This window comes from Mobula birostris, chromosome 20 (assembly GCF_030028105.1).
Source record: "Mobula birostris isolate sMobBir1 chromosome 20, sMobBir1.hap1, whole genome shotgun sequence".
Classification (NCBI taxonomy): domain Eukaryota; kingdom Metazoa; phylum Chordata; class Chondrichthyes; order Myliobatiformes; family Myliobatidae; genus Mobula; species Mobula birostris.
Genome location: NC_092389.1, coordinates 64,690,068 through 64,762,156, shown reverse-complemented (window position 1 = coordinate 64,762,156; position 72,089 = coordinate 64,690,068). Strand labels below are relative to the sequence as shown.

At 44.7% G+C, this 72,089-nt stretch overlaps 1 protein-coding gene across 5 annotated transcripts; it reads left to right on the top strand.

Moving 5' to 3' along the window:
• The first annotated feature begins 24,511 nt into the window (after positions 1-24,511).
• LOC140185315 (probable G-protein coupled receptor 139) lies at positions 24,512-34,390 on the top strand. 5 transcript variants are annotated; one of them, XM_072238708.1, is made up of 3 exons: positions 24,512-25,058; positions 28,747-28,917; positions 29,935-34,390. In XM_072238708.1, exons 1-3 carry the CDS (start codon positions 24,941-24,943, stop codon positions 30,849-30,851), a joined length of 1,206 nt encoding a protein of 401 aa, XP_072094809.1. In that variant the 5' UTR covers positions 24,512-24,940; the 3' UTR covers positions 30,852-34,390. The 5 variants fall into 5 exon arrangements, 4 of the variants coding, with proteins under 4 accessions (XP_072094809.1, XP_072094810.1, XP_072094811.1 ...); XM_072238710.1 differs by having other exon boundaries at positions 24,519-25,058; positions 28,700-28,917; XM_072238711.1 differs by lacking the exon at positions 24,512-25,058 and adding an exon at positions 25,067-26,669.
• The last annotated feature ends 37,699 nt before the right edge of the window (positions 34,391-72,089 follow it).

The following is a 72,089-nucleotide window of genomic DNA, read 5'->3' as shown; positions in this document are numbered from 1 at the left end:
CGGCACGGATGGAAAGCGTACTCGGGTGCGGACACGACTAGTTTCGGACCCGGGAACGGAGGGGTTCCCGGGTGGGGCGCCGATGTCGTTGCGGCACCAGCCGGCCCCCACTGCAATATTTTAATACATTATGTACCTTCACAAGTAGACTGGATACAGATACCCCACCCGTCAGAACTTCAATTACAGCATCCCACATAACACCAGTTACACCAGGATATCTTTCTGCAACTTTCACAATAATTTTAATTTCCTCAGAAGGACGAGATGTCTGATCAGTGCAATTCACTGTATCCGTTATAAACATCACACACTTAATTTTCTTCAGCTGTAAAGTACCGACAGTGAGAGAACTATGATACCGGCATATATCCACTGACGTCACAGTCTGTTCTCTGACTGGGAACACTTTATCAACCTGCTCTACTTGCTGTACTTGTCCTTCAACAAGCCCTTCTGCTCACTGTGCTGTTCTGAACCAACTGAACTGGTCATTTCATGCCATACTAAACCAGACCTTTCTGCCTACACAAGCTCCACATCCCTCCATTCTCCTCACATTCATGCGGTATCTAATAACCTCTCTCGCATCTGCCTCCACCACCACCCCTGACATTCACTCCAGACACTCACCACGATGGGTATGAAAAACAAAACTTGAAACGCACATCTCCTTTAAACGTTCTGAGTCAGGTTTAACGCTATTGTCTTTTCTAAGTTGTTTTTAGCAGCAGCCGTGTAATGAAATGATACAAAATTATACTAAATTACCAAAAATACATAATTCGTGTGAAAAGGACCAATGAGGTGGTGTTCCCCCTTTCTCCTGAAGTACATGCTCGGTGGTATTAGACATGTCCTCCTTGGAGAAAAAAATGCCCGGTGTCCACCCTGTCTGCACCTCTCACATTCCTGTAAACGTCTGTCAGACCTCCCTCTGCCTCTGCCACTCTAGAGAAAATTCCCTTATATTGTCCAGTCTTCTCTTATCCAGGCGGCATCCTGTTAAACCTCTTCTAATCATCATCCGAAACCTCCGTGTTGTTACGATATTATAATGCAGATCTCCAGATGTGTTTAAACTAGAGATTTATACAACTGCAACCTAACTGCCTGACACTGGAAACACTAGCTGGGAATTATGAACTTGGATTGCAAGATCCCTCTGTAGATCAATACTGTCCAATCTCACCCAATGAATATAACAGCAAGGGGATAACGCTGATCCTTCAGAAGTATCCAGTCAGGCCGCAGTTGGAGTATTGTCAACCGTTTTGGGCCACGTACCTCAGAAAGGATGTACTGCCGTTGGAGAGAGTCCAAAGGAGGTCCACAAGGATGATTCGGGAATGAAGAGGGTAACATATGAGGGGTGTTTGTCAGCTTTGGGCCTGTACTCACTGGAATCAGTAGAATGGCGGCTGGGGGAGGGGGTGGAGGGGATCTCATTCCAACCTACCGAATGTTAAAAGAACGAGATAAGGTGGATGTGGACATGCTAATTCCGGTTATGGGGATACCAAGAACTAGAGGGAGCAACTACAAATTTGAGGGGCCACCTCTTCAAACAAAGGTGAGGAGGGTATTATTTTGATTATTAAATAGTTTGAATTGGACCTGTGGAATACTCTGCCACAGACTCCGGTGGACGTCATTTCTATGGGTACATTTAAGACCGAAGTTGCTCGTTTCCTGATCGGTCAGGGCGTTAAATGATATGGCGAGAAGGTCAGGTGTGTGGGGTTGAGTGCGATTCTGGATACAGCCATGACTGAAAGGCAGCAGACTCGATGGGCTGAATGGCCTAATTCTGCTCCTATGACTTATGGCTTTTTTGGACGCAAGCCACGTCAATCTTGACGAGTCTCCTCTGCTGAAATCCAGCACAAAACATCCTTTGGATAGAATGCCAAGCAGAACTGAATGCAACTTTTCAAGGACATTGTGAAGTCAGGCAGCATCTGTTGAGGGGAATAGAGTCGATCTTTGGGGCAGAACCCCTCCATTCTTGCACTGAAACGGGCACTTCGGCCTATCCTTTCCTTGCTGTCCTGGTGTCCATTTAAACTAAACCCTCTGCCTGCCTTTGACATAGAACATAGAAATCTACAGCACATTACAGGCCCTTCAGACCACAATGCTGTGTCGATCATGTAACCTACACTAGAAACCGCCTTGGATTTCCCTATCGTTTAGCCCTCTATGATTCTAAGCTCCATGTACCTATTGTAAAATATCCTATTGCATCCGCCTCTACCACCGCCGCAGGCAGTGCATTGCACACAGCCAAACCCTGAGTGAAAAACTGATACTTGACGCCCCCTCGATACCCATTTCCAAACACCTTAAAACTATGTCCCCTCGTGTTAGTAAATGCCTCTGGCTATCCATATGGTCAAAACCTCTCATCATCTGATACACCTCCATCTGGATACGTCTCATCCTCCATCGCTCCAAGGGAAAAGGTCCAAGATCACTCAGGCTATTCTCATGTGGCATGCTCTCCAATCCAAACAACATCCCTGTAAAGCTCCTCTGTACTACCTCGAAAGTATCCACATCCTTCCTGTAATGAAGTGACCAGAACTGAACACAATACTCCAAGTGGGGTCTAACTAAGGATTTACAGAGACTCAACATTCCCTCACAGCTCTTGAACTCAGTCCCACGGTTGATGAAGGCCATCAGACCAGAAGCCTTCTTAACAACACTGGCAACCTGCGCAGCAGCTTTGAGTGTCGTATGAACACGGACCGCAAGAACTCTCTGATCCTCCACACTGCGAAGAGTCTTACCATTAATATTATATTCTGTGTTCAAAATTGACCTGTCGAAATGAACCATTTCACACGTATCTGGGTTGAACTCCATCTTCCGCCCCTCAGTCTAGTTCTGCATCCTATGTATTTCCCGCTGTGATCTCTGACAACCCTCCAGACTCTCCACAACACCCTTAACTTCTGTGTCATCAGCGGGGCCTTCTGGGAGTTGTAGTCATGAGACCGCGCTTCATCACTGGCTCCCTGCAAAAACATTTCTCCCCAGATACTACACACATCGCCGAACCGGATTCACAAAGGTGTTGAAGGAGAACCACGGCCGTCCTTGTGGGCACGGAGGCCGGCGACCACCGACAGCAGAAACTCGCTGCACTCCGACATGGCGATGGGGCGAAAGATGAAGGGCTGAGTATGGGGCAGAGTTCCAGCCGACCTATCGTAGCTCAAACCACGTCTATCCCTTTCTTTCACTGGCTAAGATGTCTGTCGGTCAAATGAGATCTCACATGATGAATAGTTAATATAAACGTCAGGCAGCCTTGCAAACAGTTAAAGCGAAAGGTGATTAAGTGTTCCAAGTCAGAGAACAGAATATAACGGCAGTGGATATATGACGTCATCACAGTTCTCTCACTAAAGGTACTGGATAAAATTAAGTTTGTGATGTTTATAACGATTGTGGTGAATTGTACTGATCAGATATCTTGTCCTACTGAGGAAAATACATTTATTTTGAAAGCTGCAGAAAGGTATCTTGGTGTAACTGGTGTTATGTGGGGAGCTGTAATTGAATGATGGGTGGGGTATCTGTGTCCCAGTCGACCTGTGAAGGTACATAATGGGATTGAAATATTGCAGTGGAATGCGAGAAGCCAGATTTATAATGTTCAAGACTTTAAATAATTTATTTCTGATTTCTCAGATGCTCCCGATGTTATATGTATTCTGGCACCTGGTCATTTGCACATTTTAAGTTGTTTTTTTCGTGCACGAATATATTGTTGTTCGGCGTGACAGGTTAGTTAGTAGAGGGGTGGCTAGTTTTATAAGGCAAGTAGCGGGGTATAGAGTTGCGGAGGTCAATGAAATGGATAACGAATTTTTTGTAGAAATATTTGATTCAACAGGTAGGTGTATAAAAGTGATTATTTTTTACAACCCTTGTGAAAACTTTCTGTTGATTTGTGAGAAAATGTATGTAGTTCTCACTCACCAAGGGTTGTATGTTGTGGGGATTTTAACGCACATAGTTTACTGTGGGGTGGATTGCCGTATGATGGTAATGGTTTAATTGAAGAAGGGTTTTTCTACTTCTCTGTCTGAATGGGTACGAGATTTAATGTTCACAATAGTTTTGGAACTGCTACAGAATGTGGACGAAGATGTGTATTTTTACAATGAAAGGTTATGTCACGTTATTCAGCAAACTGCGTTGGAAATGATTCCCATTACAAACGGAATTAATAGGAGAATGGCTGTACCATGGCGGACTGAGGAGTGTGCAGAGGCAATTAGGGAGAGAAATAAGGAATTTAGGGAAGTGAAATGTATCAATCTCAGAGTGAACTTATTCAGTATAAAAGGACACAGGCCGTGTTGAGGAAAGAGGTGAAGATTTCGATAAAGGGTTTCTGGAGGTTATATTGCGATCATATCTGAAGGGATTGGCAGTTGAGACGTCTCCGGGAAAGTAGTGGTTGTAGTAGTGCCTGTTCCAAAACCTGGGAGCTCCCGGTCTGATCCTTCTAGTTATAGGCCACTATCGTTAGGTCTCATTTATGTAGACGTATGTAATTTATGGTAATCGAACGCATGAACGGTATTTTGGAAAACAGAAACATAGAAACATAGAAAATAGGTGCAGGAGTAGGCCATTCGGCCCTTCGAGCCTGCACCGCCATTTATTATGATCATGGCTGATCATCCAACTCAGAACCCCGCCCCAGCCTTCCCTGCATACTCCCTGACGCCCGTAGCCACAAGGGCCATATCTAACTCCCTCTTAAATATAGCCAATGATTCCTGTGGCAGAGAATTCCACAGATTCACCACTCTCTGTGTGAAGAAGTTTTTCCTAATCTCGGTCCTAAAAGGCTTCCCCTCTATCCGCAAACTGTCGCCCCTCGTTCTGGACTTCCCCAACATCGGGAACAATCTTCCTGCATCTAGCCTGTCCAATCCCTTTAGGATCTTATACGTTTCAATCAGATCCCCCCTCAATCTTCTAAATTCCAACGAGTACAAGCCCAGTTCATCCAGTCTTTCTTCATATGAAAGTCCTGCCATCCCAGGAATCAATCTGGCGAACCTTCTCTGTACTCCCTCTATGGCAAGGATGTCTTTCCTCACATTAGGGGACCAAAACTGCACACAATACTCCAGGTGTGGTCTCACTAAGGCCTTGTACAACTGCAGTAGTACCTCCCTGCTCCTGTACTCGAATCCTCTCGCTATAAATGCCAGCATACCATTCGCCTTTTTCACCGGCTGCTGTACCTGCATGCCCACTTTCAATGACTGGTGTATAATGGCACCCAGGTCTCGTTGCACCTCCCCTTTTCCTAATCGGCCACCATTCAGATAATAATCTGTTTTCCCATTTTTGCCACCAAAGTGGCAACTTCACATTTATCCACATTAAATTTCATCTGCCATGAATTTGCCCACTCACCCAACCTATCCAAGTCACCCTGCATCCTCTTAGCATCCTCCTCACAGCTAACACTGCCACCCAGCTTCGTGTCATCCGCAAACTTGGAGATGCTGCATTTAATTCCCTCATCCAAGTCATTAATATATATTGTAAACAACTGGGGTCCCAGCACTGAGCCTTGCGGTACCCCACTAGTCACCGCCTGCCATTCTGAAAAGGTCCCGTTTATTCCCACTCTTTGCTTCCTGTCTGCCAACCAATTCTCCACCCACACCAATACCTTACCCCCAATACCGTGTGCTTTAAGTTTGCACACTAATCTCCTGTGTGGGACCTTGTCAAAAGCCTTTTGAAAATCCAAATGTACCACATCCACTGGTTCTCCCCTATCCACTCTACTAGTTACATCCTCAAAAAATTCTGTGAGATTCGTCAGGCATGATTTTCCTTTCACAAATCCATGCTGACTTTGTCCGATCATTTCACCACTTTCCAAATGTGCAGATATCACATCTTTGATAAATGACTCCAGCAGTTTCCCCACCACCGACGTTAGGCTAAACGGTCTATAATTCCCCGGTTTCTTTCTCCCTCAGAGGTGGATTTGCGTTTTATCAGAGTGGATATCAGAGGGTAGAATAACATTGGATTCAGTATATGTAGATAGATAGATATTGTAATAGCAAAATATTTTGATATTGAAAAGGCAGATGATATTCATGGAAGGACAGACTTTTGATTATATTTTGGAAACGCGTTTGAGGGAACAAATGAATAATTATTTTCTGACTTTTTTTTAAAATTAGGACATCCTGTTTAGGTACGGGTGGGCAAGTTATATTCGGGTTCTATAAGACAGAGATTGTGACCCCACAAGATAGTAGTTATTATTTCATATTATGAGTAATAATGTTTTCTCTGAGATTGGTTCTGGGGTGTGTAAATTACTATCGGTAGATGATGGAGGTTTATGGATTGCATGTAGAAATTTCAATTTTACCCTATATAGGACGCAATTAACAATTAATAAGGTCGAACAGTCGGCAAATAGACGGGATTTAAGCTTTCAGTGGGGAAAAAAGCACAAGTCATGTGTTTTATAAACAGGATTAATAGACCTGTACTTGACCTGTACAATGGGTGGTGGAAATTTGTTCATGTAATGTTGTCATTTGTTCAGATCCTTTTTCCATTTTGAAGAGTCTTAAGTCAGGTAATTCTCGCAGTAGGACAGATTTACTGTTGAAAACTCACCAAAAATTATTTCCTACACAAAGTACTGTTTTATATGTTCACTTCTTATTTGTCCCTACACATAGAGGTTCAGTTACAAAATCTGTTAAAATTTCTACTGTGGATAAGCACCTTCCACCTCGCAAATCAGAAGCAAAGGGGTTGGTGGTTAAGAATTACAGCAAGACTGTTAGGATAATGGGCCTCAAAGGAGATACCTTTACAGAATACTAGACAACGGGGTGACCGATATTCACAAACATACCCTGAAACCTTCGCACACTCGCAAATCAATGTGCAGCCCAATTTCCATGTGCACCCCCAAACCCGCTGTCTCCCCAACATGCACATTACATTATCTCAGAGCAAGAATCATTTCAAACAGTTCACAAAATAGGTGCCTCCATCTTCAAAGGTTCAAAATGCAAATTGCATTCATTTTTAAAGTGTTTCTGTATGTCTGCATCTCTGTGTGTTTATATGCGTCTTCGTCTGTGTCTGTCCGTCTTTTTGTGTGTCTGTGTGTTTGTGTCAGAGACCAGCTCGCAGACGGCGCTCGGTCGTTGTCGTGACGGCGTAGCTACTGAGAACACACGGCTATCCTGTCTACTCCACACTCCCCACCCGCGCCTGTTCTGTAGCGCACAAAAGAGGAACGAACCGGCCTCTCCCGGAAACCACAAGCCGTTATTTTCTGAGAGAACATTAGAACTTTCCAAACAGTGAATAATTTTACAAGCTCTATAATTCAGCATGCGTGGTAACCGTCATCACAGTGCGGGCTGGAGGTGGGGGATGTGGGGACGGGTAGGCGCCGGGCAAAACGAGCTACAGAAAAGGGGGAATTAGGGAGAAGGCGAGCGGCAGGCGAAGCGTTCGGCAGAACGGAAGAAAGAGACAACAAGGGAGAGAAGAAGGGCACTGAGTGGGTAGGGTAGGGAGGAATGTGTGGAGGAAAGAGTGGGGGAGTGGGGAAGAGAACGGATAAAGAGAGGAGGACAGAGAGAAAGAGATTGAGGCTATATATATATATTTAGTCTCTCTCCTCTCTCCTCCACACTCCCCTCCCCCGCCTATTCTGTAGCACACAAAAAGGGAGCAAACTGGCCTCTCCCGGAAACCACAAGACTTCATGTTCCGAGAGAACATTGTCGCTGTGCAAACAACGAAGAATTACACAACATCAGACAATTCACTGTGTGTGTTAACCGTCATCACAGTGCGGGGTGAGGGTGGGGACGGGAGGGTGGCGGGGAAAGCGAGCTGCAGCAGAGGAGGAATTGGAACGCAGGCGAGAGGCAGGCAAAGCGTTGGGTAGAAAGGGAGAAGGAGACAAAATGGAAAGAAGAAGGGGAGTGAGTGGGTAGGGGAGGGTAGAATGTGTGGAGGAAGGAGTGTGGCAGTGGGGATGGGAACGGATGAAGGGTGTAGAGAGAGAAGGAGAGTGTGGAAGAGAATAAAATAGGTGAGGGGAGAGGAGGAAGAGAAAGGAAGACGGAGTGGGAGAGAGGGAGACGATGAGGGAACGGGGAATAGGAGGTGGCGAGAGTGGGAAGGGGTGAAAATGGTGCCGGGGAGCGGGCAGAGTTTGAGTCAAGGAGGAGGAGCGAGCAATTTATGGGAAGCGGGGTGAATGGCAATGGGAAGATGGAGAGAGCGTGTGTGTGTGTGTGTGTGTGTGTGTGTGTGTGTGTGTCTGTGTGTGTGTGTGTCTGTGTGAGTGTGTGTGTGTGTGTGTGTGTGTGTGTGTGTGTGTGTCTGTGTGTGTGTGTGTCTGTGAGAGAGAGAGAGAGAGAGAGAGAGAGTCTGTCTGTCTACCTCCCCGTGTGCATGTGGGTGTCTGTATCTGTATGCTTTTCAACAACTTTAGAATCCCTGCCCCTTATTGCCTCACATTGACCATGGATGTCCAGTACCTATTCACTTCTATCCCCAGCAGGAAAGCCTTAAAGCACATCACTTTCTTCCCGACAACAGACCCAACCAATTCCCATTCACCTACACTTTATCAGGAGTGAGAGGGCACTGTAACAAAGAAACAAACCCCTTTACCCATTGAGTCGGTACCGAATTGTTATTTTGCCGAGTCCCATAACCACAGCTGGACCGTGGTCCTCAATACCCTCCCGTCCATGTACTGATCCAAACTTCTCTGCAATGAAATCCATAACTTCCACTGACATCTCTTCCCACACCCTCACCACCCTCTGAGTGAAGAGATTCCCACTCAGGTTCCTCTTAAATATTTCACCTCTCACCCTTAAACCGTGATCTCTAGTTTCCATCTCACCCAACCTCAGAGGAACAATCCTGCCTGCATTTACCCTGTCAACAACACTGATAATTTTGTCTACATCTGCGAAATCTCCCTTCATTTGCCAACATTAAAGGAAATGAAGTCCTTATCTTTTTCTAAAGCTCGACTCCTCAAGTCCCAGCAAACCGATTGTCAATTTTCTCTGCACTCTTTCAACTTTGTTGATAATTTTCCTTCAGGCAGGTAACAAAAACTACACACAATACTCCAGATTAGGCCTCACCAACGTCTTATACAACTTCAACATAACATCACATCTCCTGTACTCAATACTTTGATTTATAAGGTCCAATGTGCCAAAAGCTCTCATTTCGACTCTATCTACCTGTGACGCCACTTCAGGTAATTATGAATCTGTGTTCGCAGATCCCGCCGGTCTACCGACTGCTCACCGTGTCTTCATGCACCCCCAAATCAGTGCGCACCCCAAATCCATTTCTTTGACTATGAAATAACGTTTCCTAAGTTTCCAGCAGTTAATCTGACCTGCTGCGAGTAAAACCTGTTTTAAGATCTTGAAAACCGAAAAGGAATCTGAATAAATTACAAATTTACACGGATAATTTTTCTCCACCCACTGCAAGCACGAAATGATTGCAACAGATTCTGTTGTAAATCCTGATAAATGGTTGGTAGGTCGTTTCTCTATTGTTACCTATAATTCACGCAGATCACAACAACACCAACATTCCCAGTTAAATTATATATTGATCCTTCTGTAAAAATTGTTAAACTATCTCAATAATTTCCTCAATATATACTGAACCAACAAATTCCCAGGCATAACAGAATTGTTAGACTTCATTAAATCCTGTATCCTATAATCAAATAAAGGCATTGAAAGAAACAAGGTGGGGTTACCAAGAACGCGACTGTGGGACATTTTGCATAACCCAACGAACCCATATTTCAAGAGTGATAAGAACCCAGGCACCCTAAACCAAAAACAGTCTTCTTGTGAAGTTTCCAACAGTTCTTCAGCACATCTTTAACAGGATGATCATTTCTTCCCCCCTTAAATTAATCCAGTATGTTCACACTGAATTCAACCTCCACAATTTCAACCAGTAAGGCGGAAACAGGGGACGACCTGACTGCACCACAACACGATCTGAAAGCCTGTGCTTGTATCACGTCTAGACACAATAAACTTGAAGATGAAGCTGATCTATAAACCACAGCCATGATCAAGAACAGATCCAGTTATACAAACAAAATTGTTCAACAAATATTTTCATGTAACACCCCAGAATACCCATAGAGATGACTAAGAATATTTAATGTTTCTTTATATTTATCAATTATTTTCTGATCTGGAACTTCCATGTCAGCTTATTATCCATCCATATGCCTGGAAATCTTACCACAGACACCTTTTAAGGAGTTTGACGCGATCATTTCAAATCAACTGCATGTCCATTAATCCTGTTTGTAAAACACATAACTTGTCCTGTAGCTACTGAAAGTTTAAACCTTCTCCATTTGCTGAATGCTTGACCATATTATTCCGAATACATCCTATATACAGTAAAATTGAAAAAGTTGATCACCCCCTCCATCCTCATTTCGATAATTTCAAAAAAAGTCTTTCCTTCGATAAATACCATCTGCCTTTTGAATTTTGAAATACTGCCGTTACACCTATATTTAACAGTGCTTTCCTATTATTATCTTCCAAACATAAAAATGAATTCAATGTCATACTTGCCCACCCATACCTTTACAAGACGTCCAGATAAAAAACATCAGAAAAAAAAAATGTACAATGGAGAAGCTTGATTTCTAATAGTCAAGACTTTAAGACTATTTCTTTGAAACTGCTATCTCTAGGAAATAGGATATTACACTGAAGTTGTATAAGACGTTGGTGAGGCCCAATTTCAGGTACTACGTGCAGTTTTTGTTACCTGCCCGCAGGAAAATTATCAACACAATTGAAAGAGTGCAGAGAAAATTGACAATCGGTTTGCTGGGACTCCCCACCCCGCACTGTGATAGCGGTTGACACGCAATGTGAGTTGTCTGATGTTGTATAATTCTTCTTGTTTGGACAGCGGCAATGTTCTCTCAGAATATGAAGGCTTGTGGTTTTTGGGAGAGGCCAGTTTGTTCACTTTTTATGTGCTACAGAATAGGCAGGGGTGAGGAGTGTGGAGGAGAGAGGAGAGAAGGAGAGAAGGAGAGAGAGAGAGACAGAGAGAGAGAGAGAGAGAGACAGACAGACAGACAGAGAGAGAGAGATAGACAGAGAGAGAGAGAGAAAGGGAGCGAGAGAGAGAGAGAGAGAGAGCACGCGCCTCAATCTCTTTCTCTATGTCCTCCTCTCCTTATCCGTTCTCTTCCCCGCTGCCCCACTCTTTCCTCCGCACATTCCTCCCTACCCTACCCATTCACTGCTCTTCTTCTCTCCCTTATTGTCTCTTTCGCCCGTTCTGCCGATCGCTTCCCCTGCCTTTCCTGTAGCTCGCTTTGCCCGGCACCCACCCGTCCCCACATCCCCCACCCCGCACTGTGATGACGGTTGACACGCACAGTAAATTTTGGATGTTGTGTAATTCTTCACTGTTTGGAAAGATCCAATGTTCTGTCAGAAGGTAACGGCTTATGGTTTCCGGGAGAGGCCTGTTTGTTCCCTTTTTGTGTGCTACAGAATAGGCGGGGGAGTGGAGTGTTGAGTAGACAGGATGGCCGTGTGTTCTCAGTAGCTACGCCGTCACGAGGGTGCACAGGGATTTGGGAGTATTTAGGGCTGCGCCCAAATTTGGGTGTCTCGGTGATTTTGGGGATGTACACGGATTTGGGGAGTTATTGGATTTCGCGGTGTAATGAATCTCAAGCCTGTTTCATTTATAGATACTTTAAGAACAAATGCACTTCAAAATTTGAGCTTTGTTCTTGCTATTTGATTTGTGGTGGAGGCTGCGATTTTGTAAAGTGATTGAAATGATTCTTGCTCTGTGATAATTTAATGTGAATGTGGGGATGTCGGCGGGTTTGGGGTGCGAACAGATGTGGGTATGTGGGTGGATTTCGGGGTGTCGGTAGGTTTGGGGTGCTCATGGATTTGGGGATGCACACTGATTTGGGGGTGAACACTGAGTTGTGGTTTGCGGATGTGCACAGATTGGGGAGTGCACACAGATTTGCAGATATGGGAATCCCGGTGGATTTTGAGGTGTTTTGAATCTCGAGGTTGTTTCATTGATACACAGTTTAATAATAAATGCAACCTGAACTTTGACTTCTGTTCTTGCTATTGTTTTTTTAAGTTGGAGGCAGATATTTTGAGAATTGGTTGAAATGAATCCTGCTCTGAGGTAATCCAATCTGCGTGTGGGGGAGTCAGCGGGTTTGGGATGCACACGGATCTGTGTATGTTGGTAGATTTGTGCCTGTTGTCAGGTTTGGGGTGAGCACGGATTTCGGGGTGCACATAGATTTGAGGATTGCGCTGATTTAGGAATGTTTTGACTAATATGGGGGTGTCACTGGATTTTGGGGCACCCACTGACACGGGGGTGAGGATGGGTTTGGGGAGGTGCACAGATTTAAGTGGATGTCAATGATTATATGGGGAATAGGCATGTGGACGTGTGTTTGCAATTTAAACTTTGCTCTTGCTGTTTTTAAGGAGGAGGTAGCTGTTTTGTGAAGTGTCTGAAATGATTCCTGCTCTGCGATAGTCTCATATATCCACTGATTGGAGTAGGCACCAGTTTAGCGGTGTGCGCATATTTCGGGATTTGTCGGTGAATCTGGGGGTGCTTACGGATTTGGGGTGCACGCGGCTTTACGGATGTGTACAGATTTAGGGGTATGCAAATGAATCTGTGAGTGCACAGGGATTTTGGGATGTCGGTTGCTTTGGGGGTGCACAGCGATTTGAGGGTTAAATGTGGGTCTGTGGGTGAGCACAGATTTGTGGGTGCACACCGATTTGCAGATATATGAAGAATGGGTGTGTTGGCGGATTCAGGGGTGAACACTGAGTTCGGGGACCTGGTGCATTTGGAGGTGTTTCAAATCCAAGGTTTTTCCCATGTACACAGACTTTAATAATAAATGTAATATGAACGTTGACCACAGTTTTTTTGTTGTTGTTATTTTTTTCCAAAGGAGACAGCCATTGTGTGAAATGATTCTTGCTCTGGGATAACCTAACATGCATGTGGGGTGTGTGCAGATTTGGAGCTGTGACGAGTCTCAAGGCAGATTTACAGTGGAAGCATATTCAATTGATCAGACACCTTTGTTGGGACAAACTAACTCCCACAAATAGTCTAAGTATTAATTCATTAACTTAATCACAATCTGTCACCGTGGGGATTGTGCTTGTCAGAAATTATCAGGGGATCAGCGCGCTGAAATGTCAGGTCAGCTCGGGGCTTTAGTTCATTAATAAAGCCCCGTGCTGAGCACAAGCCAGAGGCGGCCGCGATGTCCCAGTCCGGGCTCCGGCTCCTCACAATCACCGCCTGATCTCCAAAGTGTTATCCCCGGGCGGATTGTCCCACCGACCGGCAGCTCCGGGACGTTAGGATACTGTGTGTGGGGGAGGGGAAAAGCACCGTCCGGGAGACTCGTCACCGCATTGGACCCGTCAGATGTCTGTCAAAAAACTACTCCGGAATGACCCCAGCACATTGGTCTGTGGATATGTCCATCTACTCCCATTCCCGCCCACCGAACTCCCAGCCCGACGTTGCCACAAAGTGGCGGGGATCTCGTCGGATGCTCTGGGCTAATCCAATGTCAATCACACCAGTCTCTGCTTTCCCCTTGAATGATTGGCTGACATGAAGTACTAGGGCGGGGTTTGCATAGGACAGTCAACACAAGTTAAAGCAACATTCCGACCATTAACTGGACTGGAGTGTGGTGTTGAGAATTGGGAAATAAAACCCTCACTGCTTCCTTTTTCAAATGAAACCTAAATTACCCCCAGCAAGTCCTATAGATTGTAAGTAACTAAACACAATACCCTGAATTAAATTAAAGTTACTGCAATAACTTAAGAAAACTTTCAAATGAAGACTACCCGACCCAGAGTGATGTTTTCCAACCCGAACGAAGGAACAATGAAGCACAGTGTGCCAAATTCTAAGTCATGTCAATGTAATTCCTTGTCTTCTTGTTTTATCCCCTTCCCCCATAAACCTAACAGTTTTATCTATCTATCTATCTGTACACTACTAAACACAAACCAATCTTCCGTCCTCACAAACCAATCCTCCGTCCTTGGACTGACTTTACACCGTGCGCCGTCGGAGCAGTGCTGCCAGGATAATCAAGGACACGACCCACCCAACCAACACACTTTCCATTACTCTTCCCTCCGGTAGAAGTCTCAGGAGCTTGAAGACTCGTCCGGCCAGATTTGGGAACAGCTTCCTTCCAACTGTGATCAGACTGCTGAACGGATCCTGACCCGGATCTGCGCCGTACCCTCCAAATATCCGGACTTGACTCTCGTTTTTTTTGTTTGCACTACCGTACTTTCTCTTTTCTATTTTCTACTTATGATTTATAATTTAAATTTTTAATATTTACCATCGATTTCTACTGCAGGGAGCGCGAAGCACGGAATCAACTATCGCTGTGATGATTGTACGCTCTAGTTTCAATTGTTTGGCGACAATAAAGTAAAACTCTCATGCTCTGTTTGTGACCTCCAATTAGTGCAAACAGTGCATTACAGCGGCACTATTTTTGGCTAAATCGACTTAAAATGCGCTAACTTACAGAATGGAGGCAAAGTTCAGTTTACATATTCGTATACAATTGCTCACTTGCAAAAATCAACAGGCCTGCTTTCACCCGAGAGCCGATGTCAGCCATGATGGAAACCGCGAAGCCACACCACGACGCATGCGTACGGCCAGCCTCAGCAGCGACTCACGATGCTCACAGCAGCGACACCAACCGGAGCAACAGAGCAGGGCAGCTGCATTTCGTGCAGTCACTTCCTGATAATGCCTATCAGCATATGCAGGATCTGGACCGATCAAACTACCGCCCATCAATAAGAGATAATTTAATCTTATTGTAATGACGTACTTCGAGACACCCATCAAACCCTTGCTGCAGTCAAGGGACAGCGGTGCCTACATCACGTCCATTTAGGAGAGCGCCAACCACATCATCAGGAATAATCAGCATCCTGGAGGCTGCGGTGTTACTATCCCAGCATTAGGGTAAAGAAAATATAGTCAGCCTAATTATGCCGTGTGGAAAGAGAAGGGGGATATTATGACACCAAACGTCGTCGGGAAGCGGCAAGGAGAGGGAGTGAACAAGAATCGGATGAGCCCAGGGCCGCACGACTCCAGGATCAAAGAATCAGGACAAAAAGGATGAGAGAAGAAGAGACAGAGGAGGAGAGGCATGCACGTCTCAAAAATGATAACAACTGGCATAGAAGGAGGAAAGATGAAGCGACAAAGGAGCTGAGAAATGCACGTCTCCAGGATCAGAGACAAAGAACAAACAGCAGAAGAGATGAAGAGACGGCGGATGAAAGGGCTGCACGTCTCCAGAATGACAACCACAGGCACAGGGGTGGCAGATCAACCAGAAATGATGCCATCCAAAGTGTCCTTCGTTAAACGAGGAGGAGCTATATTTGCCTTGCAACGCGTCGTTCTTCTTTAATAAACTGAGGGTTTCTTTTTTTTTCAACTTCCGAAGCAAAGCGATACCAATATCATTCAGGAAAACTTAATGTTCATTCTGGTCACATCAGACTGCACTACCCTTCTCTCAAAGAGTGCCCCAGTTGGTCACCCCGTTGGCTAGTATTCTGTAAAGGTGTCTCCTTTGAGGTCCATTATCCCAACAGTCTTGCTGTAATTCTTAACCACCAACCCCTTTGCTTCTGATTTTCGAGGTGGAAGGTGCTTATCCACAGTTGAAAATTTAACAGCTTTTGTAACTGAACCTCTATGTGTAGGGACCAATAAGAAGTGAACATATATAATAGTACTTTGTGTAGGAAAGAATTTTTGGTGAGTTTTCAACAGTAAATCTGTCCTACTGCGAAAATTACCTGATTTAAGACTCTTCAAAACGGAAAAGGCGTCTGAACAAATGACAACCTTACATGAACAAATTTCCACCACCCACTGTACAGGTCAAGTACAGGTCTATTAATCCTGTTTATAAAACACATGACTTGTGCTTTTTTGCCACTGAAAGCATAAATCCCATCTATTTGTCGACTGTTCAACCTTATTAATTGTTAATTGCATCCTATATTCAGTAAAATTGAAATTTCTACTTCCAATCCATAAACCTCCATCATCTACAGATAGTAATTTACGCACACCAGAACCAATCTCAGAGAAAACATTATTAATCATAATATGAAATAATAAATATTGTCTTGTGGGGTCCCAGTCTCTATCTAATAGAACCCGAATATAACTTGCCCACCCGTACCTGCACAGGATGTCCTAATAAAACACTCAGAAGAAAATTATTCAATCGTTCCCTCAAGCGCATTTCCAAAATTTAGTCAAAAGTCCGTCCTTCTATGAATATCATCTGACTTTTCAATATCAAAATATTTTGCTATTACAATATCTATATGTATAACTCTGCTTTCCTAATATGATATTCCAAATGTAAAACTGAATCCAATGTTATTCTACCCTTCTGATATCCACTCTGATAAAACGCAAAACCACCTCTCTTTTCCAAAATATAGCTCAAGCGTTCGATTACTATAAATTCCATACGTCTACATAAATGAGACCTAACGATAGTGGCCTCTAACTAGAAGGATCAGACCGGGAGCTCCCAGGTTTTAGAACAGGCACTACTACAAACACTACTTTCCTGGAGACGTTTCAACTGCCAGTCTCTTCAGATATGATCACAATATAACCTCCAGAAAACCTTTATCGAAATCTTCACCTCTTTCCGCAACACGGCCTGTGTCCTTTTATACTGAATAAGCTCACTCTGAGATTGATACATCTCCACTATCCTAAACGCCTTGTTTCTCTCCCTAATTGCCTCTTCACACTCCTCAGCCCACCATGATGCAGTCTTTCTCCTATTAATTCCATTTGTGAGAGGAATCACTTCCAACGCAGTTTGCTGAATAACGTGGCATAACCTTTCATTGTGAAAATACGCATCTTCCTCAACATTCTGTTGCAGTTCCAGAACTACTGTGAACATTATATCTCGTACCCATTGAGACAGACAAGTAGAAAACCTCTTCTTCAATTAAACCATTACCATCATTCCGCAAATCCTCACCCAGTGAACTAACTGCGTTAAAATCTCCACACCATACAACCCTTGGTGAGCGAGATCTACATACATTTTCTCACAAATCAATAGAAAGTTTTCCACAAGTGCTGTAAAAATTAACTACTTTTGTTCACCTACCTGTTGAATCAAATATTTCTACAACAAATCCCACATCCAGTTCATCGACATCAGCAACTCTATACCCTGCTACTTGCTTGTAAAACTGGCCACCCCTCCACCAACTAAACTGTCACGCCGAACAACAATAGAATCGTGCACATAAAAACTTAAAATGTGCAAATTACCAGTTTCCTGAATACATATATCATCGGGAGCATCTGAGAAATCAGAAATAAACTTCTTAAAGTCTTGAAAATTATAAATCTGGCTTCTCGCATTCTACTGCAATATTTTAATCCCATTATGTACCTTCACAAGTAGACTGGGATACAGATACACCACCTATCAGAGCTTGAATTACAGCTTCTCACATAACACCAGTTGCACCAAGAAACCTTTCTGCAGGTTTCACAATAAATTTATTTTCCTCAGTAGGACAAGATATCTGAACAGTACAATTCACCACAATCGTTATAAACATCACAAATTTAATTTTATCCTGTATCTTTAGTGAGAGAACTGTGACGACGTCATACGTTCACTGACGTTACAGTCTGTTCTCCGACTTGGAACACTTAATCACCTTTCGCTTTAACTGTTTGCAAGGCTGCCTGACGTTTATATTAACTATTCATCGTGTGAGATCTCATTTGACCGACAGACATCTTAGCCAGTGAAAGAAAAGCATAGACGTGGTTTGAGCTACGATAGGTCGGCTGGAACACTGCCCCAGACTTAGCCCCTCATCTTCCGCCCCATCGCCATGTCGGAGTGCAGCGAGTTTCTGCTGTCGGTGGTCGCGGCCTCCGTGCCCACAAAGACGGCCGTGGTTCTCCTTCAACGCCTCTGTGAATCCGGTTCAGCGATGTATGTGGTATCTGGGGAGAAATGTTTTTGCAGGGAGCCAGTGATGAAGCGCGGTCTCATGACTACAACTCCCAGAAGGCACCGCTGATGACACAAATGTTGGGGTTGTTGTGGAGAGTCTGGAGGGTTGTCAGAGATCACAGCGGGAAATACATAGGATGCAGAACTGGGTTGAGAAGTGGCAGATGGAGTTCAACCCAGATACGTGTGAAGTGGTTCATTTCGACAGGTCAATTTTGAACACAGAATATAACATTAATGGTGAGACTCTTGGGCAGTGAGGAGGACCAGAGAGATCTTGAGGTCCGTGTCCATACGACACTCAAAGCTGCTGCGCAGGTTGGCAGTGTTGTTAAGAAGGCGTCTGGTCTGATGGCCTTCATCAACCGTGGGATTGAGTTCAAGAGCTGTGAGGTAATTTTAAGTCTCTGTAAATCCTTAGTTAGACCCCACTTGGAGTACTGTGTTCAGTTCAGGTCACTTCATTACAGGAAGGATGTGAATATTTTCGAGGTAGTACAGAGGAGCTTTACAGGGATGTTGCTTGGATTGGATAGCATGCCACATGAGAATAGCCTGAGTGATCTTGGACCTTTTCCCTTGGAGCGATGGAGGATGAGATGTATCCAGATAGAGGTGTATCAGATGATGAGAGGTTTTGACCATATGGATAGCCAGAGGCATTTACTAACACGAGGGGACATAGTTTTAAGGTGTTTGGAAATGGGTATCGAGGGGGCGTCAAGTATCAGTTTTTCACACAGGGTGTGGGTGTGTAGAACGCACTGCCTGCGGCGGTGGTAGAGGCGGATACAATAGGATATTTTACGACAGGTACATGGAGCTTAGCATCATAGAGGGCTATACGATAGGGAAATCCGAGGCGGTTTCTAGTGTAGGTTACATGATCGACACAGCATTGTGGGCTGAAGGGCCTGTAAAGTGCTGTAGATTTCTATGTTCTATGTCAAAGGCAGGCAGAGGGATTAGTTTAAATGGGCACCAGGACAGCATGGAAAGGATAGGCCGAAGTGCCTGTGTCAGTGCAAGAAGGGAGGGGTTCTGTCCCAAAGATCGACTCTATTCCCCTCAACAGATGCTGCCTGACTTCACAAAGTCCTTGAAAAGTTGCATTCGGTTCTGCTTGGCATTCTATCCAAAGGATGTTTTGTGCTGGATTTCAGCAGAGGAGACTCGTCAAGATTGACGTGGCTTGCGTCCAAAAAAGCCTTAAGTCATAGGAGCAGAATTAGGCCATTCAGCACATCGAGTTAGCTGCCTTTCAGTCATGGCTGAATCCAGAATCGCACTCAACCCCACACACCTGACCTTCTCGCCATATCATTTAACGCCCTGACCGACCAGGAAACGATCAACTTCCGTGTTAAATATACCCATAGAAATGACGTCCACCGCAGTCTGTGGCAGAGTATTCCACAGATCCAACACATACTGGTTAATAATAAAAATAATACCCTCCTTGCCTCTGTTTGGAAAGGTGGCCTCTCACATTTGTAGCTGCTCGCTCTAGTTGTTGGTATCCCCACCACTGGAACTAACATGTCCACATCCACCTTATCTCGTTCTACAAGTACAGGTGTATTAATGCAGTTTATAAAACACGACTTGTGTTTTTGCCACTGAAAGCTTAAATCCCATCTATTTGCCGACTGTTCGACCTGATTAATTACTAACTGTATTTCAGTATACAGTCAAATTGAAATTTCTACCTGTGGGATTCCAAACTGTATCTCATAAAAACCCGAATATAACTTGCCCATCAGTACCTGCGCAGGACATCAAATTCTTCCCTCAAACTATTTTTCCATAATTTTATCAAAAGATATTCCATAAATACCATCAGCCTTTTCAATATTAAACACATTACAAAATCTATATTTAGCTGTGCTTTCTAAATAGCACCTTCCAATGATAAATGTGAATCCAATGTCATTCTACTCTTCCGAAATCCCCTCTGATAAAACGAAAAATCACCAAAATATAATTCAGGCGCTTGGTTACCATAGGTTCCATAGGTTTACATAAGTGAGACACTAACGATGTTGGCCTATAACCAGAATGATCAGGCAGGGAGCTCCCGGGTTTTAGAATAGACACTACTACAGCCATTTTCCAATAGGACGGCAGGTGGCCAAACCTCCAAATACAATCCAGAAATTTTAATATTATCACAAGAGAGATGTCAGTCTTATGTCTGATCATAAAATAACATGTATTATCTTTTCCCGGAGACGTCTGACCTGCCATCCCTTCCAATATTATCGCAATACGACCCCCCAGAAAACCTTTTTCGCAATCTTCAGCACTTTCCTCACCACGGCCTGTGCCCTTTTATACTTAATAAGGTCACTCAGCGACTGATACATATTAACTTTCCTAAACGCATTACTTCTCTCCCAAATTGCCTCTGTACACTTCTCAGTCCACCATGGTACAGCCTTTTTCCTATTAATTCTGTTTGTAATGGGAATCACTTTCAACGCAGTTTGTTGAATAATAACTTACAACATTTCACTGCAAAAATGCACATCTTCTTCAACATTCTGCAGCACTTCCAAAATAAATATGAACATTAAATCTTGTATCCATTCAGACACACAAGTTGAAAAGCTCCTCGACAATCAAACCATTATCATCATTCCGCAAACATTCCCACAGTGAACTCTGTGCGTTAAAATCCCCACACCATGCAGCCCTTAGTGCGGGAGAACCACATATACTGTCTGATAATCAAAAGAAAGTTTTCCACAAGGATTTTAATAATTAACCACTTTTATACACCTACCTGTTGAATCAAATATTTCGACAAGTTACTCATACGTTTCATTCACAATCACAACTCTATAGCCTGCTCCTTTCCTTATAAAACTGGCAACACTACCCCTCTGCCAACTAACATGTCAAACCTCACGACAGTAGAATCCTGCACCGGAAAACCTAAAATGTGAAAATAACCAGGTTTCCTGAATAGATATCACATCAGGAGAATCTTACAAATCAGAAATAAACTTCTTAAACTTTTGATCATGAGAAATCAGTCTTCTCGCAATCCACTGCAATATTTTAATCCCATTCACAAGTACCTTCACAAGTAGACTGGGACGCAGCTTCCCACATAACACCAGTTACAGCAAGCTACCTTTCTGCAGCTTTCGCAATAATTTTAATTTCCTCATTATGATGAGTTGTCTGAGCAGTATAATTCACCACATCGGCTACAGACATCAAAAACTTCATTTTATCCAGCAGAGAAGTACCTTTAGTGAGAGAACTGTGATAACGACATATAGCCACTGAAGTCACAGTCTGTTCTCTGACTGGGAAAAGTTTATGAAGTTTACCTGCCCGACTTGCTGTACTTGTCCATGAACAGACCCTTCTGCTCACTGTGTTGCTCTGAACCAGTTCAACTGGTCATTTCATGCCTTATTAAACCAGTCCCTTCTGCCTACACAAGGAACACATCCCTCCATTCTCCAGACATTCATGTGCTATCTAATCATGTGGTTTTGAGCATATGGATAGCCAGAGGCATTTACTAACACGAGGGGACATAGTTTTAAGGTGTTTGGAAATGGGTATCGAGGGGGCGTCAAGTATCAGTTTTTCACACAGGGTGTGGGTGTGTGGAACGCACTGCCAGCGGCGGTGGTAGAGGCGGATACAATAGGATATTTTACGACAGGTACATGGAGCTTAGAAACATAGAGGGCCATACGATAGGGAAATCCGAGGCAGTTTCTAGTTTAGGTTACATGATCAACACAACATTGTGGGCTGAAGGGCCTGTAATGTGCTGTAGATTTCTATGTTCTATGTCAAAGGCAGGCAGAGGGATTAGTTTAAATGGACACCAGGACAGCATGGAAAGGTTGGGCCGAAGGGCCTGTGCCAGTGCTGTAAGTGAGCGGTTCTGTCCTAAAGATCGACTCTATTCCCCTCAATAGATGCTGCCTGACTTGACAAAGTTATTGAATAGTTGCATTCAGTTCTGCCTGGCATTCTATCCAAAGGATGTTTTGTGCTGGATGTCAGCAGAAGAGACTCATCATGATTGAGGTGGCTTGTGTCCAAAAAGCTATAGGTCATAGGAGCGAAATTAGGCCATTCAGCCCATCGAGTCTGCTGCCTTTCAGTCATGGTTGAATCCAGAATCGCACTGAACCGCATACACCTGACCTTCTCGCCATATCATTTAACGTCCTGACCGATCAGGAAACGATCAACTTCCGTCTTAAATGTACCCATAGAAATGACGTCCACCGCAGTCTGTGACAGAGTATTCCACAGATCCAATACACACTGGTTAATAATAAAAATAATATCCTCCTTACCTCTGTTTGAAAAGGTGGCCCCTCGAATTTGTAGCTGCTCCCTGTAGTTCTTGGTATCCCCACCACTGGAACTAACATGTCCACATCCACCTTATCTCGTACTTTTAACATTCGGTAGGCTGTAATGAAATTCCACCTCCCGCCTCCCCCCCCCCCCCGGCGCCATTCTACTGATTCTAGTGAGTACAGGCCCAAAGCTGACAAACGCCCCTCATATTTTATCCTCTTCATTCCCGAATCATCCTTGTGGACCTCCTTTGGACTCTCTCCAACGGCAGTACATCCTTTCTGAGGTACGTGGCGCAAAACGGTTGACAATACTCCAACTGCGGTCTGACTGGATAATTCTGAAGGATCAGCGTTATCTCCTTGCTGTTATATTCATGGGGCGACATTGGACAGTATTGTTCTCCAGAGGGATCTTGCAATCCAAGTTCATAATTCCCAGGTAGTGTTTCCAGTGTCAGGCAGTTAAGTTGCAGTTGTATAAATCTCTAGTTTAACTACATCTGGAGATCTGCATTATAATATCGTAACAACACGGAGGTTTCCGATGGTGATTAGAAGAGGTTTAACAGGATGCCGCCTGGATAAGAGAAGACTGGACAATATAGGGGAATTTTCTCTGGAGTGGCAGAGGCAGAGGGAGGTCTGACAGACGTTTACAGGAATGTGAGAGGTACAGACAGGGTGGACACCGGACATGTTTTCTCCAAGGAGGACATGTGTAATACCACCGAGCATGTACTTCAGGAGAAAGGGGGAACACCACCTCATTGGTCCTTTTTACACGAATTATGTATTTTTGGTAATTTAGTATAATTTCGTATAATTTCATTACACCGCTGCTGCTAAAAACAACTTAGAAAAGACAATAATGTTAAATCTGACTCAGAATGTTTAAAGGAGATTTGCGTTTTAGGTTTTGTTTTTCATACCCATCGTGGTGAGTGTCTGGAGTGAATGTCAGGGGTGGTGGTGGAGGTAGATGCCAGAGAGGTTATGAGATACCGCATGAATGTGAGGAGAATGGAGGGATGTGGAGCTTGTGTAGGCAGGAGGGATTGGTTTAGTAAGGCATGAAATGACCAGTTCAATTGGTTCAGAACAACACAGTGAACAGAAGGGTCTGTTGAAGGACAAGTACAGCAAGTAGAGCAGGTTGATAAAGTGTTCCCAGTCAGAGAGCAGACTGTGACGTCAGTGGATATATGCCGGTATCATAGTTCTCTCAGTAACGGTACTTCACCGCTGAACAAAAATTAAGTGTGTGATGTTTATAACGGATACAGTGAATTGTACTGATCAGACATCTCGTCCTACTGAGGAAATTAAAATTATTGTGAAAGTTGCAGAAAGATATCCTGGTGTAACTGGTGTTATGTGGGATGCTGTAATTGAAGTTCTGATGGATGGGGTATCTGCATCCAGTCTACTTGTGAAAGTACATAATGGTATTAAAATATTGTAGTGGGGGCTGGCTGGTGACGCAACGACATCGGCGCCCGACCCGGGTACCCCTCCGTTCCCGGGTCCGAAACTAGTTGTGTCCGCACCCGAGTACGCTTTCCATCCGTGCCGGTTTGACTGTCGAGATCGCAGCTCGACCTCGTAAAACAAAAAAGGAAACTACTGCGAAAATATCTCTGTGAGGAGTGGCGCGCCACACAGGCTCCCTCTCGCTCAGCGCCTTGTAAAAGCCATGAAAAAGACATCATCACGGACGCACGCAAGGACACGCAGACGCACGCGCACAGACGTGCACGCTCGCAGACTCACAAACCCGCACGCACGCAGCCACACGCCAAAAAAAAACTTGCAGTGGAACGCGAGAACTCTGATTTAAAATGTCAAGTCTTTAAGAAGTTTATTTCTGATTTGTTCGTCAAACTCTCCCGATGATCAACTGCAGGATATCGTGGACTCGATCTGAAACATCCCGGACCCTGGCACCTGGGAGGCAAACTACCATCCGAGTTTCATTCCTGCGTACACAGAATTGCCTGTCTAACCCCTAACTATAGAGTCTGCTATCACTGCTGCCTCTCTCTTCTTTTCCCTACCCTTCCGAGCCACAGGGCCGGACTCTGTGCCAGAGACACGGCCACTGTTCCTTCCCGCAGGTAGGCTGCACCCCCCCCCCCAATAACACTGAAGTAGGAGTATTTATTGTCAAGGGGTACAGCCCCAGGGGTACTCTCTAGCACCTGACTCTTCCCCCTCCTTCTCCTGACTGTTACCAACTTGTCAGTCTCCCGTGGCCCCGGTGTGACCACCTGCCCATAACTCCGTTCTATCACCTCCTCGCTCTCCCTGACCAGACGAGCAATTCTGTGGACACAGGAATGAAACTCGGATGGTACTTTGCCCTCCAGGTGCCAGGGTCCGGGATGTTTCAGATCGAGTCCACGATATCCTGCGGTGGGAGGGAGAACAGCCAGAGGTCGTGGTACATATTGGAACCGATGACAAAGGTAGGAAAAGGGAAGAGGTCCTGAAAAAAGACCACAGGGAGTTAGGAAGGAAGTTGAGAAGCAGGACCGCAAAGGTACTAGTCTCTGGATTACTGCCTGTGCTACGTGTCAGTGAGTATAGGAATAGAATGAGCTGGAGGATAAATGCGTGGCTGAGGGATTGGAGCAGGGGGCAGGGATTCAGATTTCTCAATCATTGGGACCTATTTTGGGGTAGATGTGACCTGTACAAAAAGGACGGGTTGCACTTGAATCCGAGGGGGGCCAATATATTGGCGGAGAGGTTTGTTAAGGCTACTGGGGAGAGTTTAAACTAGAGTTGTTGGGGGGTGGGAACCGAACTGAGGAGTCTGGGGAAGAGGCAGTTGGCTCACAAATAGAGATAGCTTGTAGACAGTGCGAGAGGGAGGATAGGCAGGTGATAGAGAAGGGACGCGCTGAGACGAACGGTTTGAGATGTGTCTATTTTAATGCAAACTGTATTGTGAACAAAGCGGGTGAGCTCAGGGCGTGGATCTGTATTTGGAGCTATGATGTGTTGGTCATTACAAAGACTTGGATGGCTCAGGGACAGGAATGGTTACTTCAAGTGCCGTGTTTTGGATGTTTCAGAAAGGACAGGGAGGGAGGCAAAGGAGGTGGGGCGTTGCACTGTTGATGAGAGATTGTGCCACGGCTGCAGGAAAAGTAGACATCATGGAGAGATTGTCGACGGAGTCTCTATGGGTGAATGTTAGGAACAGGAACGGGTCAATAACTTTATTGGGTGTGTTTGTAGGCCGCCCAATAGTAACAGGGATATCAAGGAGCACATAGGGAAACAAATACTGGAAAGGTCTAACAATAACATAGTTGTCGTGATGGAAGATTTTAATTTCCCAAATATCGACTGGCATCTCCATAGAGCAAGGGGTTTAGATTGGATGGCGTTTGTCAGGTGTGTTCAGGAAGGTTTCTTGCCACAATATGTAGATAAGCCTACAAGAAGAAAGACTGTATTCGATTTGGTATTGGAAAATAAACCTGTCAAGTGTCAGATCTCTAAGTGGGAGAGCAGTTTGGAGATAGTGATCATAATTCTATCTCCTTTGCAATAGCATTGGAGGGATATAGGAACAGACAAGTTAGTAAAGGGTTTAATTGGAGTAGGGGGAAATATGAGGCTACCAGGCAGGAAATTGGAAGCTTCAATTGGGAACAGATGTTCTCAGGGAAATGTGAGGAAGAAATCTTGCAAATGTTTAGGGGATGTTTGTGTGGAAGTCTGCATAGGTACGTTCCAATGAAACGGGGTAGTTATGGCAGTGTACAGGAACGGTGGTGCACCAAAGCTGTAATAAATCTAGTCAAGAGGAAGAGAAAAGCTAACTAATGTTTCAAAGAGCTGGGTAATGTTAGAGATCTAGATGATTATAAGGCTAACAGGGAGGAGCTTAAAAAGGAAATTCGGAGAGCCAGAAGGGGCCATGAGAAGGCCTTAACAGGCAGGTTTAAGAAAAAGCCCGAGGCATTCTGCAAGTATGTGAGGAGCAAGAGGATGAGAAGTGAAAGAACAGGACTATCAAGTGTGACAGTGGGAAAGTGTGTGTGGAACCGTACGAAATAGCAGAGGTACTTAATGAGTACTTTACTTCAGTATTCACTGTGGAAAATGATCTCAGCGATTGTAGTGATCACTTGCAGCAGACTGAAAAGCTTGAGCATGTACGCATTAAAAAAGAGAATGTGCTGGAGGTTTTGGAAAACATCATGTTGGATAAGTCGCCGGGACCGGATCGGATGTACCCCTGGCTACTGTGGGGGGCGAGGGAGGAGATTGCTGAGCCTCTGGCGATGATCTTTGAATCATCAATGTGGACGGGAGAGGTTCCAGAGACAACACACATAAAAGTTGCTGGTGAACGCAGCAGGCCAGGCAGCATCTCTTGGAAGAGGTGCAGTCGACGTTTCAGACCGAGACCCTTCGTCAGAGGTTCCAGAGGATTGGAGGGTTGCGGATGTTGTTCCTTAATTCAAGAAGGGGAGTAGAAATAGCCCAGGAAACTGTAGACCAGTGAGTCTTACTTCAGTGGTTGGTAAGTTGACGGAGAAGATCCTGCAAGGCAGAGTATATGGACATTTGGAGAGGTATAACATGATTAGGGATAGTCAGCATGGCTTTGCATTGGGCAGGTCGTGCCTTACGAGCCTGAATGATTCTTTGGGGGGATGTGACTCTTGGCGGTGTGGAGGATCAGAGGGATCTTGTGGTTAGAGTCCACAGGACGGTCAAAGTTCTGCACAGGTTGACTCTGTGGTTAATAAGGCATACGGTGTATTGGCCTTCATTAATCGTGGAATTTACTTTAGGAGCCCAAAGGCAATGTTGCAGCTATATAGGACCCTGGTCAGACTCCACTTGGAGTACTGTGCTCAGTTCTGGTCACCTCACTACAGGAAGGATGTGGAAGCCATAGAAAGAGAGAAGAGGAGATTTACAAAGATGTTGCCTGGATTAGCGAGCAAGCCTTATGAAAACAGGTTGAGTGAACTCGGCCTTTTCTCCTTGGAACGACGGAGCATGAGAGGTGACCTGAAACAGGTGTACAAGATGATGAGAGGCATTGATCGTGTGGATAGTCAGAGACTTTTACCCAGGGCTGAAATGGTTGCCACAAGAGGACAGAGGTTTAAGGTTCTAAGGAGCAGGTACAGAGGAGACGTCAGTGATAAGTTTTTTTTTACACAGAGAGCTGTCAGTGCGTGGAATGGACTGCCTGTGGCGGTGCTGGATGCGAATACGATAGGGTCGTTTTAAGAGACTTTTAGATAGGTTCCTGGAGCTTAAAGAAACAGAGGGCTGTGGGTAACCGTAGTAATTTCTAAGGTAGGGGCATGCTCGGCACAACTTTGTGAACCGAAGGACCTGTATTGTGCTGTAGGTTTTCTATGTTTCTATGTTTCTAAGTTTCTAAAAAAAAGAGCACAGTACAGTGAACAATGTATGAAAATAACACATCGGCAAGAAATGGCGCAGAGTGTCAGTGGAGAGAGGGGAAATGGATCGGTATGGTAGTGGGGAAAATCCAAGCACTTGCTCTTAAAGAATGCAGTCCTATGCCTGAAAAATTTTGGTATTGTATCTATCTATTTTTCAAGGTACTTTTACGAAATTAACCCCTGACATTAGTCTCCGATGATCTCCTTCTTCCATATTAGTTTAGTTGTGGAGTTTGTCTTCAGGATACATAACTAATCTAATCGTTTATGAAGTTATTTCTCATCGAAATTGGCCATTATTATGACAGCAAATCAATCTGAAAGCAAAAAAAAATAAAGAGGTCTGAACATTCCTCTTGCGGGAAATAAAACTAAATGTAATTTCTTCACCCCAGGATCTCAATGCGCTTCGCCTATTGTTGCAATTGATAATTATTTGACAGTGATAGTACACGATGTAAACATATTGAGAATAAGGATTATTTTATTTGAAACGCACGAACTCTGTGTCATAGACGGAGAATGTTCAATGTTCTCGTTAGAAGGTGTGAATGAACAAAATTAAACGTCATTGTTATTTTGTGATTCTCCCGAGGGAGCGATCTTCATTTCACGATTACACAATTCATATAAATGGAAACAAACCTCAATTGTTTGTTTAGTGGACTGTCTCTGATGTGGCTAACCACGTGGTATGATTAATTGTCAGAGAGCACTTTCCTCTCCTGTATAAGAGTTTGCAAAGCAAACAATCACCAGTGGATATTGGCAGTTGGACTATTTTCAACTGATCACCAATTTACACAGAAAATGGGATATCCAGCAATTTACTACATCGCAAGTATCTACTATCCTGTACTAGCAGCGATTGGTATCCCTGGTAAGTTAACTGGAGTTGTCTCCTACTATATGTGTGTGCTTTGCCCTTGTGAAATTTGTTACAGATTGTGCCTCATCTGATGAGTGTTTTAATCTTGTTCAGGTTTAAATATATATTTTATTTTATTCTTTCTTTTTCTACAGAATTGTTACTCGTTTCTCATGCCCGATGACTTTGTCAATATTAACATTAATATTGTTCTAGCGTTTTACCTTACTCGAACTTCCAACTTTACCAGCACGCATTGTTCTAAATTTGATTGTCTATCAAAATAGAAACTGAAACGTTCACTAAAATGAATATAAATCTTCAGCTTCGTTGCCGCCCTCTTTGCAAACTTCCCGCTTTTTCTGCCATAACCATTTTTTTTCCTTTCCGTCTTAATGTAACGAGAAAGATCATTCTTTTTCTATTTATTTATCGAAATGTCTTTGATATAGCCACAAACACCTGAAATACTCTTTCATTTTACCGTGTCCTCCTTCTTTCGCCGGGTTTAATTTAGATAGGACTTATTTTAATTCTTACTTTCATCATGCAGCATGAGGGAGCACAAATCTTTGTGATATCTTGGTCGCAATGTACAAGAGTCAAGTTTATTTGCCACCTGCACATTAAATCATGCATTTTGCTCTGCTGCAACTCCACTCCAAAATGTTATTTCAGAAGAAACAGTCTCTCTGAGTCAATTTTATTCCTGCATTATAAAATACCTTTAGCACTCTCAGCTGTCCGGATGAGTGGGTGGAATAGCCACCCATTGAAACCCCACTGTCAACTAGAAAGTTGCGCCTCAACTGTTTCTCGGACCCGTCATTATTATCCATTCGAAGGACAGTGACGGAGCTGGAACAAACAACATTTCCAATTTTTGGAAGTGAAGCCCGCCTGACCCGTCAAATGATCAGATGTCTGACTTTCACTCATTCCGATTCAACACATTTCTATGTATGTATATCAAGTAAAAATGATCAGGGTGTGTGCGCGTCAAACTAACTCTTCTTTGCTTCCTTGCAGTTAATTTAGTGGCGATTGTGATCCTGTCTCTGGGAAACTGCGGACTCTCTAAATGCATCTCCCGTTACCTGGTGGGAATGGCAGCAGCTGATTTAATGAGTGTTATTTTTGCTGTTGTACTCTGTGAGATCAATAATATTTATATTTATGCTCTTCCTTTGCTCGTTACACCGATTTGCGCCGTGACACTTACCCTGAATGTCGCAACCATGGACTGTCCTGTTTGGCTCACGGTGACTTTCACGTTCGATCGCTGTCTTGCAATCTGCAGTCAAAAGCTGCGGGAACGATACTGCACCGAGAGGACAGCGACTATTATGATAGTAATCGTGGGTTTAGGAAGTTGTGCAAAGGATGTTCCATTGTACTTTGCGGTAGAACCTCTCTTTATCACTGATAATATACCCTGGCGATGCATTTTCGGAAAAGATTACTTTATTTTACCAGCGTGGAAAGCTTACCAGTTGTTTAGCATTCTCACTACACCATTATTGCCCATTGGTTTAATTCTGCTTTTTAATGCTTTAACAGTCAGTCATATCATCGCGGCAAACAGAGTTCGCCGGGCGCTCAGGAACAGCAGAGAGAAAAAGAATGATCCAGAGGTGGAGAACCGGAGAAAGTCAATAATTTTGTTGTTCGCTCTGTCAGCCAATTTCATATTCTTGTGGATCCCCTATATTGTATACGGTATGATCTGGCAAGTTCAGAATTACTCTTACACTGACAGATATTTGAATACCCCGCCTTACATCGTGCAGCAGTTTGGGATCATGTTACAATATCTCTGTACCTGCACCAACACGTGTATCTACACTCTGTCACAGAGGAAATTCAGGGAGGAGCTGAAGAGAGGAGTGAAACGTCTGGTTAAATTATGTGATCGACTCTGTAGCTACAATGCTGTGCGATTGTAAGCTTTAATGGAGTTCAAATGCATTTCTTTGTCTTTTATGAGTCTGGTAAATGTGTCTATATTCCAGCAGGCAGGTGAGCGAATGTTAGTAGTTTGCAGGTTCCTGCAAAGTCAGTAAAATTACTTCAATTATACGGGGCAAGAAACAACCAATGGGCTCTCCAAGGATCTCCGACCCTCTTTGCCCGTTGCCTCACAAAGCTGACTATCGTAACGATTCAGGTGTTCACCCTGACAACCCTCTGCTGAACCCTCACCAGCATGTTTATTTGTCCACCACTGACGTCCGCACCCCCATTTCCCCTTCTGTCAGTCGGTATTCCAGACTGATTACGGCGCGTGTCCTACTGTCATACAGTGATGTCCTCTGAATATACACTGTAGTTTGGACAGAGACTGGAGGCGATAGAGTATAGTGGTGACAGGGACTGCGTACAGTACAGAGTAGAAGTGAAAGAGGCTGGAGATTATGCTATATGGGGGTGAGTGTGTTATCAGACGATAGAGTATAAGGGTGACAGAGACTAGGCACTATACACTATAGAGGTGACAGAGACTGGAGACTATAGACTATGGGGTGACAAAGACTGGAGACTATAGACTATAGAGCTGAGAGAGACTGGAGACTACAGACTATGGGGTCCCTCTGCAGGCTGTGAAAACCTTCCTCACTGTCTAGTACACCTCCAATCTTTGTATCATCAGCAAACTTGCTGATCCAATTTAGCACATTATCATCCAGATCATTGATATAGATGACAAATAACAATGGACCCAGCACTGATCCCTGTGGCACACCACTAGTCACAGGCCTCCACTAGTCTCTCCTTTGTCAATTAATAACGATATACAATTTTAAATTGAATCAAAGAATGGCCTGCGCAAATCGAAGAAGAATGAACCAACTTCCAAATTCGCAACCAATCCTCTGCTATCAAGGTCATGTTAAGATCTGTGTCCCAAGCTTGCTTAATCTTAAATAGAGAATAATTATCCTGTTGGAATAGTAAATTATAAATTTTCCCTATAAAACCTTTCACTAAAGGGTTGAATTTAAAAATACTGTAAACAGATCATAATCTTGTATATATGGAAAATTACTTAAATACTCTTATAAAAACATGTCTTACCTGAAGATATAGCAAAAAGTTTGAGTATGAAAGAGAGTATGTAGTTACTATTTTCTCAAAGCACATCAATCGGTCTTCCTGAAGCAAATCCATAAAGGAATAAATTCCTTTATTCCTCCAATGAGAAAACGTAGGATCACTAAGTGAAGGTTTAAATAAATAGTTTCGATAAATTAATACTAAATAGTCATAGTCCTAGTCATACTTTATTGATTCCGGGGAAAATTGGTTTTCGTTACAGTTGCACGATAAATCATTAAATAGCATGCAACTTGGACAGTATCCTCTTTTCAGACACCACCGTCAGAGAGTCCACTTCCATCCCCACAACATTACTGGCCTTACGAATGAGTTTGTTGATTCTGTTGGTGTCTGATACCCTCAGTCTGCTGCCCCAGCACACAACAGCAAACATGATCGCACTGGCTACCACAGACTCGTAGAACATTCTCAGCTTCGTCCGGCAGATATTAAAGGACTACACTCTCCTCAGGAAATAGAGACAGCTCTGACCATTCTTGTAGACAGCCTCAGTGTTCTTTGACCAGTCCAAGTTCAAAGTTGACCAGTTCAAACTAAGAAGGTTAATTTGTTTAAGATTAAAAAACTTACGAAACTGGTACCAAATTCGTAATGACTGCTTAATCATAGGATTAATATTTAAAATAGAAATTTTGACTAGTTGTACAGGTAAAGAAGCTCCTAATTACGAACTTAAGTAAAATTGTTTCACAGCTTCCAATTCCAAGTCAACTCGTGGTGGGCGTTCATTTCTATTGGTCCAATACAACCAAGAACACGCATAGCGTATATTAACCGCCCAATAATACATTCTTAAATTAGGCAAAGGAAGACCTCCATCCTTTCTAATTTTTGAAAATGACATTTTCCAATTCTTGGTCTTTTATTATTCCAAACAAAAGATGAAATAATAGAGTCAACCTGCTAAAAAAAAACTTCTTAGTTAAAAAAATAGGAATATTTTGAAATACATACAAAAATTTTGGTATGATCATCATTTTTACTGCATGAATTTGACCAACTAACGAAAGTGTAAGAGGCTTCCATCAAGAAAATAATTGCTGCATAAAATACACTAAAGGAACTAAATTAGCTCTATAAAGGTCTCCATTATTTTTAGTGATGATAATCCCTAAATATTTAAAAGAATCCGTAACTTTAAAAGGAATATCAACATATATAAAAGCAGAATCATTTACAGGAAATAATTCACTTTTATGCAGGTTTAATTTATATCCCGAAATCTTTCCAAATTCATGTAATAATTTCAAATAAACTAGGAATAGATTCTTCAGGATTGGAAATATAAGCTAAGAGATAATCAGCATAAAGGGAAAACTTTTGAATAATCCCATATCTCGAAGTTCCTTGGATATCTTTAGCTTCACGAAGTACAATAGCCAAAGGTTCCAGCACCAAATTAAATAACAAAGGATTTAACGGACATCCTCGTCTCGTACCCCGTGAAAGTTGAAAAAAGGGGGATCTACAGTTATTAGTAATTGCAGTGGCAATAGGGTTTTTATATATCATTCTAATCCACTTATTAAAATTTATACCAAAGCTAAATTTCTCTAAAACGTTAAATAAATATGTCCATTCAACTCTGTCAAATGTCTTTTCAGCATCAAGAGAAACAACACATTGGGGAGTTTTGGAGGGGATGAGTATATAACATTTAACAGTCTCCGAGTATTAGAAAAAGAATAACGGCCTTTTATAAAACGTGTTTGGTCCTGAGAAATAATTTTAGCTAGTATATTCTCCATCCGATTAGTCATTATTTTTGAAAGAATTTTGGCATCCACATTTAATAATGAGATAGGTCTACATGAAGCACAATCCGTAGGGTCTTTATCTTTCTTAAGAATTAAAGAAATAGAAGCTTCATAAAATGTAGAAGGTAACTCTCCTAACAAAAAAGAATCTTTAAACATTTCCAAGGAGTAAGCAAATTTTCATTTTTTTTTCTAAAATCCTACTGAAAAACCATCTAGTCCAGGAGCTTTACCAGATTGCATTGAAAAAATAGCTTTCTGAATTTTTCTTTCAATAGAAGGAGTATCAAGAATTTGTTGATCTTCAGCAGACATTCTAGGAAAATCAATCTTTTGTAGAAAGGCATTCATTTTAGAAGGATCAGCTGGAAACAGAGAATTATAATGTTCACTGTAATAGTCTTGAAAAAATCTATTAATATCTTCATAGTTACAAGCTAAACTGCCAATTTCCTTACGAATTTTTAAAATTTGTCTTTTAGCTCTAACAGCTTTTAGTCGGGATGCTAGTAGCTTATTACTTTTATCTTCAAACACATAAAATTCACTTTTTAATTTAAGCAAATTTCTTTCAATAGGATAAGTTAATAATAAATTATATTGTGATTGAAGTGTGTCAGTGTTGATTGTCAGCAAGGAGGAGATGTTATTTCTGATCCACACAGACTGTGGTCTTCTGGTGAGGATCCAGTTGCAGAAGGAGTTACAGAGGCCCAGGGTTTGGAGCTTGTTGATTACAATTGAGGGTCTGATTGTGTTGAACGCTGAGCTGTAATCAGCAGCCTGACATGTGTATTGCTATTGTCCTGGTGATCTAAGGCTGAGTGGAGAGCCAGCGAGATTGCATCTGCTGTAGACAGATTGTGGTGATCGGCAAATTGCAGTGGGTCCAGGTCCATGCACAGACAGGAGTTGATTTTAGTCAACACCAACCCCTCAAAGCACCTCATCAGAATAGATCTGAGCGCCATCAGCGGATACTTGTTCAGGCATCTCGCCCTGCTCTTTTTGAGTTCTGTTATGATTGTCACCGTTTGTGTGTGCGTGTGTGTGTGTGTGTGTGTGTGTGTGTGTGTGTGTGTGTGTGTGTGTGTGTGTGTGTGTGTGTGGGTGTGTTGGCGCGCGCGCACACGCACGCTGGAAACAGTGAAGCGGAAAATGTGAAGCTTCCTATTTCGATTCAGGAATGTTTCCAGAAACTGGGGTGCCCCTAAAGAGGAGTCACAGTGACAGGACGACCATACAGATCAGATCAAAATAATTCACCCAGCCAGTGGTGAACCTTCAGAGCTCACAACCCAATCCTGTGTTTGACAGAAACATTCACAAATTCAAATGTACAATTTAAAATTTACAAAGTGAGCTTATTATCAAAGTACACATATGTAACCATGTACAATCCTGATATTCGTTTTTCTCTTGGCAAACTCAGTAAATCAAAGAACTATAAACGACTGCACTTAATAGTACAGACGAAAGAAAAAGCAAACAATATGCAAAAAAACCCAACAAACTATGCAAATACAAAAGAAAAATAGATAAATAAATAAATAATAAATATTAATAACAGGAGATGAAGCGCCCTTGAAGGTGATTACAAAGGTTTCAGGTTGGTGACCCTGTCCACCTTTGATCCCCGATCAGGACTGGCTTATGGACCTCCCGTTTTCTCCTTCTAGAGTTAATAATCAGCTCCATGCTCTTTCTGACATTGAATGAGAGTTTGTTATGAGACGACAAGTTACAGGAGCATAATTAGGCCAGATGGCTCATCGAGTCTGCACCGTAATTTCAACACGGCTGATTCATTATCCCTCTCAGCCCCAATCTCCTGCCTTCTCCCTGTATCGCTTCTTGCCCTGACCAGTCAAGTATCTATCAACCTCTGCCTTAAATATTAATAATGACGACCTCCACCCCTGGCTGTAGCAAGGAATTTCACAGATTCACTAATCCCTGGTTTAAGAAATTCTTCCTCATCTCCATTCCAAAAGGACACTCCCACATCCTTTACACAGGCCTTGCAACATTGGATAATTTTCAATTAGGTCTCTCTCATTCTTCTGAATTCCAGTGAATACAGGCCCAGAGCCATCAAAAGCCCTTCATATGACAAGCCTTTCAATCCTTGAATCATTTTCTTGAACTTCATTTGAACCCTGTCCAGTTTCAACATATCCTCTCTAAGATAATGGGCTCAAAATGCCCACATTCCTCCAAGTGAGGCCTTACCAGTGAGTTATAAAATCTCACAATTGCATCCTTGCTTTTATATTCTAGTTCTCTTGAAATTAAATGCTGATATTGCTTTCCTCTTCATACACTCAAACTGCAAGTTGGCTTCAGGGAATCCTGTACAATTACTCCTAAATCCCTTTAATCCTCAAATGTTTGTGTCTTCTCTCCATTTGGGGAAAATATCAACCCTTTCATTTCTTCTACCAAAGTCATGACCATACATTTCCTGACATTGTATTTCATCTGTCACTTCTTTGCCCATTCTCTTAATCTATCCAAGTCCTTCTGTGGCCTCTCCGTTTCCTCAAAACTATCTGTCCCTTTACCTATCTTCGTATTGGCTGCAAACTTTGCTCAAAACAATCAACTCATCCAAATTATTGACACAACACAAATCCCTGTGGAACTTCATAGTCACCGGCAAGCAAACAGAAAAGGCTCCCTTCATTCCCACACTTTGCCTCTTGCCAATCAGCCACTGCTTTGTCGATGCTCGTCTGTTCTCTGTAATACCCCGAGCTCTTAATTTGTTAGTTAGCCGCTTCTGTGGAAACCCTGTCAAAGGTCTTCTGAAAATCCAGATACACAGCATCAACCGATTCTCCATTGTCGATCCTGCTTGTTATTTCTTCAAAGAATTCCAACAGGTTTTCCAGATCTAAGATCTTCTCTTGAGATGAAATGAGCAGCTCACTTATGCACTGGACCAGCAGTCCTCGAAATTGTTGGAGTCTGTGATCATATAAAACACATTCAGCAGAGAGAGGGAAAAAAATCACCTTTAGTTTGCCCCGAGAGGACACAGCGTCTGTACGCTTTGCTAACTTCATGATGGCTCCAGGCCTGGACTTGCAGAGTTTAGAAGAATGAAACAAATCGAAAATTGAAAGCACAGAAAACTCAGAGGCGAGCTGGAGAGGGAGATGTGAAAGTTGTTCGAGTGTGCATGTGTATGTGTCTGTGGTGCACACTTTCGTGTCTCCCTTTGTGTCTGTATGTGCCTGTGTCTGTGTGGGCATGCATGTGTTTCTGTCCCGATGTATCTCCTCTGCGTGCCGGGATGCTTGTGACGTCTGCATGTGTATTTGAGTCTGTGTGCATGTTTGTTTCTACTGATGTGTGTCAGTGTGTATGTACTGTATACAGTGGCACGCAAAAGTTCAGGCACCCCGGTCAAAATTTCTGTTACTGTGAATAGTTAAGGGGGTAGAGGATGAACTGATCTCCAGAAGTCATAAAGTTAAAACTGAAACATTCGTTTCAATATTTTAAGCAAGATTAGTGTATTATTTTTGTTTTGCACAATTTTAGAGTGAAAAAAAGGAGAGGAGCACTATGCAAAAGTTTGGGCACCCCAAGAGATTTGAGCTCTCAGATAACTTTTACCAAGGTCTTAGAACTTAATTAGCTTGTTAGGGCTATAGCTTGTTCACAGTCATGGTTGGGAAAGGCCAGGTGATGCAAATTGCAATGCTTTATAAATACCCTGACCCCTCAAACCTTGTCCCAACAATCAGCAGCCATGGGCTCCTCTGAGCAGCTGCCTAGTACTCGGAAAATTATATTAAATGATGCCCACAAAGCAGGAGAAGGCTATAAGAAGATAGCAAAGCCCTTTCAGGTAGCCGTTTCCTCAGTTGGGAATGTAATTAAGTAATGGCAGTTAACAGGAACGGTGGAGGTCAAGTTGAGATCTGGAAGACGAAGAAAAGTTTCTGAGAGAACTGCTAGTAGGATTGCTAGAAAGGCAAATCAAAGCCACCTTTTGACTGCAAAAGACCTTCAGGAAGATTTAGCAGACTCTGGAATGAAGAGTAATCAGAAGAAAACCTTTCCTGCGTCCTCACGGCAAATTTAGTGTCAGAATTTTTCAAAGCAACATCTCAACAGGCCTGATGCTTTTGCAAACAAGTCCTGTGGACTGATGAATTTAAAATAGAATTTTTTGGCCGCAATGAGCAAAAGTATGTTTGGAGAAAAAAGGGTGCAGAATTTCATGAAAAGACCTCCTCCCCGACTGTTAAGCACAGGGGTGGATCGATCATGCTTTGGGCTTGCGTCGCAGCCATGGCAGGGGGAACATTTCACTGCTAGACAGAAGAATGAATTCAATTAAATACCAGCAAATTCTGGAAGCAAACATCACACCGTCTGTAAAAAAGATGAAAGTGAAAAGAGGATGGCTTCTACAACAGGATAATGATCCTAAACACAGCTCAAAATCCACAATGGACTACGTCAAGAGGCGCAAGCTGAAGGTTTTGCCATGGCCCTCGCAGTCCCCCGGCCAAAACAGCATTGAGCATCTGGGGATCGACCTCAAAAGAGCAGTGCGTGCAAGACAGCCCAAGGGTCTCACACAACTAGAAGATTTTTGCAAGGAGGAATGGGCGAAAATCCCCCAAACGAGAATTGAAGGACTCTTAACTGGCTACGGAAATCGTTTACAAGCTGTGATACTTGCCAAAGGGGGTGTTACTGAGTATTGACCATACAGGGTGCCCAAACTTTTGGTTTGGATCCTTTTCCTTTTTTGTTATTTTAAAACTGTAAAAGATGGAAATAATAAAGATTTCTTGCTTAAAATAACAAAGAAATGTGTCATCTTTAACTTTATGCCTTTTGGAAATCAGGTCATCTTTTTCTCAATTAGCTATTCAAAGTAAGAGAAATTTTGACCGGGGTGCCCAAACTTCTGCATGCCACTGTATGTGTCTGCACATGCACGTGTGTGTGTCTCGATGTGTGTGTCTGTCTGTGTTTTGTGTGAGTCTCGTGGCCTGTGTGCACATTTATGTCAATGTGTGCCTCTCTGCGCGAGCACGTGTGGATCGGTGTGTGTGTGTGTGTGTGTGTGTGTGTGTGTGTGTGTGTGTGTCTGTGTCTGTGTGTGTGTGTGTGAGTGAGTGTGTGCGTGTGAGTGAGTGTGTGCGTGTGAGTGAGTGTGTCTGTAGGTCTGAGTGTGAGTGTGTCAGACTGTGTGTGTGTGTGTGTTTGCGTGTGTGAGTCTGTTAGTCTGAGTGTGTAAGTGTGTGTGTGTTCATGTGTGTGAGTATGTGAGTGTGAGTTTGTGAGTTTGTGTCTCATCCTGCCTTTGGATGGTTGTCTGTGTGTTTTTGTGCCTTTGCTCAAATTTGAAATAAAACTTGTTATGAAAGTACATATACGTAACCGTATGCAACCATGATATTCATTTTCTTGCGGGCATCCACAATAGAGCAGAAAAATGCAATAAAATAAAAATAAACTACACAGGAAGACCGACAGACTCATAATACTGAGACGATGAGTTGCAGAGGCCTGGAAAATGTGTCCGTACGTGTGGGACCTCCTTCCCCAAGGCAGCAGCGGGAAGAGAGCGTGGCCTGAGCGGGTGGGGGGTGTTATCATTGATGCTGCTTTCTTGTGGCAGCAGTTCTTGTCGATGTGCTCATTTTTTTTTGTTGTTGTTGTCTGGGAGGTGTCCAATACTTCCTGTAGATTTTTCCGTTCATGGGAACTGGTTTCTGTCCCGGGCTGTGATGCAACCAGTCAGGATACTGTCTATCATGCATTTATCAAAGTTTGTCAGAGTTTTAGACGATAAGCTGAATTTGTGAAAACTTCTAAAGCAGTAGCAGTGCTGTGCCTCCTCTGTGACAGGACGTACGTGTCAGCTCTCTGAACTGGCAGCGCCAAAGCATTTAAAGCCATCAGCCCTGTGGAAAAATATTTGAAATATGAAATCAAAAGAGCTGTGTGCTGTTAAAGCGTTGTGGCCTTGTGGATTTTTCCCAGATAGAAACACAAGCTGATTTCCCTGTAACTCAGAGGGAGGAGAATGGAGAGAAGGGGAGGGGGGCGGGCAGAGAGGGTGAAAAGAGCTGTGTGTTGTTAAAGCTTTGGGAGCTTGTGGATTTTTCCCAGATAGAAACATGAGCTGATTTCCCTGTAACTCAGAGGGAGGAGAATGGAGAGAAGGTAGGGGGTGGGGGAGAGAGGGTTAAAGGAGTTGTGTGCTGTTAAAGTTTGTGACTTCGTCGATAGCCTGTATTTATCCAATTCAGTTGCAAGTCTGCAGAACTAAGATCATTGTACTGACTACAACCCTTCAGTAGAGCGATAATACAGCTGTACAAATGAGATAAGTGTAGACGGTTGGGAAAGAACGTTCTGAACTAACTCCTCTGTTCTAGAAACATAGAAACATAGAAATTAGGTGCAGGAGTGAGCCATTCGGCCCTTCGAGACTGCACGGCCATTCTGTATGATCATGGCTGACCATCCAACTCAGAACCCTGTACCTGCCTTCTCTCAATACCCCCTGATCCCTTTAGACACAAGACCATATCTAACTCCCTCTTAAATATAGCCAATGAACTGGCCTCAACTGATTCCTGTGGCAGAGAATTCCACAGATTCACCACTCTCTGTGTAAAGACGTTTTTACTAATCTCGGTCCTAAAAGGCTTCCCCTTTATCCTCAAACTGTGACACCTCGTTCTCGACTTCCCCAACATTAGGAACAATCTTCCTGCATATATCCTGTCCAATCCCTTTAGGATTTTATACGTTTCAATAAGATCCCCTCTCAATCTTCTAAATTCCAACGAGTATGAGCCTAGACTCATTATATGAAAGTCTTGCCATCACAGGAATCAATCTGGTGAACCTTCTTTGTACTCCCTCTATGCCAAGAATGTCTTTCCTCAGATTAGGGGACGAAAACTGCACACAATACTCCAGGTGTGGTCTCACCAAGGCCTTGTACAACTGCAGTAGTACCTCCCTGCTCCTGTACTCGAACCCTCTTGCTATGAATGCCAGCATACCATTTTCCCTTTTCACCGCCTGCTGTACCTGCATGCCCACTTTCAATGACTGGTGTATAATGACACCCAGGTCTCGTTGCACCTCCCCTTTCCCTAATCGGCCACGATTCAGATAACAATCTATTTTCCTGTTCTTGCCACCAAAGTGGATAACCTCACATTTATCCACATTACATTGCATCTGCCATGCATTTGCCCACTCACCCAACCTATCCAAGTCACCCTGCATCCTCTTAGCATCCTCCTCACGGCTAACACTGCCGCCCAGCTTCGTGTCATCAGCAAACTTGGAGATGCTGCATTTAATTCCCTCGTCTAAGTTATTAATATATATTGTAAACAACTGAGGTCCCAGCACTGAGCCTTGCGGTACCCCACTAGTCACTGCCTGCCATTCTGAAAAGGTCCCGTTTATTCCCACTCTTTGCTTCCTGTCTGCCAACCAATTCTCAATCCACATCAATACCTTACCCCCAATACCGTGTGCTTTAAGTTTGCACACTAATCTCCTGTGTGGGACCTTGTCAAAAGCCTTTTGAAAATCCAAATATACCACATCCACTGGTTCTCCCCTATCCACTCTACTAGTTACATCCTCAAAACATACTATGAGATTCGTCACACATGATTTTCCTTTCACAAATCCATGCTGACTTTGTCCGATGATTTCACCACTTTCCAAATGTGCTGTTATCACATCTTTGATAACTGACTCCAGCAGTTTCCCCACCAGCGATGTTAAGCTAACCGATCTATAATTCCCCGGTTTCTCTATCCTCCTTTTTTTAAAAAGCGGGGTTACATTTGCCACCCTCCAATCCTCAGGAACTAGTCCAGAATCTAAAGAGTTTTGAAAAATAATCACTAATGCATCCACTATTTCTTGTGCTACTTCCTTAAGCACTCTGAGATGCAGAGCAACTGGCCCTGGGGATTTATCTGCATTTAATCCCTTCAATTTACCTAACACCACTTCCCTACTAACATGTATTTCCCTCAGTTCCTCCATCTCACTAGACTGTCCCCTACAATTTCCGGAAGATTATTTATGTTCTCCTTAGTGAATACAGAACCAAAGTAATTATTCAATTGGTCTGCCATGTCCTTGTTCCCCATAATCAATTCAACTGTTTCTGTCTGTAAGGGACCTACATTTGTCTTTACCAGTCTTTTTTTTCTTTTCACATATCTATAAAAGCTATTATAGTCAGTTTTTATGTTCCCTGCCAGGTTTCTCTCATAATCTTTTTTCCCTTTCCTAATCAAGCCCTTTGTCCTCTTCTGCAGGACTCTGAATTTCTCCCAGTCCTCAGGTGAGAAGCGTTTTCTGGCTAATTTGTATGTTTCTTCTTTGGAATTGATAGTATCCCTAATTTCCCTTGTCAGCCACGGGTGCACTACCTTCCCTGATTTATTCTTTTGCCAAACTGGGATGGACAATTGTTGTAGTTCATCCAGGTGATCTTTAAATGCTTACCATTGCATATCTACCGTCAACCCTTTAAGTATCATTTGCCAGTCTATCTTAGCTAATTCATGTCTCATACCTTCAAATTTACCCTTCTTTAAGTTCAGAACCTTTGTTTCTGAATTAACTATATCACCCTCTATCTTAATGAAGAATTCCACCATATTATGGCCACTCTTACCCAAGGGGTCTCTCACGACAAGATTGCTAATTAATCCTTTCTCATTGCTCAATACCCAGTCTAGAATGGCCTGCTCTCTAGTTGGTTCCTCGATATGTTGGTTCAAAAAACCATCCCGCATACATTCCAAGAAATCCTCTTCCTCAGCACCCTTATCAATTTGGTTCACCTAATCTACATGTAGATTGAAATCACCCATTATAACTGCTGTTCCTTTGTTGCACACATTTCTAATTTCCTGTTTAATGCCATTCCCAACCTCACTACTACTGTTAGGTGGCCTGTACACAACTCCCACCAGCATTTTCTGCCCCTTAGTGTTACGCAGCTCTACCCATATCGATTCCACATCTTCCCGGCTAATGTCCTTCCTTTCTATTCCGTTAATCTCCTCTCTAACCAGCAACGCTGAATATCCCTGAACGTTGAGCTCCCGTCCTTGGTCACCCTGGAGCCATGTTTCTGTGATCCCAAATATATCATATTCATTAATAACAATCTGCCCTTTTAATTCATCCACCTTGTTATGAATGCATTGACACACAAAGCATTCAGGCTTGCTTTTACAACACTCTTAGCCCTTAGACAATTATGTTGTAAAGTGGCCCTTTTTGATTTTTGCCCTGGATTTGCCGGCTGCCACTTTCACTTTTCATGTTACTACTTTTTGCTTCTGCCCTCATTTTACACCCCTCTGTCTCTCTGCACTTGTTCCCACCTCCCTGTTGTGAACTAGCCTCCTCTCTCCTAGTCTCTTTAATTTGATTCCCACCCCCCAACCATTCTAGTTTAAAGTCACCTCAGTCGCCCTCGCAAATCTCCCCGCCAGGATATTGGTCCCCCTAGGATTCAAGTTCTGATAAAGTCACACACACTTGTCTGCTACTGGATCCGAACTCAAGCTGAGCTCCCTCTAACTCAGAGGGTGGAGAGTGGAGGAAGGGTGGGGGGAGAGTCGGTGGGGGGAGAGATGTAGAGAAAGATGGGTAGGGAGGGGGAAGAGAGGGTTAAAAGTGTTGTGTGTTGTTAAAGCTTTAAATTTTCTTGATGGCCGGTATTTATCCAATTCAGTTGCAAGTCTGTTAACTAAGATCATTGTGCTGGCCACAACCCCTCAGCAGAGCGATAATACAGCTGTACAGATGAGATAAGTGTGGACAGTTGGGAAAGGATGTTCTGAATTAACTCCTCTGTTCTGAGGAGTTCATACACACTTGTCTGCTACTGGAACCAAATACAAGCTGATTTCCCTCTCATTCAGAGGGTGGAGATTGGTGGGAGAGATATGGAGAGAAGGTCAGGGTGGCAGACAGAGAAGGGAAGTGAGGGGGAAGAGAGGGTTAAAAGAATTGTGTGCTGTTAAAGCTTTGTGACTTGACAGCCTGTATTTATCCAATTCAGTTGCAAGTCTGCAGTACTAAGATTATTGTGCTGACCACAGCCCCTCAGCAGAGCGATAATACAGCTGTACAGATGAGATAAGTGTGGACGGTTGGGAAAGAACGTTCTGAACTAACTCCTCTGTTCTGATATGGACACATACACTTGTCTGTTGGAACCAAACACAAGCTGATTTTCCTCAAACTCAGCGTTCCACAAATGTGGACTCTCTATGATCTCATGGTAAAATAAATGATTTTCCACAATGACTGTGGGCAGAGGTTAAAACACCTGCGACATATTCATTGGAATTCAGAAGAATGAGACGAGGTCTTATGGAAGCATATAAAATTATGAAAGGGATAGATAAGATTTAGGCAGGAAAGTTGCTTCCACTGGTAGGTGAGACTGGAACTTCCGGACATAGCCTCAAGATTCCGAGGAGTAGATTTAGGACGAAGATGAGATGGAACTGCTTTTCCTGGAGTGGTGAATTTGTAGAATTCTCTGCAAAATGAAGCAATAGAGGCAACCTCAGTAAATATATTTATGACAAGGGTGGTTAGATTTTGCATCGTATGGAAATTAAGGGTTATGGAGAAAAGACAGGTAGGTGAAGGTGAGTCCTTGGCCATATCAGCCATGATCATATTGAGTGGTGCAGTAGGCTCCTTGGGCCAGATGGCCGACCCCTGCTCCTATTTCTTATCTTCGTATGTTCTTATATACCCACCTACAGAGTCTAAGACAGCCCGAGTCCAGCCCGGATCCAGGATTCTGGATGAAGTTTTAATGTTAGCAAACGACAGAATCAAAGAGCTCGAACCCCAGCATGACATGTAGCAGAAAGTGCTTTTGAACTCCATCGACGAAGAGATGGAGATTGGACACGAACCATTAATGACATTAATAATGTTACCATGGAAACGTGGTTAAAGGGACTGTGTAAGGCTGCCACTGATGGGACAGCACGTCAGCATAGTGATTTTGTAAATGTCACCAGGTGCAGACAGACAGCGGGATACACTATAACTGACTTTATTTTCCGTTTCCAGGACATATGGGAGTCTTCTGCTGGAATAGACTTGCAGGACAGCTCCGCTGTCGAGGTACAGACAGTCTTGAACTGCGCAGCGACGCTGATTATCTACGACACCTTCTCCTGACATGTAAACCTCTGATGTATTTACATTCTACCACCCTGTATACTGAACTATTTCAGCTGATTTATTATCAACTGGTCCTTTCCGAACATAGAACAGAAACTCTTTCTTTAACTGGACACATCTATTAACTACGGTCCAGAGGGTGTATCAGCAGAGATGTAATTGAGTGAAGAACAGAAAGAAGAATTTGAAATACTAAACACAACCCCTCGTGTCACTATCCGTCAGATGGTCAGGATGTACATCTGTTCCTGTCTCCTGTCCTCCTCAGTACGGTGTCCCCACGGCTGTGTGCTGAGCCCATTGCTGTACACTCTGCTCACACATGACTCCACAGTCAAACACCTGAGTAATCACATCGTCAGGGTCACCTATGACACCACACTTGAGGGGCTCATCGCCAACAACTGTGAGATGGCCGACAGAGAGGAGGTGGAAGAGCGCTGAGCCTGATGCCTCTTCTTCAATGTCAACAGGATAAAGGAGATGGTTATTGACTTTGGGAGGACTCGCACCTCTCACATCGCTCTTTACATCAGTGACGTGGCAGTGGAAACTGTCAGCAGTCTCAAACTCTCATGGTGCCAGAACACATCCTCCACCGTCACAGTAAACTCACCAACCCTCTGCCTTCTGAGGAGGCTGTAGAGAGCTGGGCTGTGCACTGTATATCCATACTCATTTCAATCTGCAGGTGCGCAGTGGAGAATATCCTAACTCGTTGCATCACTGCACGGTACGGAAACTGCACCACGGCTGACAGGAAGGCTCTGAACTGGCGGTCCAAACTGCCCAAAGCATCAGTGACATCAGCCTGTCCACCATCAGGGAGATGGATACAAAAAGGTGGCCTAAAGGCCGGTAACATCATGAAGGATCCCACCCACCCGACTCACGGACTGTTGCCCCAATCCCGTCATGGAGGAGGCTACATTGCATCCACACCAGAAACGCCCCAGTTACTCAAAACAGTTACTCGCCCCAAGAAGCAAAGTTATTCAACACCTCCTCCCACTAACCCACTCCTGCAACCCGCAACCACCACTACTTTATCATTTCCTGTCAGTCACCTTATGTACAGTCAGGCGTCACTTTACAGACATGCAATCAATCTGTGTATATGAGCTATCCTATGTATTTATATTTATTGTATCTTTATTATTGTTCTTTATCATTGTGTGTTTCCTTTTTTATTGCTGCATCAGATCCGGAGTAACAATTGTTTTCTTCTCCTTTACAGTTGTGTACAGAAAATGACATTAAACACAGCTGCTCTGATAAACATACCGGCAACATCATCACAGACACATGACAAAGCCGCGCTCACAACAACAGAAACACAAATCATTCACACATTTTATGAGAAGGAACACAAATAGAACAAAAACATTTCGAGCACAGTGGGCAACATATTCATAGTACAACATCGCACTCACAGTGTTCAAAACTAAAGTGTCCAGTTGCAGATAAAATGTTAAACCAGCCTTCCTGTCCGTAAAAAATGAATGCAATTGATTGTCACAAACAAGAGAAAATCTGCAGATGCTGGAAAACCGAGCAACACACAGACACAATGCTGGAGGAACTCAGCAGGCCAGGCAGTATCTATGGAAAAGAGTACATTCGACGTGTCGGGCCGAGGCCATTCGGCAGGACTTGCCTTTAGATAATCCAATAGATTTAGCACTTCTGATGTCAGCCTCACCGGCCTGTAATTACCTGGTTGAGAACAGTAGGTGGTGAATCTGTTCAATTCATTGCTACAGGTGGCTGTGTTTGCAGGTTATAGAGTGTAAATATGGAGGAGGTTGACAGGTTCTTCATTACTCAAGGCGTGTTTTGTCCCGGGAGGAGGGCAGAAGGATGGGTTCGGGAGGGCAATTGGTCAGCCACGATGAAATAAGGGAGCAGACTCGATGGGCTGAATGACCTGATTCTGTTCCAGTGTCTTGTGTTCCAAACACATATTTGCCACCCACCACTTTCCAGTTTCTACAGAGATTGTTCCCTCCATTTGTCCTTTTCCACTATTGTTCCTCCTGGCACCTATCCCTGAAACAGAGAGAAATACTACACCCGTTCATTCATCACCCTTACTCTATTCATCGCCCAAAGAGAGTCTTCCAGGTGAGGCAACACTTGTCCATTGTATCCGGTGCTCCTGATGCAGCTCCTCCACATCGGTGAGACCTGGCGTAAATTGGGGAAATTGCTCTGTCCAGAACTTCCTTTTCATCTGACAAAAGTGGAACTCCCCTGTGCCCAAACAATTTCATTCCTATCTTCATTTCCATTCCCACATATCGTTCCATGACTTCCTCTTCTGCCATCATGATGCCAACCTGCGGGTGGACGAGCAACACCTTACATTTTTTTATATAACCCCCAACCAGATGGGATGAGTATCGATTTCTCCTTCCAGTAAACTTTACCCTTCCCTCTCCCCTCATCTCCTCCCCCCCCCCCCCACCACTCTGGCTCTTACCTCCTTTTCTCATCTGCATATTAACTACTTTTCCCACTCCTCCTTCCCTTTCTCCCATGGCCCATCCTCTCCTCTCAAACCAGATGCCTTGCTCTCCAGCTCTTTATCTTCCCACTCAACGGACTTCACCAATCACTTCCTGTCTATCCTCTTTCTACTGCCCCGCCTTCCCCCTTCATTTCCCATCTTGAAAAACGGTTTCAGCTCGAAAAGTTAACTGTTGATTCATTTCCATTGACGCTGCTTCACCCGTGAGTTCCTCCAGTACATTCTATGGGCAATTGTCCCACCTAGTGGTGACCTGCCGGAATGGCAGGTCCTCTGTGGACGGGACTCTCACCTGGAGGTTTCCTGCCGCACTGACCGGTCCCTTGTTGATAACACTCCCACCTAGTGGTGTCCTGCGGGAATGGCAGGGCCTCTGTGGACGGGACTCTCACCTGGAGGTTTCCTGCCGCAATGGCCGGTCCCTTGTTGATAACACTCCCACCTTGTGGTGTCCTGCCGGAATGGCAGGTTCTCTGTGACAGCATGCTCACCTGGATGTTTTCTGCCGCAATGGCCGTTCTCTTGTTGATAACACTCCCACCTAGTGGTGTCCTGCCGCATGACCGGTCCGCAATGGACAACACGCCTACCGGGTGAGTCCTGCCACAAAGACAGGTCCGCTGTGAACAACACTCCCACCTGGCGGTGTCCAGCCGCAATGACATGTCTGCTGTGGACAACACGACAGTTAACAGACAACCGTCAACGTTTTGTAAAATGACACTTCATCAGGACCGGAAAGGACGGGGATAGATGCTAGAATGATAAATTGAGGAAAGTGGTCGAAGTTGAAGTTGGCAGTTGGTAGATGAGGCGCAAGGTTGGTGGGAGGGGATGGAATTGAAATCAGAAGCTGGGAGATGAGAGTTGGAAAAGTTCAAGAGCTGCAGAAGAACGAATCTAATAGGAGAGTAGAGTGGAATACTGACGAAAGGAAGGATTACTAGAATCAGAGAAAGGTGATGGGCAGCCAAGAAGAGAAGGGGTGGCAGGGTAACTAGTAACACACACAATATTGCTGGAGGAACTCAGCAGGCTATGCAGCATCTATGAAAGGGAGTACATAGATGGGAAACCAGTGGGACTGGTGGAATAAAGATGAGAAGTCAGGCTTGGAGGCTGTGGGAATGAGAGGGAGAAACACAAGGTAATATGTTCAACCGGAAGGAGGGTGTAGGGTGAAGTAAAGAAGACAATAGAAGAATTAAAAGAGGGTGGATCACCAGACGGAGGCGCTGCCCATCTGTCCTCTATTAGATTCCCCACTTCCAGTCCGATATCTCTTCCAGCTGTCACGTACAAGTTTGGGGTAAGGAGATACTGTCTTACGATGATGAGTAAAGTTCAGTTCAGTTCAGTCCGTGGTGTTGAGTTGAGTAGTGATGGAGAGACAGAGAGAGAGAGAGAGGGATCTGAATCTTCAGGTGAGCTGACGCCGTCGATCTTCCCTTTGTCCTCCGAAATCCTTTAATAGTCACCGACTGTGACTTCAACAATGGGGACCGGTTTTCTGTGGTCCAGCTATCAGCCAGGCAAGGGTGGACACATGGACAACTCCCCACCGGTCACTGCCTTTTCTTTTCACCGCAAGAGCCACTGATCGATCCTCCAAAAACCCGCTTTTTCTGCGGGCACAACAGAGCTCATTCAGTGTCCAAAACATGTGTCTGAGGTCTATATCATCTGACCTTCTATTTTATCTTCCCGTACTGAGCGCCAACTGTCTCTCAAATAACTCCGCCCTTCTCTGTCTGTGGAAGAATATAAGCAGGCGATGTCCTTGAAGAAAGTACAAACAACCTGTGAGCAGTCTGCGTCTCTCTGCCTCTTTCAAAAGCACATGTCGTTGTTAAATAACTCTCTCTCTCTCTTTCAAAAGCACAGTTCATAGGGGTAAACAAGCACAATTTATAGGACCCCGTCACACCCCTTTCTTCAGAGAGAGAAAAAAAATTGACAAAGGCATCTTATTTTCGTCTAAATGTACATTACAGAGTTTGAAACAATACATGTTGATCCATCAGATGACAGAGCAAAAATCTGTACAGTTTCCAACTTAACATCTGGATAAACAATCAGCTATAATATTGTCAGTACGTTCACATGCTTGTTTTTTTAAGTCACATTCTTGCAATATCAGACTCCAAATTAACAACCTTCTATTCTTATCCTTCATCTTAGTTCGAAACACCAACGGATTATAGTCCATGTAAACCACAAGCGGTCTCTGGGCAACAGGCAGATTTTGAGGTCTCTGAACATAGACCTTAAAATGTTGTAAAGCCAGAATAAGTGCTGACAATTCCTTTTCAACAGTTGAATAAGTTCTCTGAGAATTACTTTGAGAAATAAGCTACTGGATGTTCAATGTCATCCACACCCTTCTGTAACAGTACCGCCCCAACAGCTTCGTAACTAGCATCGGTTGCTATCGCGAATGGTTTCAAAAAATCAGGTGCTTTGAGCAGAGGATGATAACACAGGCTGGTTTTCAGATGTTCAAATGCCTCCTGGCAAAAGCCATTCCAGACAAATCTTTCACTCTTCCCTGGGAATTTTGTTAGGGGGAGGGCGATGTCAGCAAATTTCTTACAAAACTTACGATAATATCCAACCATTCCTATAAACCTTCTTAAAGCTTTCTTGCCGGTCAGAACAGGAACCTCAGCAACAGCTTGAACCTTGGCCTGAACAGGAGCCAGTTGACCCTGGCCTACTACATAGTCAAGATAAATAACAGTAGCATGATCAATTTCACTCTTATAAAAGTTCACCGTAAGATTGGCCTTGGAAAGTCTGTCATACAGTTTTTCTACTGCTGCAGTATGCCCTTCCCATGTGTCATTCCAGGCCTGTCAATCATTGATAAAAGCCTCTGTGTTTTCTAAACCTCCAATCACAGAGCTGATCATTCTTTGAAATGTCCCTGGTGCATTTTTCATCCCGAAGGGTAAAACATTATGTTCATACGGTCCAGATGGTGTCCCAAATGCTGATATCTCTTTAGCCCTCTCTGTTAAAGAAACACCCCAGCATCCTTTTAACAGGTCAATCTTTGTAAGGTATTTAGCCTTCCCCACTCTATCAATACAGTCATCCATTCTCCTTCCTTGTTCTTTCTAGTTTCTAATTTCTTGCTCAACCATTTTACTTTTCTCAGGGTTCACTCTGTAAAGATGCTGTTTCATGGGCTGGGCTGAATTTATAACGACGTGACGCACTGCATGTGTGCACCATTTCAAAATGTCACAAAATACGTTTCCATGCTTGTCGATTAGGTCCTTCACTTGTTTCTTGCGGTCTAGGGTCCAACTGATGGGGCTTATCAGTAATATTTTTCAAAACACTGGAATTAGAACATCTTGGTGAGACTCGGTTCAGTGGGGAAACAGGTTTTTGCATTTCATTATCAGATACCATGACTCCGTTTTGTTCCATAACAATTCTCCCACGCGCCATTCTAGCGAACAAATGTTTTATTTCAGTCATCGATACTGTTGGCGGTGACTTTAACTTGCCTAATATTGATTGGCACCTGATTAGTTCCAAGGGTTTAGATGGGGCATAATTTGTTAAGTGTGTACAGGACGGATTCCTGTCACAGTATGTAGACAGGACGACCAGAGGGAATGCCAAACTAGATCTAGTACTGGGTAATGAACCGGGTCAGGTCACAGATCACTCAGTGGGTGAGCATCTGGGGGACAGTGATCACCGCTCCCTGGCCTTTAACATTATCATGGAAAAGGATAGAATCAGAGAGGACAGGACTTTTTTTTTTAATTGGGGAAAGGCAAATTATGAGGCTAGAAGGCTAGAACTTGCGGGTGTGAATTGGGGTGATGTTTTTGCAGGGAAATGTACTATGGACATGTGGTCGATGTCTAGAGATCTCTTGCGGGATGTTAAGAGTAAATTTGTCCCTGTGAGGAAGGTAAAGAATGGTAGGGTGAAGGAAACATGGGTGACAAGTGACGTGGAAAATCTAGTCAGGTGGAAGAAGTCAGCATACATGAGGTTTAGGAAGCAAGGATCAGATGGGTCTATTGAGGAATATAGGGAAGCAAGAAAGGAGCTTAAGAAGGGGCTGAGAATAGCAAGAAGGGGGCATGAATTTAGAGAATCATGGTCTGATCAGGGACAGTCAGCATGGCTTTGTAAAAGGCATATCGTGTCTAACAAGCCTGATAGAGTTCTTTGAGGAGGTGACCAGGCATATAGATGAGGGTAGTGCAGTGGATGTGATCTACATGGATTTTAGTAAGGCATTTGACAAGGTTCCACACGGTAGGCTTATTCAGAAAGTTAGAAGGCATGGTATCCAGGGATGTTTGGCCAGGTGGATTCAGATTTGGCTTGCCTGCAGAAGGCAGAGGGTGGTGGTGGAGGGAGTACATTCAGATAGGAGGATTGTGACTGGTGGTGTCCCACAAGGATCTGTTCTGGGACCTCCACTTTTCGTGATTTTTATTAACGACCTGGATGTGGGGGTAGAAGAGTGGGTTGGCAAGTTTGCAGACGACACAAAGGTTGGTGGTGTTGTAGATAGTGTAGAGGATTGTCAAAGATTGCAGAGAGACATTGATAGGATGCAGAAGTGGGCTGAGGAGTGGCAGATGGAGTTCAACCCGGAGAAGTGTGAGGTGGTACACTTTGTAAAGACAAACTCCAAGACAGAGTACAAAGTAAATGGCAGGATACTTGGTAGTGTGGAGGAGCAGAGGGATCTCGGGGTACATGTTCACAGATCCCTGAAAGTTGCCTCAAAGGTAGATAGGATAGTTAAGAAAGCTTATGGGGTGTTAGCTTTCAGAAGTCGAGGGATAGAGTTTAAGAGTTGCGATGTAATGATGCAGCTCTTTAAAACTCTGGTTAGGCCACACTTGGAGTACTGTGTCTAGTTCTGGTCGCCTCACTGTAGGGAGGATGTGGAAGCATTGGAAAGGGTAAGGAGGAGATTTACCAGGATGCTGCCTGGTTTAGAGAGTATGCATTATGATCAGAGATTAAGGGAGCTAGCGCTTTACTCTTTGGAGAGAAGGAGGATGAAGGGAGACATGATAGAGGTGTACATGATAGTAAGAGGAATAGATAGAGTGGATAGCCAGCGCCTCTTCCCTAATGTACCACTACTGAATACAAAAGGACATGGCTTTAAGGTAAGGGGTGTGAAGCTCAAGGAAGATATTAGAGGAAGGGTCTTTACTCAGGGAGGGGTTGGTGCTTGGAATACACTGCCTGAGTCAGTGGTGGAGGCCGATAAACCCGTGAAGATTAAGAGAGTGCTAGACAGGTATGTGGAGGAATTTAAGTTGGGGGGGTTATGTGAGAGGCAGGGTTTGAGGGTCTGCATAACTTTGTGGGCCGAAGGGCCTGTAATGTGCTGTACTGTTCTATGCATATGTATGCCTACGCCAGACATGGTTCCCTATTGGGACAGCACGATCATCTCTTCCAGGAGGTCATGGAGAACCTCCGTTCCGTGTCTGCTCACGTCACGCAGATCGGTGACCAGGTGGACCGTGTATCCACTCATCTCACTCAGCCCACTCCTGGAACCCTGTCTAACGAGCCCAGACAGCCTGTCGTGGCAACCCCCTACGTGTCAGCAACAACCCCGCCAAGACAGCATCGCGTACCTGAACCGGAGAACTACGTGTCGGCCCTTCCTTCATCCGTGCTCCCTGGGGTTTGAACAGCAGTCGCCCACGTACTCCACGGATCAGTCGAATATTGCTTATATCATGGGATTGTTGCGGGGAAGTACATTAGCGTGGGCCACAGCTGTTTGGGATAACCAAGTGGATATCTGCTCTTCTTTCGCCACCTTTATCGCGGAGATGAGAAAGATCTTTGACCACCCCGTCCGTGGTAAACACGCCGCCAAGTGTCTACTCACTCTCCGCCAGGGCTCACGCAGTGTTGCCGAATATTCCGTGGAGTTCCGGAGGTTAGCGGCCGACTCGGGGTGGGACGATGAGGCACTCCAACCGATATTTCGGAATGGTCTCAGCGACATGGTAAAAGACGAGTTGGCGGCAAGAGACGACACCGACAGCCTGGATTCCCTGATCTCCCGAGCCACCAGGTTGGACAATCGCCTCTGAGAACGCCATAGAGAAAGAACTGGTCGCCCACCACCTTTGGCCAACTCTTCGGCACGCATTACCGCCTCCCGCCAGAACAGGCAGCTTTCCTGCTCCTGCTCCTGGAGTAGCTCCCAGCCCTGCCGTTTCCACCACCCCGGGAGAGGAAACCATGCAGCTGGGACGGAACCGCCTTTCTCGTACAAAGTCTATTGCACCCTCCGGAGCAGCAAGTGGCGGTAATGCACCATTAAGCTGGGTTCCAACCGCCGTAAAACACGAAGAAGAAGAAGGGGAAGAAGCAGCAGAAGAAGAAGATGAAGATGATTCCGGAGATTCAGAGCGGGTGAGTGTCTATATTGCTGCCAGTCCGGCCTCTTCGGCGCTACCTGTTCCCTTCGGCCTAAAGGGAAGACTCACCAGTGGAAAGGGGGACTCTGGTGAGCCAGACAACACTCCCTTCCCACCCCCGACCCCCGATGCAGCTTCAAGCTACCTTGTGTTACAACCAACAGTCCCTGCCTCTGTTTGCACCAGTGGACTCCGGCAGTGAGGGAGTTTTTTTTTTTGGATGAAAGCTTAGTCTTCCAAGCCGGAATTCCTGGTGAGCCATGTTTACACCCCTGGAAGCTTGGGCGCTGGACGGTAGACTTCTGGCCCGAGTCACACACTGCACAGAACCCCTGCTTCTCCTTCTCTCCGGAAAACAGCGGGAACAGGTACGATTCAATTTAATTTTCTCCACTCAAGCCCCTATAGTTCTTGGTTACCCCTGGTTAAGTCGTCATAACCCCCACACCGACTGGCCCACCGGGAAGATAGTCAGCTGGAGTTCGTTCTGCTATTCCACTTGTCTGCAATCAGCCCTTTCCCCAGTGGCTGTCAACGCGTCCTCGTCCGCCTCTGAACCCCCTGACTCGTCCAGGGTTCCCGTAGAGTATCAGGATCCGGGAGAAGTGTTTAGCAAGCAAGGGGCTCTTTCTCTGCCTCCACACCGCCCTTACGACTGCGCAATTGACCTTCTCCCTGGAGCTTCATCACACACCAGACGGCTGCCATGCCTCTCGGTCTCACTAATGCCCCCGCCGACTTCCAAGCCCTGGTAAACGACGTCCTTGGGGACTTTACTAACCGTTTCATTTTCATCTGTTTGAACGACATCCTAATCTTCTCCCGCAGTCTTCAGGAGCACACCCAGCATGTCCGTCAGGTTCTTCAGAGGCTTTTGGAGAACACGCTATTCGTTAAGGCAGAGAAGTGCGAGTTCCATGCCCGGTCTGTCAGTTTTCTGGGGTACATCATTGAGAGCGGGCAAGTGAGGGCGGATCCCGAAGAGATCCGGGCGGTGCCGGAGTGGCCAAAACCCACGACGCTTAAACAACGCCAGCGATTTCTGGGGTTCGCAAACTTCTACCGTCGCCTCATCAGGGATTACAGCCGGGTGGCAGTGGCCCCTTACTCAACTCATCTCTCCTGCGACCCCTTCTCACTGGACCCCCGAAGCCGACTCCACCTTCTCGGAGCTGAAGAGGCGTTTCACCTCCGCCCCCATCTTGGTCCAGCCCGACCCCTCTCGCCAATTCATTGTAGAAGTTGACGCCTCCGACTCTGGGGTGGGAGCGGTCCTCTCCCAACGCTCCGTCCGAGACCAAAAGCTCCATCCCTGCGCCTTCTTCTCTCGCCGTCTATCCCCCGCCGAAAGTAACCACGACGTTGGGAACCGGTAGTTGCTGGTCGTCAAACTCGCCTTGGAGGAGTGGAGGCACTGGCTGGGGGGAGCTGAGCATCCATTCATGGTCTGGACGGACCACAAGCACCTGGCGTATATCCAAAACGCTAAACGCCTTAATTCCCGCCAAGCCTGTTGGGATTATTTTTTGGCCGTTTCAAATTCACCCTCACCTATCGTCCTGGTTCCAGGAACGTGAAGCCAGATGCTCTGTCTCGTCAACAGGTCTTCGAGGAGGGCCTTCCCAAACTCGATACCATCCTTCAACCATCCTGTGTTGTGGCTGCCCTCTCCTGGGAGATCGAATCCATAGTCAAAGAGGCCCAACGGACGCAACCTGACCCAGGCAATGGACCCCCCAATCGTCTATTCTTGCCTGAATCTGTTCGGTCTCAGGTTCTCCAGTGGGGGTATATTTCTCGTTTCGCCTGCCATCCCGGAATCGATCGAACTCTGTCCCGTCTGAAGCGACATTTCTGGTGGCGCTCCATGGATGCTGACACTCGCTCCTTCGTCTCTGCCTGCTCTGTGTGTGCCCGCGGAAAAGCGTCCCATCGGCCACCTGCTGGGTTGCTTCGACCCCTCCCTGTCCCTGGCCGCCCTTGGTCCCACATTGCATTGTATTTCGTCACTGGACTACCCCCTTCACATGGTAACACTGCCTTACTCACCGTGGTGGACCGTTTCTCCAAAGCCGTGCACTTTACAGCCCTTCCCAAACTCCCTACAGCCTGTGAAACACCCGACCTCCTTGTTCAACACGTCTTCCGCCTTCATGGAATTGCCCCTGACATTGTTTCTGACCGGGGTGCCCAATTCATCTCTCAAGTCTGGTGGTCCTTCTGTGAAGGCCTTGGAGCCTCAGTAAGTCTGTCTTCCGGTTTCCATCCACAGACTAACGGTCAAACGGAATGAGCAAACCAGGATTTGGAAGCAGCACTGCGCTGCATATCCGCCAACAACCCGTCATCCTGGAGCACCCATCTCACTTGGGTGGAGTACGCCCACAACTCACCGCCACCGGAATGTATCCTTTCGAGTGCTCCTTCGGTTATCAGCCCCTCTGTTTCCAGCCCATGTAGACGACATTGCTGTGCCTTCAGTTCAGGCCCATCTCCGCCGGTGCCGCAAGGTCTGGAAGGATGCACGAGCGGCCCTGCTCCGTTCAGCTGACCGCAACCGGAGGATTGCCGATCGCCATCGAATTCCTGCGCCCAACCATCGGCTGGGTCAGAAGGTTTGGCTGTTTTCAAAATACATCCCCCTCAACAATGAACTCAAGAATCTCGCCCCTCATTACCTCGGACCATTCGAAATTGTGAGCATCACCAACCCCTCGGTGGTCAACACTTTGTCTGTCAGCCCTTTGTGCCCCCCTGCTGAACCTCCCCCACTCGCCTGGCTTACACCGTCCACTGGATCTGCGGCGCAGAGGCAGGGGTCTGTTTGACCTGGTCGATTGGGAGGGATACTGTCCTGAGGAGCGCACCTGCATTCCCCGCTCCTTCATCCTGAACCCTTCCCTCGTCCGAGATAACCAACAAGACAATCCGGGCAAACCTGGTGGTTCGCCTGGTGGCTCCGGCTGAGTTGGGGTGGGCGTGGCGAATGTGGGTATTGTCATGGTCTCGAGCGTTAATTCTCTATTTTCTCCTAACTCCCTTTGATGGCGACACACCTGGTTCTCATCAGGACCTGCAGCAAAAGAACTCTGGCTTTGCAACCACTCGTTGCCAGATCGTTGGTTTTGCCAGTGTGGTAATTAACGTTTCCCGGCCGCTTAGGATTGTGTGTTCTAAGTTTGCTCCAGTACCGAGATTTATCTGTGAAACTCAGTCTCTCCGCGTCAAGGTAAGTTTTCCAAGATTTACTTCAACACCGAGGTTTACCCGTGTAATTCCGTCTCTCCGTGCTAAGAAAGGTTTTGCCTGCCGCTTTCCATTCTACGCTCCGTGTCAAGATAGTTCTGCTTCCCTTCTTTCCTGCACACCCTCCTGTTTGCCGTTAACGCTCACACTCTCGTCCACTTCCTAACAATCTCCGGGCCTGTGTTCTGCGTTTGGGTTCACAACCCCAAGCCCGTGTGTCCGCCTAATTCGCGCGCCTCCGTAAATCCGTTAACAACTGCATGTGCACTTTAGATTATCCCTGAGCAAAAAATATTTCCAAACAGTTCACAAAATAGTTGCTTCTACCTTAAGTAATTGCCTCGAACGATGTTAAAAGCTGAAAATGCATTTATTAATAAAATGTCGTTAAATGAATTGCTACGCCCTGGCCAAGGGCTACTGTGCCAGACAATCAGGAGAGAAGACCAGGACAGTGGGGACTTCTTATGCCTGACACCGGCGGGACTCTTTCTCTTTGTTCGGCGGAAGGTGAAGAGTGAAGACATTGGAGAGAACCGGCCGTAGGTTTCGAACGAGACAGGACCCTAATTTGTTGGAACCAAGGTTCTCTCGTCAACTCTGGATCGGTGAGTATTAATTCTGGAAGATTTGAGCTCCAGCCTGTGGACATTTTACTGTTCACTTATAATGGACCCACTTTACTTTTGGTCCGTTTCTCAACCATTCATAAATGTACATATTTTAATTGTATGCTGTATCCGATCTGTTATTGCCTGTGACGAGACTCCAGGGCCTCTCACGTCCGACACCGAGAAATCTCGCGTAAATTGTTGAAAAGAATGTTTCATCTTTAACTTTATGACTTCTGGAGATCACTTTATCTTCTACCCACCTCACTATTCACAGTAACAGAAATTTTGACCAAGGGTGTCCAAACTTTTGTATGCTACTGTATGACTGTCTCGATATGGTTTTAACTCTTTCCTCTCTTTCGCTGAGATTCTGCTGCTCAACACTCTGACAGTCAGGAACATTTTAGTGGCCAGTCGGGTCCGTAAGGGGCTGAAGGGTCAGAGCAAGGGGGAGAACCGCAGTGACCCGGAGATGGAGAGCAGGAGGAGGTCTGTGGTATTACTCTGACTGACTGTTGGAGCGTTGAGCAGCAGGATATTCCCATATCCTTACCATTCCCTAGAAGTCTCTATCAATCACTGTGTCAACCCTCCCAAAGCGCAACACCTCGCCCTTGTCTGTATTGAATTCCATCTGCTCTTTTTTTTCTGCCCATTGCTAGCTGCTGCACTCATGCTGCACGTTTAAATAATCTACTGCGCTGTTCACTGTGCTCTCAACATCAGTGTCATCTTCAAATCGAGGTTAACGTATTTCCATTGAAATCCAAATACTTACATATCCTGTGTCACTTAGAATGCCTTCCAATAAGTTACCATGTCTGATGTCAGACTCAAATGTCTATAATTTCCCATCTTATTCTTAGAGACTTTCCTGAACAACCGAACATTAACTATCCTTAAGCAAGTCAATCGCTTTTGAGGTAATTTTAAATAACTCTGTCAAGCCCCCTGCAATGTCTGCACTAGCCTCCAACAACGGTCCAGGTCGGGGCCTGGGTATGTGTGCTGCCGAATTTGTCTCAAAGCAGCAACATCTCCTCTTCCATAATTTGTAGATGGTCCGTGACCTCAGTAGTGTTTTGCCCCATTTGTTTTACCATGTGCTTGTCTCCCAAGAAAATGCAGAGGCAAAATTATTTAATATCCTCTCCGATTCTTTTGGTTCCGTGCATAGAAGACCTTTTGCTCTTCACATACCTCTAGAAGTCGTTGGAAGTTTCCTTCACATTGTCTACTTAAGAAAACTCATGACCTCTTTCATCCCTCTCGAAATTCTTTCATTTTATACTTCTGAAAGTTACTCATTTGCTCCTAAATGCCTATGCCTGACATATGCCTCCTTCTTCGTCTTCATGAAACCTCAATATCCCTCGAAAATCAAGATTCCCTCAAGCCTTGCCTTTTATTCTGACAGGACCGTACAAACGCTGCACTCACAATATTTCACCTTTAAAAGTTTCCCTCTTATCAAGCATCCTAACCCAATCCACAGGACCTCAACTCTTCTTAAGCCATGAAAAAAGTGGTCTTTCTGCAACCTAGAATCTCTATCAGAGGACTGGTTATATCATTCTCTATAATTATTTTGAAATTCGGTAATTATTTTGGTCACTAGATCCAAGGTGTTCCCTGATACACCCTTCTGTTACGTGAAGACTATGACTTCTGGCTTCACATCCTCTCCCTTAAGAATTCTCTGTCCTTCATCCCTGATGTTCCCGAATCTGGCATGGGCTATCTTTCCGTAGTCTCATTCGTGTTTACTGAACACCGCTAACTACTGAATCCCCAATCACAACTGCTGATAGGATTTAATATTATTTGGAGATTAATGGCCTAATTCGGGACAACCCTTGTTCAGGGTAAGTAGCACCTTACCACCTTAAACGAGTTTTTCGAGAACGTGAAGATGATTGATGAAGACACAGTTCTTGATGATGCCCACATGGATTTTACTGAGGGTTTTCACAAAAATCCTCATGTGGTACTCAGCTAGAAGATATAGGTGCATACCTTCGGCAGTGAATTCTCCATTTGGATTTAGAATAACCTTGCTGTGGGTTACAATATGTAGTGATCAATGGATCTTCTACTAGCTGAAGGTCCGGGACTAGAGCTGGTTGACAGTAATCGGTACCGGGAACACGGAGAACCCTGTCCATTCTGCCCAAGTATGAAGGAGTTTTCGATTTCGACTCCGAAACATTCTAGTGCCTGGAGGAGGCGAGGGTTGTGATCCAGTGGAGTGTACAGCATATATATAGAAGCGTTCGATGGAATTGTGGATGGGTGGATATTAGGCTTCTGGATTGTGTGCAGAGGTTGTTTAGAATGGGTGTGCTATGGATAGAATAAAAGATAAAAGCTGGCAAAGGGAACAGTGGAATTTAGGTCACATGAAGGCCTCGGCATTTAAATGACAGATGTAGTTCAACCTGGCCCACATCTGAAATGTAACACTTTGTCAGATCAAACGTAAACAGACAAGATACGGTTAGTGGCCCCTTAACAGTGTTAATGAGCAGAGGGAACTTGGGGCCGATGTCAATAACTTCTTGACAGGGGCTGTGAAGGCTGATAGGGTGGTGAGAGGAAGCATAGGGCATGCCTGTCTTTATCATTTGAGGAACTGATTTCAAAAGTCGGGAAGTTATGCTTCTGTCTGTCACAATTCTACTTAGGCCGCCTCTGGATAATTCCATGCAGTCTCGTCGCCCATTTTGAGAAGCGTGTTGCTGCTTTGGAGAAGGTGCAGAAGTTCACCAGGACGCGCCTTGGATTAGAAGGAGAGTGTTATATGCAGAGTCTGGGCAAAGTTCCTAGTTTTCTATGGAGTGGCGGAGGCTGTGGAGATCTAGTAAAATTTTACAATCTTCAGAAGGGCATAGATATAGTGGACAGCCAGGACCGTTTTTTTTCCTGCTTGAAATACCTCATACCGGAGGCGATGGATTTAAGGTGAGACCGAGTAATTTCAATTTCGATGTGCGGAACAGGGTTTCTCTTTTCAACAGGGTATGGTGGTAGATCGGGAATACACGTTACGTGGCGGTGGAGGAGGCAATTACAACGGAGGCATTCAAGATGTTCTTAGAAATGTTATAGTAAACGAAGAAGTATATGGGCATTGTGTAGGCATATGGAATTGTTTTGGGGGCAGTAGATGACCAGTTTAATTCCTGTGCTGTATTGTTCTATGTTCTTTAAAACAAAAAAATAAACCTGCCTCCGATCATTCCTCAGGCTCGTTCCATATCCGCTTCGTCAACCGGTTAAAGAGGGATCTGAGAACACAGAATCATAATTAGTTGAAAGTGGCGTCGCAGGTAGATAGATTCATATAGAGAGCTTTTGGCACATTGGACATCATAAGTCAAAGTCCTGAGCACAAGAGATAGGATGTTATGTTGTAGTGCTATAAGACGTTGGAGTATTGCGTGCAGTTTTTGCTACCTGCCCGCAGGAAGAATATTAAAAAAAAATTGAAAGAGTTTTGAGAAAATTTACATTACTTTTCAGTATCTGTGCTGTGGGGTAAAAGTGATGTCTTTTTCCACTGAGGCGGGCTGAGACAGGAACTAGAGGTTGCAGGACAAGTGTGAAAGGGACAAGGCTCAGAGAGCGGCGCCGGTGTGGAAAGACTTGTCAGCGGAAGAGGCGGATGTGACTTTGACTGTTTCCAAGAGGGCGATCTTGCAAGTGAAGTGATGGAACCCAGTGCAATAACAATTGGGTGTGGACCCAAACCAGTGTACACATATCGGCCTGGTGTCATGAATGGTTTCTGCCACACTATCCAGGTGTTCTCAGCAGCGACGTGGTCCAACAAAGCCGGAGAGCTGTCTGCTAGATGGTCTCTGAGACAAACACTCGCAGACACACAAAACGACGGACAAACGGACACATAAAAAGACGGAAAGACAGACAGACAGAGAGAGACACACACACACACGCAGACACGCATACACAGACAAACATGGATGTACATAAAGATAGACACACACAGATACAACGACACATTTAATCTGCCTCCACAGGTCTCCACTGTGTTGCTTGTGCATTCAGTTTCGATAGTTTTCAATCTGAGTTCTCCCTCGTGTTTCCAAATTGAACTAGTACAGGCGCGGAGCCATCAATCTCCTAGGTTTATTCTTTTATTTTCTGTTCAACATCCTCAAATGTATTGAGTAGAGGCTGTCCGAGCTCTGCCCTCATCATTGTTAAGCCCATGATATCGCTGTATCCCTTACAAACAATACAATGCTATGTTGTCTAGTTCCTGAACCAGTGTACACACATCCCTCTGGCGTCCTGAAGGGTTCATTTCACACTAGCCAGATGTTCTCAGTAGCCACGCCGTCTCAACAGAGACTGGGCGCTCTCTGTCAGACACAGACACAGAAAAAAAAAAACACACACACAGAATCACAAACAGACACAGGCTAACACATGCACACGCACTCTCATAGACACCCAAACACATAGATGGATAAAGACACACACAGACACTGAAAGAAGCACATGAACCCACACACACACAGACCGATAGACACACATATTGAGATAAACGCAATGACATACACACACACATACACATACACACACACACACACACACACACACACACGCGCGCGCATACACACACAAACACACACACACACACACACACACACACACACACACACACAGGCGCATACACACACACAAACACGCACACACCCACACACAGGCGCATACACACACAAACACACACACACACACACACACACACACACACACACACACACACACACACACACACACCGACATTTTCTTAAGCACCTCTCCAACTCTCTGCCATTTTCTTTGACACAAGCGGGGTGATATGATTAAAATATACTCCACCAACTGGACTGCTGAGTCTGAGGGCCGTGCATTGGGATTAGGGTGGGTCCTGGACGAACCCCCAAAAGCTTTGACTGTGACTGAGTCACTGAAGATACTGAAGAGTTTAGTGGCTATGAAAAAGTTTATTCATCACCACAAACAGATATTGTCTTGGGTCACCTTTTGTAGAGTTTCCCAAACACAGACCTCATCAAGGATTTACAATATTGAGGACAATGGTAACAAATAGATGATTCAATATAATTTCTCAAGCTACAATGACATAATTTACTTCAATATTCTCTGTCTTTCAAATGGTTTATTTGAAGTACATATTTACAGTGGAAGCACATTTAATTGATAAGACAACTGGAAAGGTTCAGTTACCTTTGCTGGGACAAACTACCTCCCACAAATCCTCTGAGAAATAATGCACTAAATGAATCTCAATCTGCCACCACGGGAGTTGCGCCTGTTTAATGTAATTGGTTTGTAAGTAATTTCGAATCCTCTATTTTTAAATCTGCTGGAATCTGTCCCTGTGGAGTCGCTAGATGATATTAAAAACCCTAGGTATGTGCTGCCTCAAAACTTCATTCCTAGAGATCCCCTGTAACACAGGGGGACAAATCACCGGATAGAGAAAATGTCTGCAATGTGGGATAGGTACAGGAGTGTGGAGAAAATATTGTACGTGTTCATTGCCGTCATTGGAGTTCCTGGTGAGTGAGCAGAGCAATTCATGTTTGGTATTTCTGTGTGTTAACCGGTGTGAACCTGTTTATAAACATCTGACAAGCTTCCAACCTGCTGATCATTGCACATGCATCCTTCAGAGATGTCAATCGTGTCAGTTGAATATTCAGATTTTTCATATTTACTGACGAGCGGAACTAAAACTCTGTCTCTCCTCCAACTCACGGGATAAACTCGAAAGTTGTTCTTGCTTTTAATCACACCTTGCCCAGATATGACATCTCCATGCTGAAAAAGACAGGTCAGAGATAGTGTGATCCCTGTCTGATGTTAGATTTGCAGCAGTTCGCGGACACTGACACCTCATCCTTATCTGAAACTCAATCGCGCGTTAATTCCCGAAGATGTAATGCTCAGTGTCTCTCGTCTCTCTTCTCCACTCCCCCTCCCCCACCCCACCCCCTCTCTCGCTACCTGGTGGCCGTGGCAGCGGCTGATCTACTGACCGTTGTCACCCAGGTCATTTTGTATCGAATCATTTGGTATTACTTCCCGAGGAGTTTTCTGACCATCACACCTGTCTGCAGTGTTATCGATGTACTGATGCACACAGCCACAGACTGTTCCGTCTGGTTCACCGTCACTTTCACCTTTGATCGGTTTGTCGCCATTTGCTGCCAGAAGCTGAAAACAAAATATTGCGCAGGGAAAACTGCGGCTGTGGTTCTGACAACAACCGGCGTGCTGTTCTGTCTGATAAACGTTCCCCGATACTTCACACGGGAACCCTCGGAGATCATCGACAATGTACCGTGGCTCTGCATGACCGTTGACAATTATTTCTCTGGCCCCAGGTGGATAGTATATGACTGGTTCGATACGGTTTTAACTCCGTTCCTGCCTTTCCCTGGGATCCTGCTGCTCAACGCTCTGACAGTTAGGCACATTTTAGTGGCCAGTCGAGTCCGTAAGGGGCTGAAGGGTCAGAGCAAGGGGGAGAATCGCAGTGACCCGGAGATGGAGAGCAGGAGGAGGTCTGTGGTTTTACTCTTCACCCTCTCCGGCAACTTCATCCTCCTGTGGATGACAAACGTTGTAAATGTCATATATTATCAGGTCTCAGGAACAGGAGTTAATTTCAGTGATTCTGAATGGATCTTTCACTACGTCGGGTATTTGCTCAGGATTTTCAGCTGCTGCACAAACACATTTATTTACGCGGTGACCCAGTCGAAATTCAGGGAGCAGGCGATCAGCGCGGTGAAATATCCGGTCACCTCGGTGCTTCAGTTCATTGGTCAAGTCGCGTCCTGAGCGCAAGCCAGAGACGGCCGCAGTGTCTCCAATCCGGGCTTCACCTCCTCACGTTCACCTCCTGATCTCCCAGGTGTTAGTCCAGGGCGGATTGACCCGTCGACCGGCACATCCGGGACGTTAGAATCGTTTGTGTGGCGGTGGGGCAAAGCACCATCCTGGACATTCAGTACCTCATTGGAACCCCCACCTCAGATGTCAATCAAATAAATAGTCTGGATGTCGCCCAAACATTCCTCTCTGGATGTGTCTGTCTATTCCCAGTACCGCCCACCGACCTCACAGCACCAGGGTTCCACAAGATGGCTGTGCTCTAGCCTGATGCTGGTTGGCCAATCCACTGTCGATCATACCAGTCTCCGCCTTCCTCTTGAATGGTTGTCAAATGCGAAGAAATAGGCGGGCTTCGTACAAATGGCGGTTGTCCCTTTAATTAATGGCGCATTCCCTCTACTAACTGGACTGGAGTGTGGTGTACAGAATTGGGAAATAAAATCTTCACTGCTGCTTGTTTTACTAATGAAAGATAAATTACCTCAAATATAAAAACAGTCCTGTGAATTAAATTAAAGACACTCTCATACCAAAGGACACTCTCATAACATGAGAAAATTCTTAACTGAAAGCCATCAACGCCCCAAGATTGTAATGAAGCCTGCATCTGATTTATTTCTACCGGACTCGCCTGACCCTGAAATAGTGTGTGTCCAACGGTTTCATCATAAAAAGGCCAAAAGAAAAATAAAACAAACAGAAATAGCTGCGCAGTAGGTTTGAAGGGTGGGCGGAAGGGAGAGAGAAACGCCGTGCGATGGGTGAAACTTGGACGGGGAGGGATGAAGCAAAGAGCTAGGAAGCTCATTGGCGAAAGAGACATGAGGCCATCGGGACTACAGGGGGAGGGGCAGCAGAGGGAGGCGATGGGATGGCGAAGAGAAAACATGGGAGAGGAAAAAGGTCATGGGAAATGGGGAAGAGCCGAGCTGGCATTACTAAATGTTGGAGCAATTGATGTTCATCCTATCAGGTTGGAGGCTACCCAAACGGAATATAAGGTGTTGTTCCGCCAGCCTAATTTTCCCCTTCTCCCAAAAGTAGAGGAGGCCGTGGATAGACTTATTGGAATGGGAATGGAAAGTGGAATTAAAATGAGTGACTACTGCTTATCCCGGCGAAGCGGTCTCCTGAACTCCTATCTGCGTATCTCGACTCTGTTTTGTTCCCCCGCTTTAGTTCCAACCCACCGACATCCGTATCACCTCACACGCTCTAGATTTTTTCAAGGACTTCGGGTTCGCTGGCCCCCATCGTCTTATTTTTACTGTGGATGTCCTGTCCCTATGCACCTCCATCCTCCACCAGGAAGGTCTTAAACCTATCAGTTCTTTCAAGACATCAGACCCAACCACTTCCCTTCCACCACCACTCTCCTCCCGCAGAGCGGATCTTGTCCTCACTCTAAATAATTTCTCCTTCGGGTCCTCAACGTGCTACGAAAAAAAAAAAAAGTGTAGCTTTGTGTTCTCGCTTGTGTCCCAGCTATGGCTGACTGTTTGTCGGCCATGTGGAACTGTGTATGCTCCAAACATATACTGGTGACCTTCCTGAACTTTCCACGCTACGTCGACAACTGCATTGGCGATGCTTCCTGCACCTGTGCTGAACCCGTCGATTTCACCCACTTTGCCTCCAACTTCCACACTGTCTTCAAATGCATCTGTTCCATTTCCGACACATCCCTTCCTTTCCTCGATCTCACTGTCGGTATCTTCGGAGACAGCTTATCCACCGATGTCTGTTATAAACCGACGGACTGGTACAGCTAACTGGACTTCGCACACCCCGCTACTGTAAAAACGTCATTCCCTTCTCTCAGTTCCTCCGGCCCCGCCGTATCTGCACTCAGGATGAGGCTTTTAATTCTAGAACGGAGATGTTCTCCCTTTTCAAAGAAGTGAGCTTCTGTTCCAGAACCATTAACGGTGTCCTGAACCGCATCTCTACCACTGCACGCACCTCTGTTTTTAACCCATCCTCCCAACACCCGACCAAGGACAGGGTTCCTCTTGTCCACTCCGCCAGCATCCGCGTTAAACGCGTAATTCTCCGAAACCTCCGCCACCTCCAACTGGATCCCACCACCAATCACATCTTTCCCTCCAGCCACCCCACCAGTTTCTGTTTCCGCAGGAATCACTCCCTACGCGACTTACGTCTCCTTTCATTCCTCCCCACTGATCTCCCTCCTGGCGCTTACCCTTGCAAGCGAAACAAGTGTACACCTGCCATGCACCTCCTTCTTCACGACCATTCAGGGCCCCGAGCTGTCCTTCCGGTGACGGGACAGTTCACCTGTTGGGCTGTCGGGTTCATTACTGTCTTCGGTGCTCCCGGTGTGGCTCCTGTATATCGGTGAAACCCAACGTAGATTGAGAGACCACTTCGCCGAGAATCTACGCTCCGTCCGCCAGAACAGACGGAATATTCCATCGGCCACCTGCTTCAATTCTGCTTCCCTTTCCCGTTCCAATGTGACCATCCATGACCTCCTCCACTGTCAGGATAAGGGGACACATTGGTTGGAGAAGTAGCACGTTATATTCCGTTTGCGTAGCCTCCAACTTATTGGCATGAACATCGATTTCTCCAACTTCCAGTATCGACTCCCGCCCCACCTCTTCAGTATCTCCCATCGCCTTTTCCCTACTAATGTTATCCGCTTACCCGGCGATCGCCTCCCTCTGACGTTTCACCCCCCTTATTGTCATTTTCAGAAATCAACTCGAGCTGTTTACTTCAACCCTCCACCTCCAAGTTTCACCTATCGCCTGGTGCTTCTCTCTCCCCTCACCCCGCCTTTCAAATTTACACCTCCGTGTTATTTCTCCAGTCCTGCGAAAGTGTTTCAGCCCGAAGCGTCGACTGTAACTCTTTCCCATAGATGCTGCCTTGCCTGCTGAGTTCCCCCAGCATTTTGTGTGTGTTGCCCAGTATTAAGTCGTGTCAGTATGATTCCTTCCTTTCTTCTTTTTACTCCCTTCTCCCATAAACCCGACAATTTTATGTATTCTGTAAAATTGTCTCCTCTTGTGTCCTTTATCCCACTATTCTTGATAAGATCCCAATTATCAACCCTGCAAACCTCTTAGCTTCTGATTTGCTAACGGGATGGTCTTTCTCCTCAGTTCAAATTTTAACAGCTTTTTTAATTAAACAGTCAACCCGCTCATACCCCTCAACACCTCTATGTGCCGGGACCCATAAGAAGGCAACATATAAACCAATACTCTAAATACGAAATAACGTGTGATGAGTTTCCAAGAGTAAATCTAATCGACTGCAAGAATTATCTGTTCTAAAACTCTTCAAAACCGAAAAGAATCTGAACAAATTAGAACTTTCCAGGACAAATTTCCTCCACTCACTCTAAGCCCAAATTGAAGGCAACAAATTCTGTGTATATGCAGATACATTGTTGATAAGTTGTTTCTTTATCGTTACCTGTAATTCAGGCACAACAGCAGCCACACCAACACACCCTGTTAAATTATTTCTTGATTCTTCTAAATTCATAGTTGACATATCACAACAATTTTCTTTAATATACTGGTGAACCAACAGGTCCTCAGACATAACAGAATCCTGAGACTTTATTAAACTGTGTGATGACCTAGATTCAATTACTTACAGGCAGAAAAAAAAAACTTTTAGTTTCGGGAAACGTGACAAAGGGGCAGACTTCGTAATCTAACAATCCCATCTTCCCAGCGTGATAGGATCCCAGTCACCACCACCAACAACAACAACAACAACAAAAAACACTCTTCGTGTGATGATTCCAAGAGCCGTCGAACACGATTTTAACAGCATGATCATTTCTTTGGCCCCTCAAATTAATCTAGTTTGTTAACATCAACTGCAGCGTCCGCAGTTTTAAGGGTGCTAATCCCATTTCAACTAGTAAAGCGGAAACAGGTGAGACCATACAGCACCACAACACAAACGTAAAGCCTGAACTTGCATAACACCTGAACATTTTAAAGCTGAAAGAAATGTGGCAAACGTTCAGTGGCTATTTCCGTGGCGTTTTGCATGGGTACGTTCGAATGTGATAGGGAAAGGACTCAGGGGTCCAGGAACTGTGCTGAACATAGACTGGTGAAAATCTAGTCTAGAAGAAAAGAAAATCTTCCGAAACGTTGAAAAAAATGTAACGATAGAGATCTAGAAGATAATAAGGCTAGCAAGAAGGAGCTTAATAATCAAATTAGGAGACCCAAAGGTGTCACGAGAAGGCCTTGGCGACCAGGATTAGGGAAAACCCGAAGGAATTCTACAAGTACTTGAAGAGCAAAAGATAAGACATGAGAGAATAGCAGCAATCAAGTGTGACAGTGTATTGAAAAGTCTGAGCAAATAGACATTAAGAAAGAGGATGTGTTGGAGCTTTTGGAAAGTATCAAGTTGGGGAGGTCTCCGGACCAGACGAGATGTACCCCAGGCTAATGTAGGAGGCGGGGGAGGAGATTGTTGAACCTCTGGCAATGATCTCTGCATCATCAATAGGGAGGGGAGAAGTTCCAGAGGATTGGAGGGTTTCAGATGTTGTTCCCTTATTCAAGATTGGTTGTAGAGATAGTCCAGGAAATTATAGACCAGTGAGTCTTACATCAGTAGTTGTTAAATTGATGAGAGCGATCCTGACAGGCAGGATCCATTAACATTTGGAGAGGCATATTATGATTCGGAATAGTCTGCATGTCTTTGTCAAAGGCAGGTCATGCCTTAAAGACGTGACTGAATTTTTGACGATGTGATAAAAACACATCGATGAAGGTAGAGCAGTAGATGTAGCATATATGGATTTCAGCAAGGCATTTGATAAAGTACCCTATGCAAGGCTTATTGAGAAAGTAAGGAGGTATGGGATCCAAGGGGACCTTGCTTTGTGGATCCAGAACTGGCTTGCTGAACATGTGGTTGTAGACGGGTCATATTCTGCATGGAGGTGCGTGACCGGTGATGTGCATGAGGGATCTGTTTGGGGAACCCTTCTTTTCGTGATTTTTATAATTTGAGGAACTGGAGGGATGCGTTAGTAAATTTGCTGATGAAACAAAGATTGGGGGTGTTGTGGATAGTGTGGAGGGTTGTCAGAAGTTACAGCGGAACATTGATAGGATGCGAAACTGGGCTGAGAAGTGGCAGATAGATTTCAACCCAGATAAGTGTGAGATGGTTCATTTTAGTAGGTCAAATATGATAGCAGCATACAGTATTAATGATAAGTCTCGTGGCAGTGTAAAGGATCGGAGTGATCATAGGATCCGAATCCATAGGAGGCACAAAGCTGCTGCGCAGGTTGACTATGTAGTTAAGAAGGCATAAGGTGAATTCGCCTTCATCAACCTTGGGACTGAGTTCAAGAGAGGTAAGGTTACAGCTATATAGGACCCTGGTCAGAATCCACTTGGAGTACTGTGTTCAGCTCCGGTTAACTCATCTAAGGAAAGAACAAGGTAAATATAGAAAGGGTGGAGAGGAGATTTACAGGGATGTTGAGTGAACTCGGCCTTTTCTCCTTGGAGCGATGAAAGATGAAATGTGACCTGATAGAGGTGTACAACATGATGAGAGACATTCATCGTGTGCAGAGTCGGACACATTTTTTTCCCAGGGCTGAAATGGCTAACGGGATACGGCACAGTTTCAACGTGCTTGGAAGTAGGTGCAGAGGAGATGTCGGGGTAAGACTTTTACGCAGGGAGTAGTAAGTGCGTGGAATGGGATGCCGGCAACGGTGGTGGAGGCAGATACGATAAGGTATTTTAAAAGACTCCTGGATGTGTACATGGAACACAGAACAGAGAACCATAGAACCATAAAACCATAGGTTGTATGAGGTTGTATAAGGCATTGGTGAGGCCGAATCTGGAGTATTGTGTTCAGTTTTGGTCACCAAATTACAGAAAGGATATAAATAAGGTTGAAAGAGTGCAGAGAAGGTTTACAAGGATGTTGCCAGGACTTGAGAAACTCAGCTACAGGGAAAGGTTGAAAAGGTTAGGACTTTATTCACTGGAGCGTAGAAGAATGAGGGGAGATTTGATAGAGGTATATAAAATTATGATGGGTATAGATAGAGTGAATGCAAGCAGGCTTTTTCCACTGAGGCAAGGGGAGAAAAAAAATCAGAGGACATGGGTTAAGGGTGAGGGGGGAAAAGTTTAAAGGGAACATTGGGGGGGCTTCTTCACACAGAGAGTGGTGGGAGTATGGAATGTGCTGCCAGACGAGGTGGTAAATGCGGTTTTTTTTTAACATTTAAGAATAAATTGGACAGATACATGGATGGGAGATGTATGGAGGGATAGGGTCCGTGTGCAGGTCAGTGGGACTAGGCAGAAAATGGTTCTGCCAAGAAGGGCCAAAGGGCCTGTTTCTGTGCTGTAGTTTCTATGGTTCTATGGTTCTTCTTCTTCTTCTTCTTCTTCTTCTTCTTCTTCTTCTTCTTCTTCTTCTTCTTCTTCTCCTCCTCCTTCTTCTTCTTCTTCTTCTTCTTCTTCTTCTTCTTCTTCTTCTTCTTCTTCTTCTTCTTCTTCTTCTTCTTCTTCTTCTTCTTCTTCCGCCCTTAACTCCTGGGGGAGTCGAGGCGCCCTCGTGACAAGCTTTGCACCAGATTTTTGGTGTGCTCATCATGCGGCGAATCTTGGGCATCCCTGTCCAGGTTTAACCACAGCCGATTTCCTCGAACTAGGTGGCTCGACTTGGTCGTGAACTTGTGGCCGTTGTAGTTCATCTAAGGACGTTTCCGTTCCGGCCGGTGACTTCATCATAGAATTCATTCACCCAGTGGTGCCATGTTAACACCATCCCCTCAGGTGGTTTAGTCCGCCAGCTGAAGCGGTTTACCGGGGTATGGCGCTTGGAGCCAACATGTGAGAGAATTAGGAGATGGGTGAGGACCAGTGATGCCCGCCCACCCTGTCGGGTAGGGTGCAGCATGCCAGACATCAAAAGTACTACCTCTATCCAGAGCCCCCTATACCCCAAACAGTTGAAAACATACTAATTCAGGGCGAAACATATCAGGCAAAAGGAAATCAAATGCAGGCCTCATTGTAATCTTTGGGGGTTGATTGCTTTTATTTAAAAAACTTTCTTAATTAATGGGAGTGACTTTAATTTCATTGACGGTATTGTGTTTAATTAAGTATAACCTATAGGGCTTTGGGGGATAAGGTAGCATTCGTTAGAAAGAAAAAGCAGTGAGGGTATTATTTCCCAATTCTCTGCCAAACACTCCAGTCCAGATGGTAGCCGGAATTTGCCTTGACGTTGGAGTTTCGACGGACGT

Coding starts and splice junctions, on each gene's coding strand:
- LOC140185315 (XM_072238708.1), top strand. CDS start 24,941: ATGGTACTTTGCCCTCCAGGTGCCAGGGTCCGGGATGTTTCAGATCGA. Junction 25,059..28,746: donor TATTGGAACCGATGACAAAG/GTAGGAAAAGGG, acceptor ATTAATTGTCAG/AGAGCACTTTCCTCTCCTGT. Junction 28,918..29,934: donor AGCAGCGATTGGTATCCCTG/GTAAGTTAACTG, acceptor GCTTCCTTGCAG/TTAATTTAGTGGCGATTGTG.